This window comes from Sorghum bicolor, chromosome 10 (genome assembly GCF_000003195.3).
Source record: "Sorghum bicolor cultivar BTx623 chromosome 10, Sorghum_bicolor_NCBIv3, whole genome shotgun sequence".
NCBI lineage: Eukaryota > Viridiplantae > Streptophyta > Magnoliopsida > Poales > Poaceae > Sorghum > Sorghum bicolor.
Window position 1 is genome coordinate 10,324,895 of NC_012879.2, and position 72,089 is coordinate 10,396,983.

Genomic DNA, 72,089 nt, shown 5'->3' on the forward strand with positions numbered 1-72,089 from the left:
TAACCTATGGGTCTTCTTTTGGTGGTTTTCAAGCATAGCTTGGCCCTGCTTTTCATATGCTCCATCTCCCCTGGTACCTTGATACCTCCTCCTCCCCCCATTGCTAGCTTCCAATAGCTATGTCGGGTCGAACACGCATGGCGGGTGGCGACAAGCTTGGTGAAAAAGTGTTCACTCGTTTCAAAAGGAGTGAACATTCATTGAACTAGAATTGGGGTGTGCGAACAACACCAAGCCACCTCATACTCATGTGCTATCATGTATAGTCTATTGCTCGTTACCGAAGAGATGGAGGGATACAAGAGGCTTGCCATGGACAAACTCAGCTATAGCCCTACCTACACCTATTCAAGTTTCTGCCTGTGGCCTACACGCCTTGGCTAGGGAGGGGGATGATCATGTAGACAAAGAGTGAAAGGGAAGCACCACACCATGGAGCATTGTCAGCTATGGAGACAATTTTGAGGTTAATCTCGCCATGCACTAGATGAGGGAGATCGGAGACACGCGGGGGGTGGGATGATAGAGACTTGACCCGATCTTTCGGTACAGTAGGATAAATTCAATGTTGAAGAACTCAATGCTCATGATCTAGGTTTCTAATCAAGTATGATTTCGACCTATGCTACTTGTAATCACTTCTTTATTGGTTATCAACCATGCATAACTTGACTGGCCGCATCTAGAAGTCTTTTCCTGCAAGCAAATCAAGAACACAAGCAATAATGTAAATGACACGATCTAATATTGCAAATAAAGTTGAAGTTTATCAAACTGATAGGTTAAGTCTTCAATCAGAAGGACTAATCGACACAATCGAATAAGAACAAGAATAGGGCCACAGATTGTACTATCGAACTCACCGTTACAAGTGCTATGAAGAATGTTTGTTTCATGAGAACTAGAACTCAACAAAACACAAGCCCTAACAAAGTGGTGGCCATGAATTAATAGGTATTAGGGGGAACATAACCTTGGATGTGCCTCTTATGGGCTCTGATATGATACATGGGCCAACAACCCAAAAATGGTGATGCATCACCCTCATAGATTCTAGACTTGTTTCTATGATTTCTATCATCTCTGAAGGAATTTTGACATGAGACCATTGCCATTGGAAAGGTCATCTCCTTAGTTTTCTGTTCATAGCTAGGTAGGATGTCAAAACCAGAGTTGATATGTGTCCTAGGTGACATTTTTAACAAGAACTACTCCTGGAGTCCGAGGTAGACTCCAACTTGAGTTGGACTGGACCTCTATTGTGACTTTTATTTTGGATGCCCACACTAGTCCTCTTTGCCTCTAAACCTTGTATCCGAAAGAGTGATGACCTCATGAGAAGGTGTTGCAGTGGAGGGCCAGCATAGAAGGTAAATGGCAGGTGGAGGTCTTTGAGTGCATTCTTGCTTTAGTGTGGTGAGTCATGGTGCCATGGATGATGGAGTGGGAGGAAGGTGGCAATGGAGAGAGAGAGAGAGAGAGAAGGAGGGAGGGAGCTGGAGGCGACAATGGTGAGGAAAGGAGGGAGAAAGAGTGTCTTACATGTGGGCTTGTACCATGGAAAAACCACCAAAACTAGGTTGGGGTGGGCCTAAATTGAATGGTATTGGTAGTTAAGGTATCAAATTTACCTACTTGAGGTGGATTACAAAAGTCCATTGAGCATTTTTAACCAATTACAATAATTTGCATGCTGAACTGAACCTTGTACAAAGCTGACACATATATTTTTGACAGAACTTGCATCTTTTTATAGTAAGGAGAATTAAAATTTGAGTACAATGCATGCCAGCAGAAGCCGAAGCCATAGTATATTTTTGCAAAAGTTCTGGTATAGGAGTTTAGTGATTCTTGAGGGATCACAGTGAGATGCTATTTTGTAGGAGCTTCTGCTTGCAATATGCTCCCTCTGTTCTTTATGTTTGTTTTTTTACCCTCGAACACATGTTGAATATTTTGCAGTTGTCGTCTCTTATGTTAATCCTCCAAGAAAAGAACAAACAAGAAAAGAGCATGTAAATATGTCTCTTATGATAATCCTCCTAAAAGGAACAAACAAAACAAGAATAGGGACCTTTTCTTATAATTTCTACCAGGGCCAAACAATAGAGAACGGATCAAATACTCCAATTGTTGTAGCTAAGTCTCTAGCACATGGATTATACATTGAAGAGGTCGTTCAGGTTGCATCCAAGGCTTACCAAATTTTTTATGCACATCAAACGAGCTACAACTGCACTCACATCAAGTTTAGTTATGCCTAACAATTCCGTAGCGAACATGTTTATTATAAATAGCTTCATAGGAATTTTTCCTATAGTAGGACTTGCATCCTTCAAAATTCTTGTGTTTTCCTTCATTCCAAAGAGATCTTTAGTGTATAGTAAAAAAATATGCATCTAGAAAAACCAAAATAGTGTACCAGTGTGGCGATAGTGGAGGCCAAACTGGGTTGTGGCCTTCGCCCCATTGCTCCTTGCCTACATGCAGTTTTGTTAGATGATGATACTGCTGCTGCGATTTGGAGAAGATAAACAGGGCACTAAACGCCCGCCAGATGAAAGGGATATGTAATGAATGGGCTAAGTGGGCTTTGTTTCTTATTACTTTACGACAGTTGTATTCATGGTGGCCCAAAAACAAAGCGGTCCAGAGCTAGCAAGTCTGCCATTGCTCTCCGTAGCATCAAAAAAAAAAAAATTGCCCCTCTTTATTTGGTGCGGTGTTCCGCCACTGCGTGCGCAGGTTGCAGTAATAACATATCAAATTGTCATCAAGCTTTTGTGCACATGCCACATGCGCAGATAGCACGGGCATATCAAATGGATACGTGTAGTCACCAAACTTTTGTGTAAAAGATACGTAGGTCTTGTTTAGTTTCGAAAAGTGAAAAGTTTTCGGTACTGTAGTACTTTCGTTTGTTTGTGATAAATATTATCCAATCATAGAGTAACTAGGATCAAAAGATTCGTCTCGTGATTTACAGCTAAACTGTGTAATTAGTTTTTGTTTTTGTCTATATTTAATGTTTCATGCATGTGCTATAAAATTTGATGTGACGGAGAATCTTTAAAACTTTTTAGTTTTCAGGCCGAACTAAATAAGGCCGTATTGTGGAGCTGTGGACCAAGCTAGCACCACGCCACCACCTATTTCCTGATCCAACTCTTCCGCATATACTATATTTCCAATTTCTATACTCCGTGCGGCACCCGATCTTGAGCATATCAGAAGCGGACGGGTCAGATTTCTCGCAGTGGACGCCACGTGAGATCTCCATTCTTCACCATCACCGCCCTGACTGACCACCTCGCGGATCGCGGTAGAATAGAAAAAGGCTTCCGCGCGTGATCTGCTCCAGAATCCAAGCTGCATGCCGTCATCATCGTCTGGCAGACTGGCCCTCGGGAAAGGTCCCACCTGTCAGTGGCACGGATGGATAACCCGAGAAAAAAGTCTCCAACTGTGGTAGTAATCCTCGTGCCCGGCGGCCCACTTCGCTTGGGTTGCTCACTTCAAAATGTCAACGGGGAACCGATCCCCGATTCCCCGCGAGGAATTCCTCTATTTGGTGATGGGCTTGGGGCAAAATCTCTCCCCACGCGGAGCTAAATGGGGCAAAATCTGTCCCCGTCAGGTTTCGCGGGAGCGGGTCTGGTGTGCCTTCTCCCGTCCCCGTTCCCCGTGGAGACCCGATAATAATAAACCTGTTATGACCGGCATCCAATATGCCAGGAGGCGGGCCAGTAGTGGCTAGGATTAGGCGCAGGGATAGGGGCTGACAACCCGTATTTATTCTTAAAAGTTATTTCCTTAATTGGTAGATCAAATAGTTATATATAGGAGTTGTAATCATATTGGACAGATTAAGCAAGAGTATTATTATACTCGGCTTCCTTTAGGGAGCCGGGAGTTTCCCAGCAAACCCTAGCCGTCGCCCCCCCTTCCCTCTTCCTCTCTCCCACGCGACCACGGCACCTCGCCGCCGCGTGACGTTCAAGCCTCGCCCACCGATCTCCCACCACTACAACCTCCGTTCGACAAGGCACAGAGGGCTGCTGCCTATCAATTTGGTATCAGAGATCTCTGGTTCGATGTTGCTTCCTCCGTCTTCTTCGTCAGCAAGTGCCCCGCCCACCTCGGCTCCGCCGCCGTCCACATCAGCGCCGCTGCCGTCCTCCTCCTCTTCTGCCATGATTCCTTCGACGCAGCTGCTGCAGGGCTTCAGCGCAGGGGCCCTCGCTGCGGGCGCAGCGCCGTCGCGACCAGGGGTCATCCTCACGCCGGAGGAGGTCACGCAGGCGATCTTTGAACTGGGCCGTGGGATGGCCGAGCTGCGCGCCTTCCTGGGCGCATCCACCTATGTTCAGCCGGCGCCACCGCCCCAGCAGCACCACCTTCCGCCGCCGCCGCCGCCGTCCTCTACACTCGGGTCATCCACGGGGGCGCCCCAGTTCGGCATGACGCCGGATTCATCCGTACAACGGTCGTCGGGCGGGGTGCCGATCACCCAGATTCAATTCCCGCCCTCTCCGTCCGAGCTTCCACCGTGGCTGTCCCAGTCGCAGCCGATCTACACGTCCTCTCCGACGCAGCCTTGGCTGCCCCCCCCCCCCCCCCGCCCTCGGCGAGCTTGGGGCCCGGCCATGGGGGTGTCACCGCGCCGGGGGTGCTCTACGGTGGTGCCAGCGGGCCGCTGTTCCACGGCTCCCAGCTCCAGTCGCCCCTCCCCTACTCAACCGCTGCCGCCGGGGATGGGTGCAGAGGGGGTCCGTTCTACAGCGGCGCTCCCAACTATGGCGGCACGTACGGAGGCCACGGCGGTCCGCCACCGTTCGGCACGTCCGACGGCCAGGGCGGCCAACCGCCCTTTGGCTATGATCCCCAGGTCAAGTTCTACAAGTTGGAATTCCCAACGTACTGAACTGGCTCAATCAGTGCGACCAGTTCTTCCGCGGACAGCGCACGCCGGCGTCCAACCGTACCTGGCTGTCGTCCTACCATCTTCGAGGGGGCACGCAGACCTGGTACTATGCCTTGGAGCAAGACGAGGGCATGCCGCCGTGGGAGCGCTTCCGCGATTTATGTCGCCTTCGCTTTGGTCCGCCGCTGCATGGCAGTCGGCTGGCTGAGCTCGGGCGGCTGCCTTTCGCCACTTCTGTCCAGGAGTTCGCCGATCGGTTTCAGGCTCTTGCCTGCCACGCACCGGACGTCTCGACACGTCAGCGGGCTGAGCTCTTTGTCGGCGGCCTTCCGGAGTATATCCGGGTGGATGTTGAGATGCACCACCCGCAGGACCTGCAAGCAGCCATATACTACGCACGTGCCTTCGAGCGACGGGCGGCTGCGACCCCTTCGGCGCCCCCTGCCCGCCCAACCAGACCAGCGCAGCGGCCGGGCCTTCCAGCAGCACGTGCGCCAGGCGCAGGGCCGGCTGCCGTTCCCCCAGCAGCAGGTGCTGGCGCCCCAGGCGGGCGCGCGTTCCGACGCCTAACACCGGCAGAGCAGCAAGAGCGTCGCCGCCAGGGGCTCTGCTACAACTGTGATGAACTCTACACCCCGGGCCATATGTGCCAGCGCCTTCTCTACCTGGCAGCTGACGACTACATTGAGGAAGCTGTGCAGCCACAAGGAGATGCGGCCGCGCCAGCTCTGCAGGAGGCCACCGCCCCGGAAGAAGAGGTTGCTAACGTCCTGGCAGTCTCCCTCCATGCTTTTGCAGGTATTCGGACGACGAACACCATGTTGCTGCCAGTGCTGATCAAAGGGGAGCGCGTGCTGGCGCTGCTCGACACGGGCTCCACCCACAACTTCCTCAGTGGAGCGATTATGGAGGGCCTTGGCTTGGTTCCGGATGGCGGGGACCAACTGCGCGTCATGGTGGCCAATGGGGACAAACTATGCTGCGCCGGCATCGCCCGGAACGTCCCCATCTCCATCGAGGGCGAGAGTTTCGCCATCACGTGCGCCGGCATCGACTTGGGCTGTTTCGACTTCATCCTTGGCTACGACTTCCTGCGCACGCTCGGCCCCATCACGTGGGACTTGGAGGCCAAGACCATGGCGTTCTGGCGTGGCGGACGCGGGATCCAATGGCAGGGCGTGGGCGGGGCTGACACCCCTGCGCCCCCCAGTAGGCCACGGCGGCTGCTCTAGCCGCCCAGCAGCCCCTGCTGGACACCCTCCTCGAGCAGCATGCAGCCATCTTCGAGGAGCCGCGCGGTCTTCCCCCAGCGAGGTCGTACGACCACCGCATCCACCTACTGCCGGACACGCCGCCGGTCGCCGTTCGACCATATCGATACCCCCAGCTGCAGAAGGACGAGCTCGAGCGCCAGTGCGAGGCCATGCTCGCCCAGGGCATCATCCGGCCAAGCACTTCACCGTTCTCCACACCAGTGTTGTTGGTCCGGAAGGCGGACGCGTCGTGGCGGTTCTGCATCGACTATCGTGCCCTCAACGCCAAGACGTCCAAGGACAAATTCCCGATCCCGGTGGTGGATGAGCTCCTCGACGAGCTCCATGGGGCGCGTTTCTTCACTAAGCTCGACTTGCGGTCGGGCTACCACCAGGTGCGGATGCACCCCGATGACGTCGCCAAGACGGCCTTCCGCACCCACCATGGCCACTACGAGTTCCTAGTCATGCCGTTCGGGCTCTCCAACGCGCCGGCAACGTTTCAGGCGCTGATGAACGACGTGTTGCGCTCCTACTTGTGGAGGTTCGTGCTGGTTTTCTTTGACGACATTCTCATCTACAGCTCGTCATGGGCGGAGCACCTGCAACACATCGCCATCGTCCTCAACGAGCTTCGGGCGCACCACCTCCACCTTAAGCGCTCGAAGTGCTCGTTCGGGGCGACGTCGGTGGCCTACTTGGGCCACGTCATCTCCGCTGGTGGCGTCGCCATGGACGCCGACAAGGTGGCTGCCGTCGCGGCATGGCCATCCCCACGATCGGCCAGGGGGCTGCGTGGCTTCCTGGGCTTGGCAGGCTACTACCGGAAGTTTATCCGGGAGTTCGGGCTCATTGCGGCCCCCCTAACGCGTCTCTTGCGGCGAGACGCGTTCGACTGGGACACAGAAGCTGAGGAGGCCTTCCAGGAACTGAAGCGCGCCCTCACCACCGGGCCTGTGCTCCAGATGCCTGACTTCGACAAGCTGTTCATGGTGGACTGCGACGCGTCGGGTGTTGGGTTCGGTGCAGTCCTTCACCAAGGCGCCGGACCTCTCGCTTTCTTCAGCCGCCCGTTCGCAGCTCGCCATCTCAAGCTCGCAGCTTACGAGCGCGAGCTCATCGGTCTGGTGCAGGCTGTGCGCCATTGGCGGCCGTACCTTTGGGGACGGCACTTTCTTATTCGCACTGACCATTACAGTTTGAAGTTTCTCTTGGATCAGCGCTTGTCCACGGTGCCTCAGCATCAGTGGATTAGCAAGCTCTTCGGCTTCGACTTCACGGTGGAATACCGTCCGGGCCGCCTCAACACGGTGGCCGACGCCTTGTCTCGCCGCGACACCGAGCAGGAGGCTCCAAGTCAGGACGGTGCGGCCGGGTGTGCTCTCTCGGGCCCTTCGTTCGCCTTCCTCGACGACGTGCGCAGAGCCACCAGGGAGGCCGCGGACGCCCAGCGCCTGCTCCAGCAGCTGGCCGAAGGGGCGCTGGCTGCTCCCTGGCATCTTGACAGTGGCCTGCTGCTCTTCGTCCCGGACCACGCTGATTTGCGCCACCAGGCGTTGCTGCTGGCCCATTCGGCCGGCCATGAAGGCGTGCAAAAGACGCTCCACCGCCTGCGTACTGATTTCTACATCCCGGGCGACCGTGCGCTGGTCCAGGATTGGGTGCGCCGCTGTAGCACCTGTCAGCGCAACAAGACGGAGACGTTGCAGCCCGCTGGCCTCCTGCAGCCGCTGGAGGTGCCCTCGCAGGTATGGGCGGACATCTCGATGGAGTTCGTCGAGGGGCTGCCCAAGGTGGGCGGCAAGTCCGTCATTCTCACGGTCGTTGACCGCTTCTCCAAGTACGCGCACTTCATCGCGCTCGGACACCCCTACACCGCCGCATCCGTCGCCCGCGCCTTCTTCGACGACATTGTTCGGTTACACGGGTTCCCCTCCTCCATCGTCAGTGACAGGGACCCGGTGTTTACCGGGCATGTTTGGCGCGACCTCTTCCGATGCGCAGGCATCAAGCTGCGCATGAGCACGGCGTTTCACCCGCAGACGGACGGCCAGTCCGAGGTGGTTAACAAGGTGATTGCCATGTACCTTCGTTGTGTCACAGGTGACCGGCCGCGCGCATGGGTGGATTGGCTGCCGTGGGCTGAGTATTGCTACAACACTTCGTTCCAGACGGCGTTACGCGCTACACCATTCGAGGTGGTCTACGGCAGGCCCCCACCGCCTATCCTGCCGTACCAGCCCGGATCCGCTCGCTCCGAGGCTGCCGCGGCGCTTCTTCGGGACCGGGATCTGATCTTGGCTGAGGTGCGCCAGCGCCTTCTCCAAGCTCAGGCCCTGTCCAAACGGTACTACGACGCGGGGCATCGCGACGTGGAATTTGCAGTCGGGGATTGGGTCTATCTACGCCTGCTCCATCGCACGACTCAATCCCTTGACCCTCGGGCGCGGCGCAAGCTCGGTCCCAAGTTCGCCGGTCCGTTCCGTGTTCTGGAACGCATCGGTGCGGTGGTCTACCGTCTACAGCTTCCGGAGGGCGCACGACTTCATGACGTCTTCCATGTGGGGCTGCTCAAGCCCCACCGCGGAGACCCCCCTGCAGCAGCCGGCGTGCTGCCCCCTGTCCTGGATGGCAGGCATCTGTCCACTCCCGAGCGCATCCTGCAAGCTCAGCAGCGGCGCGGCGAGTGGCATCTGCTGGTCAAATGGCACGGCCTTACCGACGACGAAGCTACTTGGGAGTCCCTTCCGGAGTTCCGCGAGCAGTTTCCCGACTTCCAGCTCGAGGACGAGCTGTTTGCGCAGGCGGGGAGAGATGTTATGACCGGCATCCAATATGCCAGGAGGCGGGCCAGTAGTGGCTAGGATTAGGCGCAGGGATAGGGGCTGACAGCCCGTATTTATTCTTAAAAGTTATTTCCTTAATTGGTAGATCAAATAGTTATATATAGGAGTTGTAATCATATTGGACAGATTAAGCAAGAGTATTATTATACTCGGCTTCCTTTAGGCAGCCGGGAGTTTCCCAGCAAACCCTAGCCGTCGCCCCCCCTTCCCTCTTCCTCTCTCCCACGCGACCACGGCACCTCGCCGCCGCGTGACGTTCAAGCCTCGCCCACCGATCTCCCACCACTACAACCTCCGTTCGACAAGGCACAGAGGGCTGCTGCCTATCAAAACCTATGCTCGATGTTTGGATTCTTAGTTGCTATTTCTAGTTGATGAATTGTGGCGAATGTATGAACAATGTGATTGTTTCTGTGTTGTTATGAACTATGCAGTAGGCAATTATGGACATATGGTTATTATTTGCATGCGAATTATTGGATATTTGCTGCTGTTTATGTAAGTGATTTGCTGTTGTTTATATAATTGATGTGGGGACGGGGATCCCCGCGGGGATTTAATCCCCGAGCGGAAACGGGGATGGGGCAGAAGTTCTCCCCGTGACCCTTCACGGGGACGGGAATGGGGGAGAATTTGTCGCCGCGGGGACGGGTTTGGGGACAGTAACCTCCAACCGGGGAATCACTCGACTCGATCTGCTTTGCTCTGCTCTGCTTCGGGTCGTCGCCGGCGGCGGGAGCAGAGCACCCACCCACACGCACGGTAAGATGTCGTCGACCGCGGGCCCCGTGGCCTTCGTCGGCGCGGACGAGCTCAGCGTCGAGCTCGCCGCCTCCTTCCTCCGCTCCGGCGCCCGCGTCCGCTCCTTCGTCCCCGAGGTCAGTCGTCTCTGCTCGCCCCGATCGCCTACCTTCCGCTCTTCCTCCTCAGTCCTCCCCTAGTTTCGCGCTGGAACTTCTCCGGTACGATCGCGCGCGTGTCTAATTAGTGACTCCTGCGCAGGCGGAACGGTCGCCACCTGCGGCGCTCGCGGAGCTGAATGGCCTCCTCCGGTGCGGGAGCCCAGTGGAAGCCGCGCGAGGTGAGCCTGCGCTCTTGGGCTGCAGTACTGGCTCTGTTCGATCGGTTGTCCGTGATGCGTGCCTATTTGGGTTGGGAACTGTGGAGTACGCTGCTATGCTTCCTGCGTGGCTGCGACTGCGATGCATTTGTTGGAATGCCGAGGTGATCGGGTCATCGGGCTAAGCTGATCGCATCTATCGTTAACTGCAGATGCTGCGCTGGTCGTCGTGCTAAGCGATGCTGGTGCGGTTGACGAGTTGTTCTTCGGGGTTGAGGGTATCGCGAAAGGTACGTGTGCTTGAGTCAATGCGTTGACTGCTGCTGGCCAGCTTAACTATCTACTGTACAAGGTACTGTACATAACTTATATATATATATATATATATATACACGGTTTGTTTGAGCATTTTAGGATTACGCGCGGGTTCTATTATATTGATTCGTTCGACATTGCTGCCTAGCCAGCTGGAGAAGCTGGAGCAGAAGCTTACAGGTAAAATACTTTGCATGCTATGTCATTCGCTTCCCAGCCTGGAAGGCCTACTGTGCCAAGAGCTCTATGTGCATTTTTATGTTATAGACATAGCAAATCTGCACATTTAAACCATCAGTTTTTCATGTTTAGTTGTTTGAGTTTAAATGTGACTTCATTTTTCAAGTGAGTATATTTGATAATTTGAATGCTACCACTTATATACCCATTGAGATCCACATGGTCAGATGGAGGATCTTAGCTTGGTGCTACTTAGCTAACTTAATTTACCATACAGATGAGAAGAAGGATATCTTCCTTCTGGATGGATACATTTTCAGTGGTTTATCTGATGAACTAAAGCAACAGATTGTTGTAAGCAGTACATCATATTGAGAATCTGAATACCATGCATCTTTGTTTTCCCTTTCTCTTATCACTACTTACTTTGTAGATTGTTGCATCTGGGAGACAGTACATAGCAGAAGGAGCTAGAAAGTTTTTCCATAGTAAGTCAAAAGATTTGTAACTTTCTTTGCCAATATTTCCATCTTCTTTTATATCTTATGATGTGCTAAGGTTCAATAATGTTGAAATTCTAATTTACCTGGTGATATTTTCAGGTCTAAACAATACCATTTACTTTGCTGAAGGTGAATTTTGCACTAGCAGGTTGCTCACCCTTTCTGACAATAGTAAATAGTGTTCTATTTCAAGAATACGTAAGGATAATTACATATCATGTCATTATAGAAGGACAAACAGTCCAATACTACCCTATAGCCAGGCTATGGAAGTTGGAACATCAACAGTAAAAATAGTATCAATACCAATTACTGCAACTATTATACGACAGTTTAAAATATATATGTGTTTTATGTCTGCAGCAAACTTAGGGTGGTAAATGATTTGCTGGAGGGCATTCATTTTGTTGCGTCTATTGAAGCAATGTATCTTGGTGTTCGAGCTGGGATTCATCCATCAATTATCTATGACATAATATCGAATGCTGCTGGGAGCTCGAGGTTATGGGAGTTTATTTATTCTTGTGTTCTGTCTAAACAAATAATACCTGACATTCTGTTGAGCAAAATGTTACTATACTGTTTACAGGATATTTGTGGAGTTAGTTCCAAAACTTCTGAGTGGGGATCCTTTGCTTATTGATTTTCTAAACTCAGCAAGGAAAAATGCTGTGAGTTCCTATTCCATTTTCTGATGAGAGTTGTAAGGGTTCTTACTTTCCACATTCTTGGGTCCTCATAATTCTTTATATTTGCCATCCTGGTAGTGCTAACAGGAAAGAATTCTCTATTGCATGGGTAAATGCTTCTCTTTCTGAATCTCTAATAGTTTCACTTTTACAAATCATAGAGCCATGTGATGGATATGGCAAAATCAGTAACATTTCCACTGCCACTTCTGGGTGTTGCCTATCAACAATTGATACATGGTATGTGTAAAGTTTCTTTACATGTTGACCCATTTTCTAGCCAGAGTATAGTGGCAAATGCTGGCTTGATATCAATAATGTTTGGAATCAAAGGCTTGAGATAATCCATCTACGTTTATTATCTGTCTTGACATATCTAGAAAATTGTATCCTTTGCATGCTTGCTTATGTGTTTTTAGTTCATCCACGCTTCTTTGTACTTATTTGCAGGTTCTTCAGCAGTAACTGGAGATGGATCTGCCTCACCGCTGAAGGTGTGGAATAGTTGTTTGCATTTAAAACCTGCTAACAGGTTCTCTTTTTTCAAATCTGTCTTAGAATTTGGAACTTTGCATTTCAGGTTTGGGAAGCATCGTTTGGAGTTAATATTGTAGATGCTGCCAGTCAACAAATCTATGATGCAAGCAAATTAGCTGATCAGCTTGTTATGGAATCTAAAGCAGCAAAGCGGATTGGCTTCATTGGTCTTGGAGCTATGGGCTTTGGAATGGCATCCCATTTGCTGAAATCAGGGTTCTATGTTGTTGCTTATGATGTGAGAACTCTTCTGACTTTCTTATCCTTCCCAACTCCATAATTTTCCCTTTGTATTGTTGCAGTAAGGTAAAAAAGAACTGTACACAGCCTTTCCTTTCCAATTGCACATGCGTTTCTTTAACATTTTTCGCATCCCAGGACTCTGACCAGTCTTTTGATGTTTCCTGGATTCAATCACAGATTATATTCTGTTGGCTGTTACCTGTGCTATAAGTAACAATGAATGCATTGGATTTAATCCCAAAGCAATAGAAAGACCAATATCTTGAATTTGAATCAGTTTTTTGTAGTAACTTTCTATAAATTTATCTATGATCCTAGGGCTATGTCATAGAACATCTTGCTCTCCTTTTCCTTTTCTATTCTTCTTTGTTTTGTATATGTGTATACATGCCCTCAATGAATAGATTTTCTCCATTTCTGATTTAGGTCTACAAGCCATCAATGGCCAGGTTTGCTGATTTAGGTGGATCAACAAAAGGTTCTCCTGAGGAAGTAGCAAAAGGTGAATTACAAAATCTTTCCATACTGTCTACATTCTGTATCCAATAAAGTTTTCTGGATCATAACTTCATGAGTTATTGGCTGGACATAGTAGCTATGACCTTTTTTAGCTGTTCTCATGTAAAAGTGTAATACTGTATCATTTAATCTTGCAGAATAGATCATCTGTATCTAATTTTTTTTACTGATCCATTTAACCATGTAATTTCATTTGAGTATTCATGTACAAGGTAAGATCACTGAATGTAAATAAGTGTTAGTACTGCTTCTTTCCATTCAGCTAGAAGAATGTTATAGTTGTTACCTTGCACAGAGTTTGAGCTAATTAGTTAGTACTTATTAGTGGCACCATTGATGATTTACTAACCATGCAAGCTCATTGCAGATGTGGAAATACTTATTATCATGGTTGCAAATGAGTCTCAAGCTGATAGTGTTCTTTTTGGAAATGCTGGTGCTATACCAGGTAATCTTTACAAGCTTACCCCTTATTTTCTGCTTTGCAGAATAAATTCTTCTACGAAGTTGGTTTACTGCTGATGGGAATTAATTCTAGTGATGTCAATGTCCTTTTTCAGTGTTATCTGCTGGAACATCTATCATCCTTTCTTCTACAGTTTCTCCTGGATTTGTGATTCACCTCAACAGAAGATTAGAAGGTAACAGCTCTTAGCATATTTTATTTTCCAAAATAAGGTTCTAGATTGTCCAAATTGTTTGCAAGGTTCATTTGTTTATCTTGATGATTTTATCTTCTAGGCACACCAATGTTTATTTATTCTGCTTGATATTAAAGAAACAAATTAACATTTTTTTGTGGAGAAGACTTGTAGTAATTTGGTATTCTTTTTATCGAAAGACTGTTACAATCATGGACGCCACAACTTGTAGAAGCGTTGACAATGCGGCTAACTGTTTCTGTGATTTAAAAGTATAGCATGTTGTGTTCTCTCTGCGATGAAAAAGTTAGTATCATTGACTATGCTTCCATACAGCTGAACGCCGACAGATAAAGTTGGTTGATGCTCCAGTATCTGGTGGTGTCAAAAGGGCGGCAGATGGGACACTAACTGTATGATTACTAATACATCAATTTGATATGGACATGATGTTGCAACCCTAGTTGAAATAACTCTGTGCATTATCTTAACAGATAATGACTTCAGGGACAGATGAAGCTCTGCATTGCACTGGTTCTGTTCTATCAGGTAATAAAGATGACTACCTGAACACCGTATTTTAGTTTCAAGGCAAACATCCAGAGATTTCCAATGGCTTATTGTCTTACATAACAGCGCTGAGTGAAAAGTTGTATGTAATCAAAGGAGGATGTGGAGCTGCAAGGTGATATATACATCTTAACGTCTTATAGTTATTTGCTTTGGTCTTCTTACCTTACAGTTTTCTATCATCATTGGGTGGCTGTACATGATATATATTTAAAATGAATTGTTACATTTTAGCATAAATGTGTATCTATTTCTCATTCTTTCCAGTTCTGTTAAGATGGTCAACCAACTTCTTGCTGGGGTTCATATAGCCTCAGCAGCTGAAGCCATGTCATTTGCTGCTCGACTAAATTTGAGAACAAGAAGAGTCTTCGAAATTATGCAACATGCAAGAGGTTATTCATGGTATATTTCTTTGATTACCCTTTCTTACTTTAATCACGTCACTTCTCAATCATTCGGTATCTAAACTTAGATTGCTTTTCATGTTGGTTGACTAGCAAACTGATAAGGAAAGAAATGCACACATGCTATTCAACTAATTTTGCTAACTGCTAGCTCCTTTAGATTCCATACTGTAATGATCTTCTATAACTCTTTATGCGATGCTTGTATGCTTTACAATGTGTTATGGTGGCAATGTGATTGCTTAATTAGTATCCATCGTGCAGGATGTTTGGAAATCGTGTGCCACACATGCTTGATAATGATTACACACCTTATTCTGCAGTGGATATATTTGTCAAGGATCTGGTATGGATAATGACCTTTTATTTGCTGATATTAACAGCTACCATCAATATATTATAATGCTTGCATCTTGTCTTTTCCAGGGTATAGTATCTTCTGAAAGTTCCAATTCGAGGATACCAGTGCACGTTTCTACTATTGCCCACCAGCTGTTTATTTCAGGTTGTTTTTTCTGTAAGAAAACAAAAATCTCATTTCATTCAATTCCAAACGGTGATCAGTTCAATGTTGTATTCTTGCTTTTACATGAAAATTGTCCTGAGTAATGGTGTCGCACAGTATTCTAAAAAACTAACCATTAAGCAATATGTCTTCTTTGGAAATAAAGTTATAAATGTGGTGCTACTATTTAGTTTTGGTGATGCATTTGTAACAGGATCTGCTTCTGGGTGGGGTAGATATGACGATGCTGCCGTTGTGAAGGTGAATGTTTTCTTTTTATGATCATGCTGAAATATGAAACCCTCATTTGGTCTTTCATAATTTACCGTGTAAATTTAGACTGATCTGATGAGGATTGTGATTGCAGGTCTATGAGACATTAACTGGTGTAAAAGTTGAAGGGAAGGCTCCCATGCTCAGTAAAGAAGATGTCCTTCATTCTCTTCCTGCTGAATGGCCAGAAGATCCAATTGATAATCTTGTATCTATTGCATCTCATAGTAGCAAAAAGATTCTTGTAGTTTTAGATGATGATCCAACTGGGACTCAAACAGTTCATGATATAGAAGTTTTAACTGAATGGTAAAGACAGAATTTAATGTTTTCTTTAACCCATATACATGTTCCATTTGCAAAATTTAATATATGAGCTTCATTCATAAAGTTTTTAAGATTAGCATGCGATTTTAAACTGCAGGCCTGTTGAAGCCCTTGTCGAACAGTTTCTCAAGCTACCGACTTGCTTTTTTATTTTGACAAACTCTCGTTCCATGACTGCTGATAAGGTAAGGGAATGATGTTCTAAGCAGTTGAATAGTTATATTTGGAGCCCCTTTAAAAGTTTTCACTTAAATATATATTTAACTGTTTTCACTATAACAGGCCATGCTGCTAGTACAAACTATATGCAGAAATCTTGAAGCTGCGGCAAAGAAGGTCCCTGGTGTTAGTTATACAGTAGTCTTGAGAGGTGATTCAACTCTACGTGGTCATTTCCCAGAGGTTAATATCTAAAGTCATTGATGTTTTGAGTTTTCTTCTCTTTCATTTCCGTGGTCATCTTGTGTTCTTCTGCTTTCAGGAAGCTGACGCTGCTGTCTCAGTACTAGGTGAGATGGATGCCTGGATAATCTGTCCATTTTTTCTTCAAGGTGGGAGATACACTATTAATGACGTCCACTATGTCGCAGACTCTGATAGGTAATCTATGCAAGATATTTAAATAAATGATATCACAAAAGGTTGATGGTCCAGATATTATCTACAGATTAATTCCTGCTGGTGAAACCGAATTTGCCAAGGATGCAGCTTTTGGCTATAAATCTTCCAATCTCAGACAGGCAAGTTTCTAGAGGAATTATTTTGGCAAAATGAAGAGCAAGACCTAAGAAATTTGCTTTGTACTTGAATGTGTAGTGGGTTGAAGAGAAGACTAGAGGACGGGTTTCGGAGAACCAAGTTTCAACAATTTCCATAACTCTCTTGCGTAAACAAGGACCAACTGCTGTCTGTGAGCATCTCTGTAGCTTGGCGAAGGTATTTCATAAAATGATACTTCATGTGGAAGTTAATTTGCTATTGACTTAAAACGATCAGAATACAGTCGTCTAAATTTAGCGAGCCTTTGTATTATGCATTGTGAATGCACCTGTCATGTTTAGTATCACATCATGACAAATGGGCTGGCCTTGAGATGATTTCACCTAATGCTGATACGGAGTTTCTCTAGTTGGTGGAGTCGATCTCTCAAGGAAGTAGATAAGCTACTGGATTCTTCTTGTTGCCTTAGAACTTTGGAAACAACGTAACAATGTTGTTTTCAGTTCTGCTACCTCAGATGTCAACAAAGTGGAATCGTGAATCAAAGAAGGCACTTTTTGGTGCATGGCTGGTGTTCTCCTTGCAAGTGAGGAGGTTGATCTCTGGATTTTGGCCGGTGCCAAAGGCCTCAGAAGACTTAGAAGTCTGGTTGCTGTTCGCAATGGCGGTTAGAGGCATTTTGTAGTGTTTTTTGGTCGTCTTTCTTTGTCTAGGGCTTTTTCTGGAGTGGTTGTTTTTGTAGGGTGGTTTTTGTGTGTAGTGTTCCTGTGCGTGTGTTGGTGTGAGTATGGGGTGGTGTTGAACCTGTTTTGTACTTCGGCATTTATGCCTCCTTTTTTCTCTCCTATCTTAATGCAATGATACGTAGCTCTCCTGCGTATTCCAGAAAGCTAAGGAGCTCCAGGGCCTTCTCCTGGGAATAGGCTAGGTGCTTAGTTGTTACCTAGTTTGTTTCCTTGGTGTGGTAGTGTTCTGTGTCATGTCTGTTATAATCTCTCTGGGCTAGTGTAAGAGTCTGGTTTTGTACAGTCTTTCTTCTACTTTAATGAAATGATACACAGCTCTCCCCTGTATTCAAGAAAAATGGTTACCACCAAATAAAAAAGAACAAAGTGGCTAATGACTATTATGATTTTCCCTAAAAACTTGCACTAGACATACAATGAATCACAATAGTGCCATAACCCCAATTTTCTTGTTCTACCTTCTGTTCTTGGTTCACATTGAAATTTTCTGACAAGGAGTTTGTGTGTTTGTAGGGCTCTGTGTGCATCGTCAATGCTGCTAGTGACAGGGACATGGCCGTCTTTGCTTCTGGAATGATCCAGGTACAATTTTCTCATACTATTCTTGTAAAGTACTATATGGTAATATGTTTTATTCTGTCACCAGTGCTCTATTTTGATATACCATTATCCTTTTCCTATTGTTAATTTGGCAGGCTGAATTGAAAGGAAAGCGGTTTCTCTGCCGCACAGCTGCAAGTTTTGTGAGTGCAAGGATTGGGATCAAGCCAAAGCCACCTATCTGTCCAAATGACCTTGGCTTAAAAAGAGCTTTAACTGGAGGCCTCATAATTGTTGGTTCATATGTGCCAAAAACTACAAAGCAGGTCAGACTTCTAGCGATTTAAGCTTCTCTCTTCTTTTTTTCTCTTTTCAGATTGTATCTTCTCATGTATATTAGGTTGATGAGCTGCGATCACAGTGCGGGCAATCTCTTCGAGTAATAGAGGTAAATTATATTTGTTGTCATGCCTAAACATGAAACTATGGCATCTCCTTGGATAAGATCTAAGTAGTTTATTTACATTTTCTGTTTAGAATTTGGACTAGTTATGTTGAGATCTTTTCTATCCAATGTGGTCTTGCTTCTTTGTTAGGTGTCTGTCGAGATGGTTTCAATGAAATCAATGGAGGACAGAGATCAAGAAATCAGCCGAATTGTTGAACTAGGGAATGCTTATATACAATCCAGAAAAGACACTCTAGTTCTCACCAGCCGCCAACTCATTACTGGAAAAAGTTAGCATCTTTTCAATTATTCTACATCCAATTATATTTTCTGTTTATTAGTATAATAGTGATGAGCTGAGACAATCTTGATATAATTAACTATTGCACTATTATAGTATGATATCGTGCTTTGTTGGCACATCTGGGGAGATGCTTTTACCATGTTTAAGTATGAATAGAAACACTATAGGAAGGCGAACCAAATTTTGTCATGGATGAGCTGAAAGTGCTGATTATGTCCAAGTCAACACTCAACAACACTGCTTGAGACATGGAGTTCTGTACAATTTTATTCGTTTGGGAGTTGTGAATTTAGAGACAAGTCCAAAGCAAGTTAATCATCCAAATCATCTAAAAGAACATCTCTAACTATCCAAATCAACTCTCTCTATAATTCTGTTTTGGAGTCTTATCCCACCATGTCTAAACTCTAAAACCAGGGACATTACCATCCCATCCTCCCATGTCCTAAAACCAAGCACATGCTAAGTTTTTCAAAATATGACTTATAGCTACAGATGTTTTCTCATAGAGCTGGTAAGCATTAGCAGCACACTACTTGGAAACTGATATAACTCTATTTTCTTTTTAGGCCAAATCAAAGTAATATTTTTTCTTCCTTTGATGTTTGTCCTAAGTAGTTTGACCTCCTAAGATCTAAGAAGAGTGTACCTAATATGTTGCAGCTCCTGAAGAAAGCTTAGAAATTAATTATAAAGTGAGTTCAGCACTAGTGGAGATTGTGAGAAGGATTGATAGTAAACCTCATTACATCATTGCAAAGGTATCAGTTTCACAGTTTTTTTTCCCTTTTAAGTATATTGACTTGTTAGTTGCACTCAAGTTCATCATGTAGATAATTTATTACAGCTTTTCAAGAATTGGCCATTTCTGGAATGATTGCTGTTAAACAAAATTATTGGTTCTGTTTTATTTTTTACTTTTTGGTGCAATTTTGAGATAGAATTACACCTACATGTTCCCTTCAACAAAACAATGTACGCAAGTGCTGCTGTGCTAGTTGAGAAAAAAGAATGAGCCCACATGTTGTGAACGAATTTGACTTCTGAAATTAATTTTAATGTGACTCACACAGGGAGGAATCACTTCATCTGATATTGCCACAAAAGCTTTGGAAGCTAAACGTGCCAAAGTCATGGGACAAGCATTAGCTGGTGTACCATTGTGGCAGCTTGGTCCTGAGAGTAGATTTCCTGGGGTCCCTTACATTGTTTTTCCTGGTATTAAACATTTTAGTTTATATTCCATACTAACACAGAAATAATTTAACCTTTTGACTCAAGGTAATATTGTGCTCCTCAAACAGGTAATGTTGGTGATAACAGTGCTCTTGCTAAAGTGGTGAAAAGTTGGGCTTCCCCATCTAGAAGTTCTACAAAAGAACTTCTTCTTGTAAGATTCTCGTCATTATTTCGAGGTCTTGTCAAGGCTAATTTCTGGACCACTTATCAGATTTAAATTTTCCTTTAACTATTTTCTTGTTGTAAAGAATGCAGAGAAGGGTGGTTATGCTGTTGGTGCTTTCAATGTGTATAACCTTGAGGGAATTGAAGCTGTTGTTGCAGCAGCAGAGGCTGAAAAGAGTCCTGCTATCCTGCAGGTTAGGAACTTCACTATGCTTATTTTCCTGAAATCACATAATGCAGAAAACATAATTAAACTCGTTAGGTTCTCGTGCCTTTTCTTTTCTTTCCTGCAATATTCATGTGGGAGCTTGGGGGGTTCGTAATTGTTAGATGAATAAATGTAGCTTATTTGTGAGTAGCGAGTCTATGTTCATTGAAGCGTTCTGGTGATGTTCCTTGTAGTTCGGTGCTCTGCACTCTCTCTTCTTAATGAAATGAAGCTCCTGCTATCCTGCAGGTTCTTTGAAAGCAGTACCACGTAGCTCTTGATTATGAAAATATAGTATATAGCATTGTTAAAGAATATGAAATTTTAGTATATCACATATACTATCTCGAGTCTTTATTGCTGTGGTTGCTGTTTAGATTCATCCCAGTGCTCTGAAGCAAGGTGGAGTCCCATTGGTAGCATGTTGCATTGCTGCTGCAGAACAATCCAGTGTAAGAGAAACTTGAGAATCTACTGTTTTCAAACAGCGCAAATTCAACTATCTGTACTCCTAAATAAACCACATGTTTAATAATTATCTGCATAAATTGAATACTCTAGTGTTCACATTCTGTGATTCTCTTATCACAGGTGCCTATCAGTGTTCACTATGATCACGGCATTTCCAAGTCAGACTTGCTTCAAGCTCTTGAAGCGGTATGTAAAGATCCATGGTTTCCTCAAATATGCATTACCAAAGATGACATGCAAGTGCATTTCCTAACCATTAATCTTGAGTTTTTTTCCTGGTCAATATCGTGACCCTTGAATTTCCAGGGATTTGATTCAGTGATGGTGGATGGTTCCCATCTAACTTTAAGGGAGAACATCTTATACACAAAGAGCATGTCTTCCTTGGCTCATGCAAAAGGTTTACTTGTGGAAGCTGAGTTGGGTAGGCTCTCAGGCTCTGAAGATGGCCTGACCGTTGAAGAATATGAAGCAAGATTTACTGATGTTGCCCAGGTGCGATTCTTCTTCTACAACAATGTTAACTGAGTGGCCTTCTACCGTGATACTTGTGCTTATTTCTAAGGATATCTGTGCCTTCATGGTACATATTTACAGGCTGAGGGATTTATTGATGAGACAAGCATTGATGCACTAGCAGTTTGCATTGGAAATGTTCATGGAAAATATCCACCTAGTGGACCAAACCTCAGATTTGACTTGCTAAAGGTCAGACAAATTCAATTACACTTGCATGTGGGACGTATCATGAAAAATTCTTTGAGAGAAATTTGCATTGTTCTGTTGCCTGTTTTTTTTTTTAAGTTTATGTTGCCTGCTTTTAATTGAGTAATCCTTACAGAATCAGCATGTTTTTAATTGGCTAACGACAGGATCTTCGTGCATTGACCTTAAAGAAAGGAGTTAGCTTGGTTCTCCATGGAGCATCTGGTCTACCTCATGAGCTCGTAAAGGTTTGTTAGGTTCTTTTAGATATTTATTTATTAGATTAGTATAAAATCTGTAGTTTGTAGCTATGTTGCAGTGTTTCCTGCACCAACTTAGCCCAAATGGCTAAGTTAGAGTAAAGGAAGGCAATCCATCCTTGTACCATTTTCTAGACTTTCTGCTAAGCTAGTTCATTCAAGATGCTCAACATGGTACTGGAGCCTAGGGTTGTTTGTCGAAGACTTGTTTAAGGCATTTACGATGGAAACAACCGCAGTACCTAAACACTGAATTTATTCTCCTGCTGCAAACCTGCAAGTAGATCATGAATGATAGATTTTAAGCTCTAGTACTAGTACAATGTTGAGGTTAGTAATTTTCCATTGTGGATAAAATATACTGCAAACCAACTCGTGATTCAGTACAGAATCTTATGCAATAACAATGCATTAATTTCTGGAGCAGGAGTGCATAGACTTGGGCGTGAGAAAATTCAATGTGAACACCGAGGTTCGGAACAGCTACCTGGAGTCCCTTAGAAAGCCAGAAAAGGACCTGATTCAGGTCATGGCGTCTGCTAAAGAAGCAATGAAAGCTGTGGTAGCAGAGAAGCTGCGCCTCTTTGGATCTTCTGGGAAAGCCTGAGCGAAGTACTTGCGCCGGCAACATGCGGTACCGGGGGGTGGGGGGCATGGTTGCATCCTCGGATTCGTGATGATGATGCTACTCTGCAGTTGCTTACAGGTACAGCTCATTGCGGTATACATAATCCGGAGGGCTCATTACAAATTGTTGGCTGAACAGCTGAAGTGCTTATTGTATTTTGCAATGTGGCGCAACTAAGGCTAATTCGTAAATCGTAATAATGTATGCTACCCCGATGTAAAATGCTCCATCGTTAATAAATGTCACCGTGTTCGCTGTGCCTTTGTTTAGGTCTTGTTTAGTTCTCAAAAATTTTGTAAATTTTTTTAGATTTTCCATCACATCAAATTTTGCAGTACATGCATAGAGCATTAAATATAGATAAAAAAAATAACTAATTGTATAATTTATCTGTAATTTACGAGATGAATCTTTTGAATCTAGTCAATATTTGTCAAATACAAACGAAAGTGCTACAATGTTCATTTTGCAAAAAAAAAAAGAACTAAACAATGTCTTACTCTTTTATTGAGACTCTTTTATTGACATCTTTCTTATTCGACTCCGAGTATCCTAATAACATGCACTGTCAGTTGTCCTATTTCACGTTTTAGAATCCAGTTAGCGAAGCATTTACTGATTCCAGTAAGATTGAACTATAATATCGCTAAACAAGATGGATGTAGGTTAGGAACAGACCTACATCGTTCTAAATTCTGTCGCATAAAAAAGGTGCAATTCCGTTCATAACAATAAAACGAAGAACTTGCACAGTTGTTGGAAACGGAAATGCCCTCTCAATTTCAAACTATAAGATGTTTTGACTCTCTGTTATTGAAAACGGAAATACTATCCCCATTTTAAATTATAAAACATTTTAACTTTTCGAGATACATAACTTTTGCTATTCATTTGAATATACGCTATGTAGACACACAATAAAAGCAATGTATCTAAAAAAAGCTAGAAAAGTTAAAAGGTCTTATAATTTGGAACAGGAAGAGAGTAGTTGCATACTTCAGATCTCAGAAGCACCAATGGACACAACTTCCGGTCCACAAAATCTCAAAACATATCACTGGTAAGGAACTCGGTTCCCGTATTTTCATTTCCTTTGCATTTCATTTTATAGTGTAGGGTATGTACACGTATTGACGCCTAACCTCTGCCTGGATGGACAACAATCGCCACAATCCTCCACAGAGTTCATCCTGCCTGTTGTGAACAAAAACAGCATACAAGAGGCATAGATGGATCGATTGTTCTAAAAGATACAGGAGGGAAAAAAGAAAAAGGAAAACCAAAGTGTCTTCCCCGTCGCGCTTGAATGGCCTGGATGCATTGGAGGAGGCATTACGGTGACCATTGGTCAGGGAGAGCCAAGAAGTACTTCGACATGGCCTTCCTGAACCTCTTCTTGTACTGATCCGGAGATATGATGGTTGGCAGAACATCCTTGGAGCCACCTAGAAATCCTGTCGCCTTCACCCAAGTCTCTAGTTGTTTGTCCCAAGTGTATTGCCGAAGATAGTCGATAATCCCCATCACAAGCTCTTTTCTTTCCTCATCAATGCCGACTAGGAGAGAGTAGTCCATCACATCCACCGACTGAGGAAAAGGGGAATGGATGGCAGCAAAAGTTAGATAGTGATAGTGACAACAGCCGCATCTTCATGCACCTTGGTATTCTAAATGAATATGCTAAAAAGTCTGTTGATCTGACCAGTTTACTCAAATAGTCACCATCTATATAAAGCTGAACCATACTGACAAGATAGGTTAGATACAAGTTGTCAATTAGAATGGCAACAACAAAAAGAGCCGGGAATCGAATCACCATATCCAAGTAGCCGGCATGAATAAGACCTATCTGAACCATCGACAGTAGCCATGTGGACTAACCACCAAGTCTTGCTACACTGGCACCAAAATCACTCATCTGGCAACAGTGTATTTTTCAAATACCAGTGCATTCAAGCTACCTCAACCCAGCAACCCCACAGCTTGTTGTTTGCCTGGCCTGCCCCACACCCATCCTAGCTACCAATTACAGTTCATAAATTGCCACCGTAAAGATGATAAATAAACAGCATTTGCCACTATTTATATATTATGCACTTTTCGTGCGGACCTTGGCCATCTTTTGATTTCTTTGCATTTCCTTCTCCTGAAACTCCTCTCTGTTAGCTGCCACGCTATACCCTGGCTAGAGACTACTTTCTGCTATCTCTCCCTCCATACCACTCTCTGACCCCTACACTTGTGCAACCTTAGCTCTACACGTGTGCAACCTTACCTCAATTGGCGGCCAGGCTTGTGCCTCCAAAAAAAATGGATAGATCCTCCCCTCTTACTCACTTTTGTAGTGCTACTTCGACATCTCTCCGCGATGTCATGAAAGAACTGAACAAAGGTTTGCCTCTTGTGTGTATGGGTTTGTGTTTGTGTATGTGTGATTTTGATTTATGTGCTATTTGCTCTATGCGCCTCAAAAACTCCAAAATGAAAGATTGTGGCTTCTACATGTTTTCACAACTGAATATCAGATGTGTGGCAAAAGCTGTCTATTTCTATCTTTGTAGAAGGAAATATGAATCATAACATTCAATGGGCAAAGCCTCAATTGGCATGTCTAATATTGGGCATTCAATATTTCCCATATCAGCTGGCTGCTTAGGATTTCTTGGAATCTTGAAAATGGTGGGGGAAGGTAGGTGGCTCTTCTAATGTGTGCGATTGTCCGAAACTCAGATGTCTGGGCACATATTATAGGTTACACCAAAAGAAGGAAATTTTTTTGTTGGGATCATTGGGTCTGGTCTGTTACTGAGTGATGAGGAGGGAGAAAGGGAGGGGAGCTGAAACACATCACTCAGGATGGAGAAAAGTATGTGCAGATCAGGCTAATCAAACAGCGAACCCAGCAATGGTGTACATCACCAGGGTCAAGGTTAAGGTTCATACTGAAATCCGATGTACCACCAGATGTACTGGCATACTTTTCATGTCATATGACATAAAAAGATTACTACTTCATAGTACCAATCATGATGAAGTGGAAATGAGTGCATGAAACAGTTTTTTTTTGGTAGTGACACCTCATATACAGACGAGGTCAGATGGGGCGACAATGTAAAATTAGCTATGCAACCAAGGTCACAGTCCAGATTGAAATACTAGGTTGCTGCACCCAGGGAGTATATGGTATATAAACCTTCACCAATGAAATAAGATCTCACAGCAAGTGAGTCTACTTACTGCCAGAAAAGAAGTATCATTCCAGACAGCTCGTTCCAGCCTTCTTTTTGCTTTGCTTCCAAGAAAAATGGGCTTTGTGTGAAGTGTCTCTAACAGATTAAGATCCAAGAGAACCTTGTTGTTCCCTGAAGTATCAGGGTTGTAGCGCGAACGCAAAGAGCCCTTTAGGTCATATATTCTTGATACCTTCCTCTTGAAAAATAGGTTTTCCATGACCATTACATCCATCTTCAGCTCCTTTCCATCTCTCAAATTCTTGGCAGTGATCTAGTGCATAAATGCACAGCTATGTTCATTATGCAATCTCACAGGATTTGATAAACACAACACCAGTAACAAAGTAGTAGTAACACGAACCTGGTAAAGACCAAGGACTTTAGTGAGGCAAGTTGGGCTCCCAGACGATACAGAGTCTGTCAAATATTTGAAGTAATCAACAGCATAATCCTCAAATGAATCTAATTCTGTCCGGGTCACTTGCTTTATCACAAATCTGTCATCCAGTGTTTTGGCAAAGTAGACATTACTCTTGCCACCTTGAGCACTCCATCTCTTGCAGCGACTTAAGGAGCGGATATAGTCTAGCTCATCTGGACAGCACTTTCTCCTGATTGCATCAAACTGCTTTGCAAAATAACATGTCACAGAAAATTTTGCTTTATCAACAGAATATGAGTCTTCATCCTCAAAAGAAACAGTTAAATGGTTATCCTTAGAGTCATTTCCAGTTGTAGGTTGAGGCTGATCAGAACCATAATTCAATAAACTAGATTCATTATTCTGATCCAGAAGTGGCAACAAGAAGCTGCGGTATTCTGGGATAGTCATGGCATGGGCTATCATGCTAGATGGTTCATCATCATAAATTGGAACAATAACATTTGAATCATTTTGTGACAGTAGCAACCGACTCTCGCCATCAATCATACCAGAAAGTGACAGCTTGTTCAAGAATGTTGGTGACAGGCCCTTACCAGTTCTCTCAATAGCTTTTGGGGGCCTTTGAGAATAAGATCTTCTTATACTAGCATTTGAATCATCAACATTTCTGGAACTGACAGCAGAATCGAATGATTTGATTCTAATTGGTGCTATAACCTTCTGGTATGCAGGATCATCCTTCAGACTAGCAGGTACAAATGAAACTGCCTCCACGCTACTTGATGAATCCTTAACAAACTGACCAGAACCAGTCCATGCTAAGTCAATTCTGTCAGAAAGATTGGAGGCAGAAGATTGTGATTTCTGCAAAAATTTTCCAGCTTCTAGTTCAGCCAGCACTCCTTCACTCTGCATTTCACATGGGCCTGGGGCAAAGCTGATAACAGTTGAGCCAGAATGCATGGATAGATCACCCATAATGTTGGTTTCCAAACGTGAAACACAAGTGTTGGTTTGTTCCATCATAGGGGATGATGATTTCACTGAAACTGCAGCCACTTCCAACATACTTGGTTGATTCTGTTCTAGAGAATTCTCAACATTCAAATGTTTACCAGATGTCACATCCTTTGACTGTTCTAATAAGCTTTCAGTAAGCTTCTCAGAACATTCTGCATCATTTGGCACAGTACGACAGTTTTCTTTTGTGAGGGAGTGCATCATGTACAGTCTGCGATCCCATACGTGAATATCAAGTACAAGCTCTCTCCTCAGGCGATTGAGCTCTAGAACATCTATATATGGTTCAAATGTCTGCAAGTCATCTATGATAGAAAACCCTGATACGACCTGAAAAAGTAAAGAGCAATGTTCTGGTCTTTAACTATCTTTTCGATAGCAATCTACAAGACAAATAGAAAACTTTGTACAGTTCAACAGCAATCTATAAAACAAGTAGCATTTGAACTTACGTCATACTTCTTCCACTCAACTTTAACCAACTCTTTAAGATCGGCAACATGTTTATGCAAGCCTGACTTCATACCAATGTTCTGGTCTTTAACTATCTTTTCGATGCAGTCAAGTTTAACAACAATTTCCTTATACAGATGTTCCTTCCTAGCGCATACCTGCAAGTTAAGTCATAAAAGCTTAGCAAGGGCAATACATCTCCCAAAATGATGCCAATGGGTTGGCTTCTAGAACCAATTTAGACAAGCTTAGATAAAACTAACACAAACATACATCAACAGCTTCTTTGATAACCCAATCTTGAGCTTTTGGATAAGCAAAGTCCAGTACTGAGGATGGCAAGTTGACAGAAAGAATGTCTACTGGTGAATAACGGAAGACAGCAACCATGCTCCCAAGCCTGTTTGATTGAGAATGCGAACTGTTATGTTGGTTATTATTAGATAAGAAACTGAAGAGTATACAATAAGAAGCTACAAACCCATAAAAACGAAGGCAGTCCCTCTGGAGGGAGTGTCCACAGCAGGCAATTCGATTGGCTGTTGTGTGATTTGAAAAGCTAAGTTCCAGAAACTTCCCAAAAGATAATCCGCGTGCTGCATCCGACATGACTATCCTTTGTGTGGCTGGGGGAATTCCATCTTTTGGTTTGCACCTGAGACACCTGTGCCACATCCATACCTTCCCATCAAGCTCCCCAGGTAGCTTGACAGATGGAAGAGTTCTGACACTGATTGTGAGACTGCCTTGTTGATGAGTGTAACATCGCACATGAGATTCTGCAGGCTCCTTGCAAGATTCGCAGCATGAAGTCTGAAAATATAGGGTGGATGAAAATTAATAAGGTACTGTAAAGCCTATAATAGTATACTAGCAGATTATGGGTGACAACGCAACTACCTGAACAAATAAATCTTCACGAAAATACCTTCCAAGTGGCTTATCAAAAGTACCGTAGAACTTTATTCGAAATAGCTGAGATTGCTTGCATACAATTCCTCTCAGAGGGCATGCAACTGACAAGGAAACCAAAATGCTCTGTGGACTGTCAGATGTTGGAAAATATTCGTTGTGGTTCCCATTGTGATCACGTATTGCTACAGAATCTTCATCTGAGATATGATTCCAACCATTATCCAAGTCAAGGAAGTCACTATCAACCTTTGACATTCCACCACCTGCTTCATCTATGTGACCATTATGGGGAAAATATAAATTTCCTGGTGTCCTTTTTCTCACACTGGCAAGTGAATTTTTAGGTGTCTGAACAGGTGGTATACAGTTGCCATACATTGAAGCTTCTGTGGAATAAGGGTATACCTTAATGGTTCCACGAGTATATTCTTCTTGACTTAAGTCGGCTCTTGAATGACAGTGTGCATGTTCCTCGTGAATTATGTCATCTCTTGAATGAGATTGATTTGTAGAACCATTAAGGCAAGGCATGATGCACCCACTTCCAAAAGTTTCCCCTTCAATGGTTTGAAATTCATTCAAATTCTGCTGATAGTATCTTGAGGAAGAATTCTGCTTCTCAAATTGAAGATCTGAGGGGACTTTTGGAAGTGTTGCACCCTCATCAGCAAGATATGAGGTCTCAAGTGACAGGTGGTATGCTGCAAATAAAGCATACTGCACAGCAAGTTTGACTTTCTTTAACTCTTCATATGACTTTCCTCTTAGAAGAACCTAGGAAAAGCATGCCATTTTTATCAGATATGACATGATCATAGTATAAATAAAGGCATAACTTTTATCCTATGTGACATAATCACAATATAAAGAAAGGCCTTCAATTTTCGATCAACCAAATAAAATCATATCGTTGAAGGTGTAAATGCATGCCATTTTTCAGATATGGCTAATCACAATATAAAGAAAGAGACCCAAAATAGTAAGTTCCAAATATAGTAAATGATTAATCGACTATTGAAACAAAGCATTTGCTATTCACCAAAGAAAATCCATTGCAATGAACAATTGCACATAATACCTTCAGGTGTAAAATAATGGACAGAAAAGACAAATGGCAGAAGAATTTAAACTATTTGGGCCATAAAAGCTATCTTTGTCTTGGAAATGCAATTAGATAATTTGATTATTACCGTGCACCCCAAGCGTCTTGGACAACCATCAAAAAACATCAGTGTCTTGACCGTTTTTTTGTTTGAGACCTTTGGTGATGAACATTCTGTAACTTTCTCAATCCAGAATGTTTGGCATTGTCCGACTCCTGTAGAAGTGATATTTTCAACAGAAGATGCAATTTGAGCACCTGTGCAGCGAGATATTCTTTCCAGAAGTGATCTCTTGACGTTCAATACTAAAGAGATATCTTTTGCAAGAAGCTGTTGTGCATGCAATGGCACACTTTTCTCGACTAGCAAGACATGTGGGCGTTGAGCCTCTATCTTTGCAACAGCATTCTTAAGATACTCCTTCTCCTGTACGCATTGCATTTGAAATCAATATTAAGAACATATTGAGATAAATCAGCATGAACATGTAACTGGAAAATGATGATATGACCTGTTCAAGAATGCTGTTTATTGAAGCTAGTTTGTTCGTGACTTTCTGGTATTCCAGTGCTCCTCCCAAAAGAAGCAACCTAGGGTTCTCATGTTTTGACACCATGCGTTTATGTTTTACATTCTTAGAACAGACAACACCTTTAATGAAAGCACTGCAAACAGTTGAACAATCATTATTTCATGTAATTCTTCAGTACAAGTTGTAGCCAAAGGGCATACCTATCATTTGGATTTCCTGATGCTACGCATTTGACTTTGACATAGTCTGTGGGATCCATGCTACCACCCTTGCTCGTGTCTGGCCTGACAAAGGTAGCTGCTTGCCAAGCTAATGAGGCCACTATGTCTGGCCAGCCATCCACAGGATCAATGCCATGTCCTAGGAGCAATTGGGACACGAGAGCCCTGAAATGCCCATGTAAAGCACTCCTCAAGAACTCTTTGTGAGATATACTATGTTTCCCTTTGATCCCTAACGAATCATAATCATCATTATCATCAACATCATCATCGCCGTCGCAATAATCATGGTGAACATGTCCAAAGACCTTCCCAACACAAACATCATTGTCATCGTCCTCATCATATTGAAAAGTACCATTTTCATCCTGAGGTGGTGGAGGATACCAGATGTGTCTACTCTCCAAATCAATTGGTTGCACATCATCTTTCCTCTGTTCATCATGATGCTGAGGTGAACTCATAAAACTAGAATCAACATCATCTGATCCCCGGCAAGAATTCCAAGGATAGCTAGGAGAATGGCAACCCCTCCTTGAGGGAGGACTCATGTCTCCTACTCCCAATTGTTTGAGAGGACTATCTAATGGGCTCGAAGTCCCCAACCGGAAGGTATACATCCTACTAATACTTGTGCTCATTGAATCCGTATCAGAAGTGTCTTGAGAAAACTCACTCTGTGGGGAAAAGTACCGATCCATATCCTCACCATCTTCACACCCAATGCTCCTGCATCCACTTATTTCATTCAGTGAAAAGTCTATCAACAAGTTATCCCCTCTAAGCCAAACAAGAAAGTCAATTGCTCACCTTGGGGTTGAGCACCGGAGAGGACCAGGCGACGACATGCGCCGCCAAGCAGCCAGCCTCGGCGCAGGCGGCGTACAAACACGCTCTGGTGGGGACACTGGAGGCCCGTTGTCGCCGAGCCCGCGCTGCTCCACGGCACCCCCTCGGCCTCCGTTAATAGGCCGAACGCCAAGGCCGCCGTTGTCCGTCATCGCAAGCACAGTCACCCAAGAATCGGACTTCTGCGCGACGGGCACTCCCATAAAAGCCCCAGAACAGCTAAAAAAGGCTACAGGAAACCCCAAGTTGGAAGTTCTTGATATCTTTCTAAACTCTACACCAAAGCCACCCAAAAATCACGGGACACAGCCAAACCAAACCGCAAACCTACGATTCGTTAGAGGGGAACTAAAAGGGACCCCGGGAGGCGCCTAATCCTAGCGTTTCTTGGCTCCTGTGCAGACGAGGAATTCCGTCGAGCACGTCGCGCGCGAGAAGGAAACATGCTTCAAAGCTCTCCAATCCAGCAGAGATGGAACTAGGTTGGAGGTGGCGAAGGACGAGGAGGGCGAATGGAGCTTGGAAGTTGAGTTGGGGAAGGAGGGGGCAGTGCCCATGTGGGAAGGAGGAAGCTTGTGCGAGTCCGGGAATGGAGGTAGTTATAGAGTAGGGGAAAAGGTGATCGGGGAGAAGAAGGAAAAAAAATGTTCGGTGGGTGCTCCAGATTTTCTTATCGTTTTCTCCTTCCTCTTAATTCCTTCGTTTCTTATTTCCTCTTTTCTTTCCCCCTTTTTATTTTATTATTATTACGTTTTTATTTTTATTATTGGTCAAAGCAAAACCCATGGACAATCGATCCATTAATGTAGACATGAAATTACACTGATACTTTTAATTATTTATTATTATTATTTATTATTATTATTATTATTATTATTATTATTATTATTATTATTATTATTATTATTATTATTATTATTATTATTATTACTACTACTACTACTACTTACTACGCTCCCTCAAAAATATAAAAACAATAATTTTAACTAAAACTTCACTGTATATGCCGTTCTTAAGTAAATGTCTATACACCTAGCTTTACCACTGATAGAGCCGGTTATAAGAAAATGCCTATACAAATGAAATCTGACTCTGACTATAAACATTTTGTGTGTTTGTGTTTGAGGATTTTTTATATTTTTTAATATTTTTAATTTAAAATAATAACAATAGTAGTAGCACTAATAATAATAATAATAGTAATAGTAATAATAATAGTAATAGTAATAGTAATAGTAATAGTAGTAGTAGTAATAATAATAATAATAATAATAATAATAATAATAATAATAATAATAATAATAATAATAATAATAATAATAATAATAATAATAATAATAATAATTCTATTTTTTTAATCTCAATCTGTTAGTCGCGTTACGTCAGTCCAACTAGCATGATAAATTAATGTTGTTTGCGCCACGTGTGTTAGTGTAGCAAGATCTGAAACCATTGGTGATGTTTCCTAAGGAAAACCTCTTGTGAAAAATTTAAGTTTGATTTTGAATAATTGATGAAACCTAAAATATTAACTTCTATACTAAGTGTATGTGAATTAGATGAGGTTGGTATATGGAGGAGGATTCAACACACCATAGAGGATGTAATCATATTTAGGATAGATAGTCGTACTATAAAGAGGGAAATTCTTTGGCTAAGCGGTCTATCGAGTGTCACTAGGTGTTATTAATCTAGGATAGATAATTATACTATAAAGAGGAGAATTCTTTGACTAAACGGTCCATCGAGTGTCACTAGGTGTTATTAATCATGTGCATGCATTTAGAACCTAGTGTGCTAATTTAATCCTTGAAAATATTTGTGAAAATATGCTAACACACGTGCACAAGGTGGCACACTTGGTGGTTAGCATATTTGAGCAAGGGTTGAAGAGGTGGAGAGGAGTTGGGTCTCTCTCTCCCTCTCGTCGAGCTTGCAAGACAAGATTCAGTGCTTTTATAAAAATATAATGCATATTTTCTATTGCACCGAAGACAAGTTTGGAGAAGTTGTGGAAGTGTTTTTCTCTCACGCTGACCTCGGAGCATCGGACGCTGGACCAGCGTCCGGTGCAAACTGAGTGTTGCGATGCACATGACAAGTGTGTGTCGGCACGTTCGACGCTCTACAGAGGGCGAGCACCAAACGCTCCGGTACTCGCACTATAGTAGTGCTAAAAAGAGGGGTTCCAGCGTTGTGTGTCGGACATCCGATGCCACACTGTCGGACGCATCCAATGAGTTCTCGATGGTTTCCGAACCTTATGAGTAGCATTCGGTGGCAGGATGGCGCATTCGGTGCGTAGCACTAGATGCATCCGACGCTTTCTAACTGAGAACTTCAACGTTTAAGTGACCGTTGGAGATCAATAGATCACATTTGACAGAGAACATGTGGCAGCATCGCGAGCTTCTGTAGGAGCAACGTCGGACACTAGGCAGCTGTTGACACTTCTTAACACAATTACTAAAAATAGACTCTTAAACCTATCCCTAGCAACAGCGTTAAAATTACTTAACATCACTTAAGCTAGGTTATCATCGCTAACATGATGTAGAAGTGCTGGTATTAAATCTACATACTTTTCTAGAAATAAAATAAAATAAATAAATAAATAAATAAATAAAGATCTACAAGTGCATAGATAATACCAATATAGCATTTTAACCAGGAGTATTCCAAGTATCATTATTTATATTTTTACCACTAGGAAGGGACTTGCAATGGATAATGAGCACTGCATGTATTTAATGGAGACCTTAACCATGTCTTTATCTATCTCTCATGTAGAGTAAGTGTCACATAAGATAAATATATGAATATGAATAATAAGTGATAGAGGATAACTAGAAATTCATAGCCATAAGATAAACATAATAATCATCTCAATTAGAGTACTCTAAGCCTATAGCACTAGCATGGTATTAGGATTATCTACAAGAATAAATCCTAAGTATTCTAACTATACTGTCAAAGCATACATTGATTAGTGCAAGTATACATAGCATCATCACCAAAAAAGGTTATTTCTATGCATAGTGATATTAGCAAGAAAGATCATGAACAGAGCAAGAACTTCCCTGTAATAATGGTGCTCTACAATCCTTATAATCGGAAGAAGGAATACAAAGGACTCAACAGGAGTGTCACTCTCACGATCTACCTCAAGCTCCGGACTATAAAGGGTAATCGTAGATAAATACAGTCTAGGCACCTCGCCTACACAATATCTATCAACTACCCATCGGCCTAATGAGTAAGCGCTATACGATCCTATGCATAAACATAATTCTAATCTAACTACGCTAAGCATATAATCAAAGTAGACTAAAAACAATATGTCGACGAAAGCTAGTCGGTAGTCTACCTCGGGGTATACCCACGGTAGTAGTTTATCGGTAGACGGTGCGCAAGCTACGAACTTGATGGTGACGCAAGACACAGACAAGATTTTTATCCAGGTTCGGCCGCCGTGTGGGCGTAATACCTACGTTCTGCGTCTGATTGTATTGGATTGTGTTGAGATGATAATGTGTATGATCTGTCCTCTAGGGGACCCCTGCCCCTCCTTATATATCGTGAAGAGACAGAGTTACAAGTAAACTATCCTATTTGGTACAATATCTTGTAGCCTTGCGGTGTACGTCGACCAGCGTCATGCGCCGCACGTCTTCATCTTGTGGGCCGAGCCACCTCTGATGGTGCGGGCCATATCGGCCCATGAGGGTATAGGGGTTTGTACCCCCACAGCTAGTCCCCAAGCACCATGTATTGTGATATAACACGCCGTCTTGAGCTTCTTCGACCAGTGAGGCTTGACGTCTTCAATAAGCAGGAAAGTCGCCCAAACAGTTGCAACGGTATTTTAACCAACTCAAAAGACAGTTGATCAACATTGACATCGAAGAAGCAGGCTGTTCGAAAAAATGCTTGGTGCTCTTAATCAAAAAAGATTTTCTTCCTGGTGAAGTGTGCCCACTTTACTTTTCTGAAAAGTACAGACTTTCAAAAAGCAAGCATGTTCACCGCAAGGTGAAGTGTGCCCACTTAGTCCCCGAGCCTGGTAGTAGGTGACGTAGGCACGTGGTGCTAGGGTCAAAAAAGTCTTCATAGAAATTCCAAAACTCAGATGCATCGTACCGATGTAGTCCCCGAGCTTGCTGGAAGGCGAAGTATGAGCCTTGTAGCAAGGTCTAAAAAATAAAATTACTCCTCAGTTGTATATGAGTCCAATTCATATGTAACCGAGAAGAACAGTCCCCAAGCTATGGTTGGAGAGTGATCGAAGTAATCCCCGAGCACAGTGAAGGGAGTGATTGATGAGTCCTCGAGCACGGTTGAGAATGTAGACGTGCTCGGTGGTCGGTACAGTCCCCGAGCACGGCGTAGGGACTGGTGGACAAGTCCCCGAGTGTGGTTGGGAACGTAAACATGCTCGGTGGTCGGCACAGTCTTCAAGCACAACGTAGAGAGTAGTCGACAAGTCCCCGAGCGTGGTTGGGAACGTAAACGTGCTCGGTGGTCGGAGCAGTCCCCGGGCACAGCGTAGGGAATAGTCGACGAGTCTCCGAGCGTAGCTTGTCGACTGGACCAAACTTCTGAAAAATAAATATAGAGAATAGGTAGTACATGATGTATAAATAAACTCTAGATAAAAAATCAGTACTGAGATAAGTTTTAGATTTTTTGTTATAAAATTAGCACAAGTAGTTAATTCATCCTAGAGCTTATACCAGCTCTGGTCTAGCCAACAATCAGCATGAGGTGCGGAACCTAGACACGCGTGGGATTGCCAGCCTCGCCAGAGAGCTACTGCCGACCACCCGGAACGCAGAGGGCGGATCTCATGCACGTGTAGGGAGGAGTCGGAGACTCGTGTAGGAGAAAAAACTAGCCGGCTAACCAAAAAGTTGTTTTGAAGGATAATAAAAAATATTATGCCAAAAATAAATAAAATATTAGAAGTATACTTATCTTTGGACGAAAGTCTGGTCGGTGGCGACAAAATTGTCTGGCCCTCGAGCTTTTTGACTTGTTGTCATGACGGTGGTCGCGGTTGTCGTAGCGCCGTTCTTCACGGCGATTATTATTGCGACCGGTGGTTAGAGCAAGTAGTCCAAACAACTTGGTCGATACCTCGAGCAGGTCGGTGTTGTCGATCTGCCTCCCTTTGTAGCAGAGAAGCGGCGACGCGTTGTCGGTGTGGTCGGAGACGTTGCTGGTGTGGTCGAAGCCGTAGCCAGCGTGGTTGGAGCTGCAGCCGACGTCGGTGAAGAAGTGATCGACACAGATCGGATCTACGCCTCCTTCGCGGTCGTGGTGTTGAAGCTGTTGAAGCTGACGATGAACGTGAAGCCGGCCGCCATGGCCGCGAAGTCGGGGATGATGGCCATCTTGTTCGTGTGGGAAGCTGTACGCACAACCCCTACCTGGCGTGCCACTGTCGACGAAAGCTAGTCGGCAGTCTACCTCGGGGTATACCCACGGTAGTAGTTTATCGGTAGACGGTGCGCAAGCTACGAACTTGATGGTGACGCAAGACACAGACAATGTTTTTATCCAGGTTCGGCCGCCGTGTGGGCGTAATACCTACGTCCTGCGTCTGATTGTATTGGATTGTGTTGAGATGATAATGTGTATGATCTGTCCTCTAGGGGACCCCTGTCCCTCCTTATATATCGTGAAGGGACAGAGTTACAAGTAAACTATCCTATTTGGTACAATATCTTGTAGCCTTGCGGTATACGTCGACCAGCGTCATGCGCCGCACGTCTTCATCTTGTGGGCCGAGCCACCTCTGATGGTGCGGGCCATATCGGCCCATGAGGGTGGTTTATACCCCCACACAATATAATTGAGAACATAGAATAAAGTCAATTCCGATATAATCAAATAGATCAAAGTCATATTCATAGTAGCTGTTGGACATTCTTAATGTCATTACCAAAAGTAGACTTAGTTTTCTAATTCAAATAACGGCGCCAAAAATGTCAAACCTATCCCTCATGCCACTTAAGCCAAGTTGTCATCCCCAGCATGACATGAGAGACGCGGTATTGAAATATGCAATTGCTCTTCTGAATGAATAATAAATGAGATCTGCAAGCGCACAGATTAATACCGATGTAGCATTTTAACCGAGAAGTATTCCAGGTATCGTTATTTATATATTTACCACTGGAAAGGGATTGCTAATCATCAATGTTGATTATGAAATGAAATATAGAATTGAGTATCTATCATTGCATATGTAATAGAGAGCATTTATCTATCTCTTTCATACAGGGATTAATGTCACATAAAATATAGATAAAATATGAATGGTGACAAAGATAATTAATCTGATCAGCATAATTAGCCACATATAATAATGATAAGCACCTCAACAGATATTCTAGCAAGTCATTAGCATGGAATTAGGATGAACTACAAGAATATTTCCTAAGTTTTTCTTAACTATAAAGTCTAGCATCTCATAGTTAGTGCAATTATACTTGGCAATCATTGCGAGACAGAACTACGCCCATGCAGAGTGATATTATCAAGGAAGATGAGAAACATAGCAATCACTCCCCTGTAATAATGTTGCTCTGCCTGCCCTATACACGGGAGGGGGACTATATAAGAATCAATGGAGCTGTCACCACCACGAACTACCCCGTTGAAAGCCCTAGTTTGGTTTTGGATAATTGATGAAACCCTAGTACTAACCTCTATGCTAAGTGTGTGTAGACTTAATGAGGTTGGTACATGCCAAGTGATGGAGCAAGTGATGATCATGGTGTTGATGGTGATAACCACAACATGATCAAGTGCTCAACTTGGAAAAGAAGAAAGAGAAAAACAAAACCCTATGGAGATCAAGGCAAAGGTATTGCTTAAGGTTTTGGTTTTGGTGATCAAGACACCATAGAGGGTGTGATCACATTTAGGATAGATAGCCGTACTATAAAGAGGGGAATTCTTTGGCTAAGCGGTTATCAAGTGCCACTAGGTGTTATTGTTCATGTGCATGCATTTAGAACCTAGTGAGCTAACTTAACTCCTTCAAAGAAAATGATTGTGAAAATGCTAACACACGTGCACTTGTTGGTACATACGTTGTGGTGTTGGCACACTTTGAGAAGGAGGTGGAGTTTCAAGGGTAGAGAGAGGATGGGTTCCTCTCTCCCTCCCGCCGAGCTTGCTCGGCGGGATTCGGCGCTTTTTGAGAAAATGAAGTGCATATTTTCTATTGCGCCGGTGGGAAATTTGGAGAAGTCACGGGAGTGTTTCTCGCTGAGGAACACTCACCGCACGCTGGCTCAGAGGCACCGGACGCTGTGTCTGAGCGTCCGGTGAGCAGGCAGCCTGACTCGGTTAGGGTTAGGCACCGGACGATAGGCACCGGACGCAGCTTGGAGCGTCCGGTGGTGTGCGTCCGGTGTGAGGAGGTTTTGCATACCTCTCTACGCATGAGTCCGGTGAGCACCGGACGCTCAGGGTGCGTCCGGTGGCTTGCATCCGGTGACCCTGCAAGTTTGCGGAGTTCTCTGCGCATGAGTCCGGTGTGCACCGGACGCGTCCGGTGCTAACTTGCTCAGCGTCTGGTGCACTGCAGGTTACCGTTAGACTCTGACACGTGGCTGACGTTGGTGCACCGGACGCTGGTGTTGAGCGTCCGGTGACCCCGTATTTCGCCCAGTGAAAGAGCCAACGGCTCTATTTGTTTGAGGGGCTATAAATACGTGTTTGGCCGGCTTAGGGCTTACACTCTTGGCATTCTAACATACTTGACATCCTTGTGAGCCTAAGCAAACACCTCCCACTCATCTCCTTCATAGATTATACATCTTTGTGAGATTGGGAGTGATTCCAAGTGCATTTGCTTGAGTGATTGCATCTAGTGGCACTTGGGGATCGTTCTAGCTGCGGTTTTCTTATTACTCTTGGTGGTTGCCGCCACCTAGATGGCTTGGAGCAGCGGAGGAGGATTGGCATGAGTTGGTGATTGTTCGTGGCCATCTCCCGGTGATTGTGAGGGGTCTTGTACCTTCCCTGGCGGAGAGCCGAAAGGTAACTCTAGTGGATTGCTCGTGTCATTGAGTTACCTCACTTGTGGGTAGGTTCTTGTTGTGTCCTAGTGAGGACGAGGTTCGTGCTACACCTCTTAGCCACCGAACCACCAAGTGTAGGTCGACACAACGGGGACGTAGCGTGCCGGCAAGCACGTGAACCTCGGGAGAAAAATTGTGTGTCTCCATTGTGATTGTTCATTGGATTTCTCCCGGTGATTGGACTTCATATTATTGATTGGTTCATCCCCTCTACGCGGCGGTATAAAGTTCAAACCATCTCTTTTACATTCCCGCAAACTAGAGTAGCTTACTTACTTGTATAGAAACTTTAGGTAGCTTTCTAGTGTAAGTAGTGATATAGCTCTTGTGTGCCTAGTGATTATATCAACTAGAATTGTTGGATAGGTGGCTTGCAAACACCCCAGTAGAGCTAGAGCAAAAAGCTTCGCTTTGTTATTTACTAACCTCTTGCTCTAGTGAGTTTGTAGAATTTTTAAATAGGCTATTCACCCCCCTCTAGCCATATTAGGACCTTTCAAGTGGTATCGGAGCCGTGGTCACCGATTGTGAAGGCTTAACAACCTCGGTGCTCAAATTATGGCTCAAATAGTGTTCAACCATGTTGGGGGCAAACCACCGTTCTTTGATGGCACAAGCTCTTTTGACTATTGGAAGAGAAAAATGAAGATGTACCTTGGATCAATCAATGATAGAGTGTGGGAAGTCACGGAGAATGATTTTGTGATCCTTGACCCCGCAAATCCCACCGATAATGAGAGAGCAAACAAGCAATGCAATACTATGGCTCTCAACACAATATACAATGGCATTGATTCAAAGGTGTTTGAGCAAGTCAAAGATCTTGAGAAGGCTAGTGAAGTATGGACAAGGCTAGAAGAAACATATGAGGGCACTACAATGGTAAAAAGTGCCAAGTTGTATATGCTCAAGGACAAGCTATCCAACTTCAAGATGAAGGATGATGAGTCTATACCGGAGATGTTTTATAGGCTCCAAGTCATCATCAATGATCTCAAGGGCCTTGGTGAGAAAGTGAAGGATGAGGACTTCATTCACAAGTTCTTGATGTGCTTGCCTAAGAGGTTCAAGACATTGAGAACAATCATCTTTAGAGGTGGATTGACCGGTGTATCTCCCAATGAGGTACTTGGAGATGTCATGACCGAAGATCAATACAATGACAATGATGATGATGAGGTCATGAAGAAGGATGATGATGACAAGAAGAAGAAGAGTGTAGCATTCAAAGCTAGCTCTTCATCCAAGAGCAAGAACAAGGGCAAAGCCAAGAAGGAAGAATCAAGCGATGAGGAGTGCTCCAATGATGATAGTGATGATGAAGCACTAGCACTCTTCTTCCGCAAGTTTGGCAAGATGATGAAGAAGAAGGGCTATCACACAAGAAAGAGAAGGGACAACTCCAAGAACAAGGAATATGTGAGGCTATGCTACAAGTGCAAGAGCCCCGATCATATTGTGGCGGATTGTCCATACAATAGTGATCATGATGAGCATGAGAAGAAGAACAAGAAGGAGAAGAAAGAAAAGAAAGAAAAGAAGATGGTCTTCAAGAAGAAGAAGAAGGGTGGATCCTATGTTGTGACATGGGATAGTGATGCTTCTTCGGATGATGATTCTAGTGATGATGAAAAAGCATCCAAGAAGAAGGCGCTTGCAAGCATTGCTATCAACAAGCCATCACTCTTCGACACTCCTTCATGCTTCATGGCCAAGGGCCACAAGGTACAATATGATGAGAGTGAAAGTGAAAATGAACATGATAGTGATAGTGATGATGAAAATGAATTCACTAATGAACAACTCATGGACATGCTAGAACAAGCCGATTCTCTTATTCAATCTAAAAACAAGAAGTGCAAAGAATTGGCCAAGAAGTTAAAAGCTCTTGAGCAATCCTTTGATGAGCTCAATGCTAATCATGAGAGGCTAGTGGAAGCCCATGAGAAGCTTGGCAAGGCTCACACCAAGCTTGAGAAAGCTCACTCCTTGTTATTAGAAGAGAACAAGGAAAAGGTTGTTGTATCATGTGATGTGGGCACAACATGTGACTTAATTAAAGAATCACCCAACCTACCTATTGTTGTTGCCACTAACTCTTCTTGTAGGTCTTCATCCACCACCACCAACTTTATCTCTACTTCTAGTGTTAGTGTCACTTGTGATACCTCACTAAAGGTTGAGAATGAGACTCTCAAGAGAGAGGTGGATGAGCTCACTCACGCCTTAGGCAAAGCCTATGGTGGTGAGGCCCGCTTGCTAAAGTGCTTGGGTAGCCAAAGGTTTTCTCTCAATAAAGAGGGATTAGGCTATACCCCCAAGAAGGGCAAGAAAGCATTTGCAACTCACAAGCCTAGCTTTGTGAAGAGCAATGGTCGGTATTGCAACAAATGCAAGCAAGTTGGGCACCTAGAGCTTAATTGCAATAAAATGAACAAGAACAAGAAAATTGCTAATGCACCTTACATTCCTTTTGATTCTTGTTATGTGCTTACCAAGGGTGAGAAGGGTGTGCATGCTAAGTTTGTTGGTACACCAATTGTGGGTCCAAAGAAGAAGGCCATTTGGGTACCAAAGAGCTTAGTCACTAACCTCCAAGGACCCAAACAAGTATGGGTACCTAAGAAACATTGATTTGTTTTGTAGGTAAACTATAAAGCCGGAGGAAGGCATTGGGTGCTTGATAGTGGGTGCACACAACACATGACCGGTGATTCAAGAATGTTCAATTCAATCAATCCAAATGATGACAATGGTGTTGATAGTATCACATTTGGTGACAATGGCAAAGGCAAGGTCAAAGGGCTTGGTAAAATTGCTATATCCAATGACTTTAGCATTTCCAATGTGCTACTAGTAGAGAGCTTGAACTTCAACTTGCTATCCGTAGCTCAACTTTGTGATCTTGGTTTCAAATGCATATTTGGAGTTGATGATGTAGAGATCATAAGTGTAGATGGCTCTAACTTGATATTCAAAGGCTTTAGATATGAGAATCTATACTTGGTTGATTTCAATGCTAGTGAAGCTCAATTATCAACATGCTTGCTCACTAAATCTAGCATGGGTTGGTTATGGCATAGAAGGCTTGGTCATGTTGGAATGAAACAATTGAACAAGTTAGTCAAACATGATCTTGTTAGAGGCTTGAAAGATGTCACATTTGAGAAAGACAAGCTTTGTAGTGCATGTCAAGCCGGAAAGCAAGTTGGCAACACTCATCCAAAGAAGAGCATCATGAGTACATGCAAGGCATTTGAGTTGTTGCACATGGATCTATTTGGACCAACCACATACACAAGCATTGGTGGAAATAAATATGGATTTGTGATAGTGGATGATTTCACAAGATACACATGGGTATTCTTTCTTAGTGACAAGAGTGATGCTTTTGCAACCTTCAAATCATTTGTCAAGAGAATACACAATGAGTTTGAAACAACCATCAAGAAAGTGAGAAGTGACAATGGAAGTGAATTCAAGAATACTAGAGTTGATGAGCTTTGTGATGAATTTGGCATTAGGCATCAATTCTCGGCCAAGTACACTCCACAATCAAATGGTCTTGTTGAGAGGAAGAATAGAACCTTGATTGACATGGCAAGATCAATGTTGAGTGAATACAATGTGAGTCATTCTTTTTGGGCCGAAGCAATCAACACGGCTTGCTACTATAGCAACCGACTCTATTGTCACCCAATGATGGAAAAGACACCATATGAGCTCTTGAATGGAAGAAAGCCCAATATTGCATACTTTCGGGTTTTTGGTTGCAAATGCTATATATTGAAGAAAGGCACTAGATTGAGTAAATTTGAAAAGAAATGTGATGAAGGTTTCTTGCTTGGTTACTCCACTACTAGCAAAGCTTATAGAGTTTGGAATTTGGCTAGTGGTACTCTTGAGGAGGTGCATGATGTTGAGTTTGATGAAACCGATGGCTCTCAAGAGGAAGATGAGAATCTAGATGATGTGAGAGGCACTCAATTGGCCGATGCAATGAAAAATATGGATATTGGTGATTTGAGGCCTAGAGAGGTGATTGATGTTGAAGATGACAAAGATCAAGTGCTTCCTACCTCTAATGTGCAAGCTAGTTGTTCTCATGATCAAAATCAAGCTAGTACAAGTGGTACTCAAGTGCAAGATCAACAAGCTAGTACATCATCTCATGATCAACCAAGTGCAAGCAATCAAGTGCAAATACTCCAACCAACAAACATTGCAAGAGATCATCCATTGGATCATATCATTGGTGACATTCAAAGAGGAGTGCAAACTAGATCAAGATTAGCATCATTTTGTGAGCATTTCTCCTTTGTGTCTCACATTGAGCCAAAGAAGATAGATGAAGCATTGAGAGATGTTGATTGGGTTAATGCTATGCATGAAGAGCTCAACAATTTCAAGAGAAATCAAGTATGGGAATTAGTTGAGAGGCCTAGTGATCACAATGTTATTGGTACTAAATGGGTCTTTCGCAACAAGCAAGATCAAGATGGGATAGTTGTAAGGAACAAAGCAAGATTGGTAGCACAAGGCTATACTCAAGTTGAAGGTCTTGACTTTGGTGAAACATATGCCCCGGTTGCAAGATTGGAAGCAATTAGGATCTTGTTGGCCTATGCTTGTGCTCATAACATCAAGCTATACCAAATGGATGTGAAAAGTGCATTTCTCAATGGATATATCAATGAAGAAGTTTATGTTGAGCAACCTCCCGGTTTTGAAGATGACAAGAAACCCAACCATGTTTACAAGCTAAGAAAGGCATTGTATGGTTTGAAGCAAGCACCTAGAGCATGGTATGAGAGATTGAGAGATTTCTTACTCTCTAAAGGTTTCAAGATGGGCAAGGTTGACACCACTCTCTTCACCAAGAAGATTGGCAAAGACTTGTTTGTGTTGCAAATATATGTTGATGATATCATATTTGGATCAACCAATCAAGAATTTTGTGAGGAGTTTGGAAACATGATGGCTAATGAGTTTGAGATGTCAATGATTGGAGAGCTTAGTTACTTCCTTGGTCTTAAAATCAAGCAATTGAAGAATGGCACATTTGTGAGTCAAGGCAAGTACATAAAAGACATGCTCAAGAAGTTTGGTATGGATGATGCAAAATCAATTAGCACACCAATGGGAACAAATGGAAGCCTAGATAGTGATACAAGTGGAAACATGGCGGATCAAAAGCTATATCGGTCTATGATTGGAAGCCTACTCTATGTGACCGCATCAAGACCGGATGTCATGTTTAGTGTATGCATGTGTGCAAGATTCCAAGCCTCACCAAGAGAAAGTCATTTGAAAGCAACAAAGAGAATATTGAGGTACTTGAAGCATACACAAAATGTTGGTTTGTGGTATCCCAAAGGTGCAAAGTTTGAACTTGTTGGATATTCCAACTCGGACTATGCGGGATGCAAAGTTGAAAGAAGAAGCACATCAGGCACATGTCAACTATTGGGAAGATCACTTGTCTCATGGTCATCCAAGAAGCAAAATAGTGTTGCACTATCAACCGCCGAAGCGGAATACATTGCGGCCGGTAGTTGTTGTGCACAAATCCTATGGATGAAGGCAACTTTGAAGGACTTTGGAATCAACTTCAAGCAAGTGCCATTGCTATGTGACAATGAAAGTTCCGTGAAGCTCACCAACAATCCGGTTCAACACTCAAGAACAAAGCACATAGATGTCCGCCATCACTTCATAAGAGATCACCAACAAAAAGGGGACATTTGCATTGAGAGTATAGGCACCGATGATCAACTTGCTGATATATTCACCAAGCCACTTGATGAGAAGAGGTTTTGCAAGCTAAGGAATGAATTGAACATACTTGACTTCTCAAATATGTGTTGATGCACCCCCACTATATGACGTGCCTCTCCTTCGAGCAAATCAAGGTAAAATTGTTTGACATGTCATCCATCCTATGCTAAGGACTTGTGTAGTGCATCTAGTCATTCCTTACTTGTCTTAGGATCATTCATGAAAATCAAATGAATTTGATGCTTATATGGTACCACTATTGCCTCTATGCTTGATTTGATCTAGTGGTAGCATATGACATGTTTGTGGGCTTGCAATCCTAGTGTTTGATCTAGAATATGAGCTATAAGTGTTTAACTCAACATGGTACAAGATAACCCTTATTTGGAGGTGTGAAGAAGCTTGTCCTTAGATCAAACCGAGTTAAATATCTTAGGCAAGTAATCTAGATTGGACCAATTTGGGAAAATGATCTCACTTCACATGGTTTCACACTAACCTATCTAAAATTTGAGCTCACCTTTTGTGGTCATTGATGACAAAGGGGGAGAAAATTTCCCAAAGACTTAAGATAGGGGAGTAACATGATAAAAGAAGGGGATCAATTAAAATTTTGAAGCACACCAGTAGGGGGAGCAAGCTCATAAACTTGTATGTTGCATTTGTATGTGCATCACATATGGTTGCTTGCATTTGCATTAGTTTTAGGAGTTTTCTCTCCGATGCCTTGCTTGTGTGGTGTATGCTAGTTGTAGGCTTGATTGATGAAATGAAGAACTAGCATGCATAGGAAGTGTAACTAGACTTTTAGTTATTTCACAAGTGGTACTAGAACCTTGTTTATAATATTGATCTCACGGGGTGTTCTAGTTTTGTGAATGTCTAGTTACTCATGGTGCTAAGGATGGTGTATATTGGCAACTCCGATTGGTATCACGCTTCAAAGGTCCATTCTTTACACCTTAGCATCATTTGGTAGAAATTGACTCCTATATTTCCTATTCAAGCATATGTGCGAGCTTTCAAATCCAAACTCTTAGCACATATGTAGGGGGAGCAATTGCTACCAATTTGGGTTTATGAAACTTGTCCATAACCTTTGCACATGGTAAAATGCTTGGGCAAGCAACATGAATCCAAGAAAATTTTATCGAAAATCTTTGTAAAAAAGGGTTGTCATCAATTACCAAAAAGGGGGAGATTGAAAGCCCTAGTTTGGTTTTGGATAATTGATAAAATCCTAGTACTAACCTCTATGCTAAGTGTGTGTAGACTTAATGAGGTTGGTACATGCCAAGTGATGGAGCAAGTGATGATCATGGTGTTGATGGTGATAATCACAACATGATCAAGTGCTCAACTTGGAAAAGAAGAAAGAGAAAAACAAAACCCTATGGAGATCAAGGCAAAGGTATTGCTTAGGGTTTTGGTTTTGGTGATCAAGACACCATAGAGGGTGTGATCACATTTAGGATAGATAGCCGTACTATAAAGAGGGGAATTCTTTGGCTAAGCGGTTATCAAGTGCCACTAGGTGTTATTGTTCATGTGCATGCATTTAGAACCTAGTGAGCTAACTTAACTCCTTCAAAGAAAATGATTGTGAAAATGCTAACACACGTGCACTTGTTGGTACATACGTTGTGGTGTTGGCACACTTTGAGAAGGAGGTGGAGTTTCAAGGGTAGAGAGAGGATGGGTTCCTCTCTCCCTCCCGCCGAGCTTGCTCGGCGGGATTCGGCGCTTTTCGAGAAAATGAAGTGCATATTTTCTATTGCGCCGGTGGGAAATTTGGAGAAGTCACGGGAGTGTTTCTCGCTGAGGAACACTCACCGGACGCTGGCTCAGAGGCACCGGACGCTGTGTCTGAGCGTCCGGTGAGCAGGCAGCCTGACTCGGTTCGGGTTAGGCACCGGACAATAGGCACCGGACGCAGCTTGGAGCGTCCGGTGGTGTGCGTCCGGTGTGAGGAGGTTTTGCAAATCTCTCTGCGCATGAGTCCGGTGAGCACCGGATGCTCAGGGTGCGTCCGGTGGCTTGCGTCCGGTGACCCTGCAAGTTTGCAAAGTTCTCTGCGCATGAGTCCGGTGTGCACCGGACGCGTCCGGTGCTAACTTGCTCAGCGTCCGGTGCACTGCAGGTTACCGTTAGACTCTGACACGTGGCTGACGTTGGTGCACCGGACGCTGGTGTTGAGCGTCCGGTGACCCCGTATTTCGCCCAGTGAAAGAGCCAACGGCTCTATTTGTTTGAGGGGCTATAAATACGTGTTTGGCCGGCTTAGGGCTTACACTCTTGGCATTCTAACATACTTGACATCCTTGTGAGCCTAAGCAAACACCTCCCACTCATCTCCTTCATAGATTATACATCTTTGTGAGATTGGGAGTGATTCCAAGTGCATTTGCTTGAGTGATTGCATCTAGTGGCACTTGGGGATCGTTCTAGCTGCGGTTTTCTTGTTACTCTTGGTGGTTGCCGCCACCTAGACGGCTTGGAACAGCGGAGGAGGATTGGCACGAGTTGGTGATTGTTCGTGGCCATCTCCCGGTGATTGTGAGGGGTCTTGTACCTTCCCCGGCGGAGAGCCGAAAGGTAACTCTAGTGGATTGCTCGTGTCATTGAGTTACCTCACTTGTGGGTAGGTTCTTGTGGTGTCCTAGTGAGGACGAGGTTCGTGCTACACCTCTTAGCCACCGAACCACCAAGTGTAGGTCGACACAACGGGGACGTAGCGTGCCGGCAAGCACGTGAACCTCGAGAGAAAAATTGTGTGTCTCCATTGTGATTGTTCATTGGATTTCTCCCGGTGATTGGACTTCATATTATTGATTGGTTCATCCCCTCTACGCGGCGGTATAAAGTTTAAACCATCTCTTTTACATTCCCGCAAACTAGAGTAGCTTACTTACTTGTATAGAAACTTTAGGTAGCTTTCTAGTGTAAGTAGTGACATAGCTCTTGTGTGCCTAGTGATTATATCAACTAGAATTGTTGGATAGGTGGCTTGCAAACACCCCAGTAGAGCTAGAGCAAAAAGCTTCGCTTTGTGATTTACTAACCTCTTGCTCTAGTGAGTTTGTAGAATTTTTAAATAGGCTATTCACCCCCCCTCTAGCCATATTAGGACCTTTCACCCGTGATCCGGCATATAGGGTACAATCGCAGATAAATACGGTATAGGCACCACGCCTACACAATACTTATCATTTACCCATTGTACACATGGATAAACACTATATGATCCTAAATATGTATATAATTCCAATCTAACTAAGCCAAGCATATAACTATGATAAACTAAACGATATAATTGCAAATATAAACAAGTAGAGCAAAGTCATAATCAATATACTGAAGTAGAACAAAGTCATATTCATAATATTGAAGAACAATGATGAACAAATGAAGAACAGTAGAGGAATTACCAAGAATCCTCTTGACAGATCCGGAAACCAATCAAATATTGACTCCCTTCTAGTTCTAATACTATGTAGCTATACTAAACTAGAGATCTAGTTGATGTGGTGGCTCTAGGGCTTGATCAGAGACTTCTTCTCCCGAGATGAATGAATGAATTAGGGTTTCAGAGATGCCTCCTCCAGGGGCCAGGGGGCCTGCTTATATAGTCCCTCCAAATGAATATGGGCCTTCGGATCAAACCGACCTTAATCGCATGGTTTTCCTTAATCCTCTAGGTCGGTGGAGCATTATCCGCGAGACGGAGTCTGATTGGCCTAGGCAGCAGGGCGAGCGCCCAAGGGGGGACGGCGGGCGCCCTGTCCCTGGGCCCGCTCGGCCTCCCGCTCGTTCCTGTGGCTTCTGGACTCTTCTAGGTTAGGGAAAATTGCGCAGCATGTTAATATCTCTATGTAAACCCGCCGTGTGGGCCTTTCCTCCATATTTCCTGATAACCCCCTGCAGAAATAGACAAACACCAAAACTCGTGGAATTCTGTCAGATAAAACCCTAAGTCTGGGTGTTGGTTGCATTTGGGTCATTTTCTCTATTTATTTGTTGATTATATTTGATATTTAAGGACCGTCAACAGTAGCAAGAACTAATATAAATATAACCAAGAGAATAAGAGTTTACCACGAACTAAAGATTGATCCGGACTCCAAGATTAACTTGACTCCTAGATCTAATCCTAGGTAGCTATGCTAAAGAACTATAGAGATCTAATTGAGATGGTGGCTAAGAATCCTACAGAGACAGATCCATTCGAGAGACCCCTCTCTGTCTAGTTCTCTTGATCTTCTCAAAGAATAATGAAGTCCTCCTCCAGGGGGTCAGGGCCTTTATTTATAGCCCCTAGGAATCACCACAATCCTTGGATCAAACTGACTTAAACGTGCGCTTAAGATTAATTCTCAAAGGTGGTGGAGGCAGGATCCGCAAGGTTGCACCTGATTGGTGGAAGGGGCCAGGCGGTCGCCCCACTTGTCAGGGGTGCCCACCCCTGGCTGGCTGCCAGGGTGGCCCCACTTTGTAGGGTCACCTTCCCGTGGCTTCTAGAGTATTCCTGAATTGACTTTTCACGTGTTCTCTCTATGTAAATCTGACATGTGGACCTCCTTTGGTTCTTATTCCGATAACCCCCTACTGAAATAGATAAACACCAAAACTTATAGAATTCTGTTAGTGATAACCCCTATAGCTAGATAGTATTCTCATTTTAATCATTTCTCATGCTATTTGATGGTTAAAAAGAGTACTTATCTACTGTCAACAGTAGCGTCCGACGCCCCTGACAAAGGTTGTTTCCAGAGGGTAACAACTATTTTGTTGGGGTTGCTTATAAATACGTGGTGGCCATATCTTAGGTGTCTCCCTTGGCACTTTGATATACTTGATATCCTTGTGAGTTTAAACAAACACCTCTCACTCATCTCCTTTATAAATTCACCATCTTTGTGAGATTAGAAGTGATTCCAAGTACATTTGCATGAGGGATTACATGTAGTGACATTTCGGGATTGTTATGGCTATGGAATTCTTGTTACTCTTGGTGGTTGCCGCAACCTAGATGGCTTGGAGCAGCGGAGGAGGATTGACATGAGTTGGTAATTGTTTGTGGCCATCTCTTAATGATTGTGAGGGGCTCTTGTGCCTTCCTCGGCCGAGCACCAAAGGCAACTCTAGTGAATTGCGCATGTCGTTGAACTACCTCACTTGTGGGTAGGTTCTTGCAGTGTCCTACATGAGGACGAGGTTCATGCAACACATCTTAGCCTCCAAACCACCAAGTGTTGGTCGACACAATGGAAACTAGCATGCCAACAAGAACGTGAAACTTGGGAAAAAAAATCAGTGTCCATCTCTTGTATTTGATTGGATTTCTCCTGGTGATTGGTCTTCATTATATTGATTGGTTCACTTGCCTCTACACAGTGGTATAAAGATCACATTCTCTCTATTTATATTCTCGCAAAGTAGTGTAATTAGTTTTAGTTGCTAGCTTTACCTTGTGTAGTTTAGTTTACTGGTGTAGCTTGTAGAGACTTAGCTCTTGTTAGCCTAGTGATCTCAGTAACTATAATTGTTGAGATAAGTGGCTTGCAAACCCTCTTTTTAGAGCTAGAACAAAAAGCTTCGCTTTGTTATTTACTAACTCCTTGCTCTTGTGAGTTTGTAGAATTTTTAAATAAGGTATTCACCTCCTCTAGCCATATTAGGACCTTTCATCACCCACTTCCATTGGCGTAATAGTATTATTGTCATGCCACTCGACCGGGAGTGGCTTGACAAGACTCAACCTTATAAAAATCATAACTCTTCGATAAGAATTAGATAAGATGATTTTTATATGTAAATTGTAGATTTCAATGAGGTATCGAGATTTACAACTTTCTAGTTTTGAGTTTTTCATGTAATATGTTCAAGAAAATAATATAAAAATTTTAGCAACATAATAGGCGTGTACCAACTCTTGTTGCATTACAAAAATAATATCTTTTTTATATGGTGTCAAATGCAGATAGTTTTTATATCAAAGTTGCATATCACAGTTTTGAGTTTTTACATTTGAGGTTGTTGAGATGCTCAAGAAGATAATGTAAAGTTTTAGCAACATATTAATCGTGCACCAAGGCTTATCATCTCACAAAAATTATATTTTCCCTTAAAAGGTGTGAAATACTTTTTATGCCAAAGCTGTAGCTATCATGAAATTTATGTGTTTCTAGTTTTGAATTTTTTTTATTTGAGATTGTTAAAGTACTGAAGAAAAAAATAAAAAAATTTAAGCTACATATTAATCCCATACCAAAGTTTTTTAGGAAAAAATCATGTATTTATTATTTGATGTTGAATAAAATTATTTTTTAAATGAAATATGTATATTTTCTCGAGGGCTATACATTTCATATGATAGATATATTTATTAAACTTTATGTAGAAAGATATCATTTTTTCTAAAAAGAAAAGCTTCGGTAAGCGATTAATGTGCCTCTGTAAATTTTGTATCATTTTCTTTAAATTTTGTATTATTTTCTTGAGCATGTTAACGACCTTGGATGAAAACTTCAAAACAAAAAACTTATAGGTATCATCCACAGCTACAACTTTATTTAGTATAAAAAATATGATTAGTACGCTGGCGAAGCATGATAAGAAAAATATGACACCTTTCAAGAAAAATACAATTTTCGTGAGGCAACAAGCTCTGAAGCATGATTAGTACGCTGCCAAAGCTTTATATATATATATATTTGAGCATCTTAAGAACCTTAAATATAAATACTCAAAATTATAAACTTGTAGATTTCATTAAGGAATACAACTTTGATATAAAAAGTATCTTTATTTAATATCATACAAAAATAATATTATTTTTCTAATACGACAAGCGCTAGGATGCGATAGTTAGAGCAACTCCAACCATTATGCAAATGGACTTGGCATTTACCAAAATGCATAAAACTCCAAAAAAAATCCCCTCCAATCGTTATGCATTTGGACTTTGCATTTTACATAGCTATGCATTTGGAGGGGGAAACTTGGCATATATGTCAAAGGAGTCCGGCTATGCAAATAGAGATCACGGGATTCTCGGTTCCACCTCGCAGGCTTTTTTCTTCCCTTCGCACGGTTTCCCTTCGTGCCGCCACCACTTCGCGCGATAGGAGAAGCATCGCGCGTCCTCCTTCGCCAGCTTGACTGATGGCGGCGACTTGATGGAGATCGGTACTGGAGCCAAGGGGCGAACCTGTACGACGACGAACTGATGGTCAACAGGCGACGAACTGATACGGTAAACGGGAACTAACGGAACGGGAGATCGGTACTGCGATCGGTACTGCGAACGGGAACGATGAACTGCGCAGCTCACGATCGGTATTACGCGGCTGTTTGGCGCGGGAATTGGTGAAAGGGAGACGACGGCGGGCTGTTTGGTGCGGGATCAATTGGCCGCGCGGGAAGGAGTGCCGCGAAACAAAATTTTCAGGAAAAAAAAGATGATGGACTTGGCATTTTGCATAACGGTTGGAGATCACCCGATTTTAGCCTTGCCATTTTCATTTGGGGGTTTGCAATTTGCCTAAAATGCATAACTTCAAATGCATAATGGTTGGAGATGCTCTTATGTGCTGAACTTTTATTTTATTATTTTTAGTATCTTATCATCCTTAAATGAAAAAAAGTCAAAACTATAAGATTTTAGATCTCATCGAGATCTACAATTTTTATATAGAAATCACCTTCATCCAACATCGTACTAAATAGTTATAATTTTATAAGGTCGAGTCTTGTGATAAAACGGGAGTGACATGATATGGTTTTTCACGTAGAAAATGTAGTCCAGCGTGATAACGCGTGTGACGTGATAGTGTTATTCTGTCACACCAATTAAAGTGACACGACCAAAAGGTTAGATTAAAAAAATTAGACACAGTTAATTTTTAAAATATTGAATAAAAAGAATTAAAAAAATTATTCAGCAAGAGACCAAACATGTATGTAGGCTACATCAGCAATGACGCTCCCTGGCATCCAGTTCTAGACATAGCAACATCAGCAAAAGGGTGTTTGATAATATGAAAACTCTTAAACGTCACTTTGAGCCACATGACACACGATCGAGATTTATATTCCTTCGAAAGCGACACATTTGATTGGCATCATATCACACTTAGAGTGTATATTATTAAAGATGTGCTACATCTTAGCACCGCAGCAGATGTCTTATTGGTTGCGGGATACTTGCTGAGGTCTTTTTAATCCATTGGGGCCTTTTCAGGAGGTTGCAAAGCAAAACTATAATGAAAAGACAAACTAGAAGCTAGAAAATAATTCAGATGCTAAGTTGAAAAAAAGGATACGAAGAACATAATTATACTCTAGAGCTTTGCAGCGAGCAATCTTCATATTTTTTTTCCTTTTTTGTAGCAACAATTTGTTAGCACTAAGCTTATATTGCATATCCATGATCTATTCACATTGCGCGAGCCACGAGTAGAAGAAAATAATTAAGATTAATTTCTCAAACCATTGTCCCTCTCCTATGTTCAATCACCTTGGTCCTAGACTGTGAAACTATACCTCAAGCTTGATCAAATTTTTTATTATAAAAATTTACAAATATTTGTTATACTAAATAAGTATTATTAAATTTACCATAAAATATATGTTCAAAGATGGTAATATTGTTCCTGTAAATCCTGTCAAATTTAAAATAGTTTAAGTAGGGACAAAACTAGAGTTGCATTTTCTTTATGGGATGGAGGCCTCATCCACGTTGGACGCTCTCATCCACACCGGCCGCCCCACCTCTATGACAATCATCGCGCCCTAACTCTACAGCGACCACTCTTCTCCACGTTGGACTCTCTTTCCTCGACCACCTAGGGGTTCACCAAAACCGCACTGCGCCCTAGCTAGAGGCCACGCCATGCTGAGCCCTAGGGTTTTGTCATTGCTGCCATGCCACCTCGTTCGAAGTTGCCTCATCCTGATCCGCTACCTCCACTGCTGCCACCTACACTAACGTGCTATACAACTTCGAGTAAGTTTAGTTTTATCGTGTACCCTACTATGGTTTCTAGTCGTCTCTAAAAAATAGATTTCTAGACATGGTTGAACAATCACCTCTAATTGATTTCTAGAGACACATGAGTAGAGATGGATGGAGCAGTCACCTCTACAAATTCTTCCTAGAAACCTCTAAAGATTGTTTTTGTGGTAATGTCCACCCATCGAAAATGATCTACTAAATTTGAAAAAGGCATGCCGAGTGATGGAGACTGTAGCAATAGAGATCTTTGCCAGGAGTGCATGATTACTTTCTAATAGGCTTAGAGCTTAATTTGCTTATAAAGTCTCCCACATTATTTACACTTTTTGAAATCCTTTCTTCACTAGTTGGTGGCTGAATTATGTAATAATGAGTAGTTGAGTATAAAACTCTTGCATAAGTTAGAATAAAATTCTTTTATCTAAAAAAATCGAACATGGTCTAATATACGAAAGGGGTATTGGGTCTCATCTCCATTATTCAGTGGCTGGGATCGACCCATATGTTCGCGGGCACATACATGACAATTGACAGTGTTTTTAGGTCAGATGTTTGGGTCATCGGGTGAGGTGACCTTAGACAGCAACGGGGCGGCAGCAAAGGTGGCTGGCGGATGAGGACTGCACATATATTAGATCGTGGGGATTTGTTCATTCCGTATCATATCATTCTCTTGACATAAAAAGACCTCGTGAAGGCAGTGGCAGCTGGCAGGCACGGAGCAACCTGCGTTAATTTTTTGTTTAAGTAAATCCGCAGAACACAGTGAAGACCGCTTGAACCAAAGCTCCAAAGCCTACTCCCTCTCTCCCAAAATAAGCGTAATTTTAAGATTCAAAGTTTTTGTCCTCAAATTAGCTAGAGTCCATATAGCAATTTAAGTAACCTATTTTAACTCTCTCTTCCTAAGGTGCAATTATTACATGTTCAAGTAGGAATTATTTGGATATATATATATATATAAAGGAATTTCCATATATATATATATATATATATATATATAAAGGAATTTCCATATATATATATATATATATATAGGTGAATATTATTCTACACCGCAAGTCATCAAAACTGACTAGAAAAAATACTAAGCAATACTGAACAACGTTCAGTATCATCCAGTCATACACCTAGGACTATGAAATACGAGTACTGAACAATACTGAAATCTGTTCAGTATAGCAGTTTGGTGTAGAATAGTATTCTACACCTAGGGTGTAGAAAAGCACTTATATAATTTTACTAATACCAGTGTTATCTCCAACCAAATCCAGACATACCTTTATTTTGGAATGAAGGGAGTGATGATCTTCGCCCCCAACCTTCTCTCTCTCGATACATAGTGCATGCATATGTACATTTAGCTCTATAAATACATGCTAGCACGTCCGACACTTATAGGCCGAGAGGACCTATATAACTCAAATCTTTCAAAAAAATACTGCGATATGACACAAGCTGTACATATTAACAATGATGTAGATAAATCTCATAGAAATCCCTAGATGATGATGTTTAAGCAATTGCGACAAGAGATTATGATTTTGGTGAAGCCAACCTCAAATTCTATAAGCACAACTCTAAAAGAGTACAATTAACTGTCGCTCTCTCACAACCTTATTACTTGATTCACTAGGATTCATTAATTATTCTTGCCCTATACAAGAATCTAGTGCAATAGATTTGTCTATCCTAATAATGCACTTGATCGCTCCTAATTTCTCCTTATGAGCCTTGGAGAGACCCTTGTGTTGGCTTGGTTGATGCCTATGGCCTTTACCCTTTGATTATATAGTCCCCTTCAAAGCCCTCGTACGTGCAAGTAGGAGTCCTACTACTAGTAGAATCATTCTACACTTAAGTCATAATAGCACACCTCCGAGTCCTAGTATAAATATGATTTAAGTCACCATACAACAATCTCCGTCTTGACTCTCATTTGATGAAGTGTTCCTCCAAGAATTTGCTCTAAGTTAGTTCTTTTTTATTTATACTCTCACCTTGAGAGAGTGCCCCCACCATAGGAGCTCATGCACATCACCACAATGTGTGTGTGTGTGTCAAAGCCTAGGATAGAGTGCCCAAACCTTCCACCTTAAGAGCTCCTTCGTTGTGTATTTTGGTTAACCACACCACCTTCTCCCATGAAACCCCTCCATGCCTTAAGTTTGTAACACCTCCAAAGCTCTACCTACTCGCTAGTACTGTGTGGATCTATCCCACCACATATGTCATCTTTCAATAGCTCACAGCTTTGCCTCTACAACTATTAGATTTTGCAACCATCTTTGCAACATTGCACTTGACTGTGATTGAGATTTGAGTACCTTCCATTGATGAGATGACTTGCTAATATGATGATATAATCATTATGACTAATGTGTATTTTGTAGATGCAATTTAAGTTAAGTCACAATGATAGTTGATGATTGGGCAACCAATGGTTTTCATGCCCCTATCAATGGACATGCAACAAGGCTAAGAACGGACTAGTTCTAAGTGTCATATGGAGCTGGGAGACACTTAGATTAATTTAAAACTTTATTTTTCCTTTGGTCATACCAGAAAGTGGGGCACGAATTAGTAGCTTGACCTAAGTGAGTCTAGTAAGTTAGTGTGGTGCACACTTACAAAAAATAGAACTAGGTAGCTTAGAGGGAAGCCCAAGAATCAGTTGGAAGCAAGCCATTCACATAGATGGTTGAATTGGAAGTGAATGGAGGCATTTCTATACACCAGATTAATTTGGTGCTATGGAGAGCACCAAATTATGTGTTAGATGCACCCTACTAGGCACTAGTATTGTCCAAAGAGCTACTAGAGAGGAAAATTGGCCACCAAATTATTAGCATCAGACTATGTGCTACTAGTGGACTTTGCCATACACAGTAATGACTAGTGGGAAAGTAGCCATTGGATAGGCTTTGGTTTAGTCTAATGCTCTGTCTAAATGGGCAGCGGATCATCCAGTGACCCCAATTTCTGTGTAAAGGGTTTCCTATGGCCAGCTCTTGGTTTTGGGGCTACTTATAATCCTCCATCTTGGCCATGGCAGCTCTCTTGCCACTATAAACTGCTAGTTACACATATTTGAGAGCAAGGGGGAGTTCAATCTTAGTGGAGTGATTGGGAATTGCTAATTACAAGATTAAGGACTCCATTAGTGCTTAGGGAGTAGCAAGTGTGCATCCACTCTTTCTCAAGGCTTGGTTAGGTCAAGTGAGAGTTTGTGCTTGTTGCTCTTAGTGATTGGCATCACCTAGACGGCTTGGTGTGATTGAAAGCTTGGTGATCTATCGGTGGTACTTGTGAGAGGGCCAAGTGATGGTGTGAGTGGTTGTTGGTGATTCACCGTGTCAGATTGGTAAAGAATCAGCCCATAGAGAGCACTTGATCCTTGCATGGATCAAGAGGGAGCTATACCCTTTCGTGGGTGATCCAATGGGGACTAGTGAGTGTAAGAATATGAGGATGCTACGCTAGCTGGAAAACAAAATTTTTTCCCTCATAAAACTAGATCTACAACTAGTTATAGATCATGAGATTACCACAAGACATGCAGGTGCAGCAGAAGTGACTCGATGTAGTCGTGCGAAGTCGCAACAGTGTCATGCAGTTGCAAGGTTATTCGTCCGTCCATCCCTCTCGTGCGGTTCGTCCTTGTGCTCTAGATGTAGCATCTCTGAGGTATCCACACATACAGGGAGGAAGCGTTGTGCTCCAAACTGCTAGGTCCATGAGGAGCAATAGGTGCGGACATGGGTGAGAGGCAGCGGCTACCAAAAGGCATGGGTTAACCCTGGCTGCCCCGCCTTCTCTTTATATAGGTGTCCCTAATGTGCTCCCAAGTTGGAGGCCCATTAGTAACCCTAAGCCCTATATAATTCCGGTCCAATCCAAATTAGGCTTCTAGCCCCTTAAGCGTGTGACCCTATGGGTTCACACATATATAGACATGGCCTGAGTATTCCTACTCGGCCATTAGTTGACAACGACCTCTAGCAAGACATGTCAACTCCTATACATATGCAAAGATCATATCAGACGAACCACCACAAACCATATACTTATTGTTCCCTTGCCACACAATATTTGGTCCAACTCATAGGTTAACACATAACCCAAGCACGACCATGCATTTCTTGATCTAATCATTAGAGTGATTCAGTGATGTATCTCTCATATAGAGAGGGGCAAGTCCCATCTTGATTGTCTATGTCTCACAGCATGTTTCTTGACAAATCCAAAAACCACCTTTATAACTGCCTAATTATAGAGTAACATTTGATAGTCCCTTTGTAGGTCATTTCACATCTTGAATATATACAACAATCTCAGGTCTAATAACATAACGTAAATGATGTGAATAGAGATACTAATAACATCTCATGTCGGGTTAGTCTAGCCTCATGTCATACATGTACCCACATTATTAGTTTGACATCTCTATATCTATGACTCATGAAACATAATCATCAACTTATACATGTGTTGTTTTAATATTCATATGTGTCCTCACATGAACTTCGATTAGGGACAACTTAACAATAACCATATAAGTAAAAGAGTTTCACAAACAATTCATATAATTATCAATCAATATAAGTTTGTCTTTAATGGATATTTATTGAACAAATAATATATGTCATGGATACAATCGCAATATTATCATCTCTATGATTACCTCTAGGGCATATTCTCAACAGTCTCTTACTTGCACTAGAGTCCATCTCTAAGATATCTAATACCTGTTGACGGTCCTTAAGTATCAAATTTAATTATCAAATAAATAAAGAAAAGGATCCAAATGAAAACAAGATCCAGACTTAGGGTTTTATCTGACAGAATTCCACGAGTTTTGGTGTTTGTCTATTTCTGCAGGGGGTTATCAGGAAATATGGAAGAAAGGCCCACATGTCGGGGTTACGTAAAGATATTAACGTGCTGCGCAATTATCTTACATCTAGAAGACTCCAGAAGCCACGAGACCGAAGCGGAGGCGAAACGGGGCCAGAGGCAGGGCGCCCGCCCTGTCCTACTGGGCGCCCGCCCCCTCCCTGAGGCCAATCAGGACTCTGCTTTGCGGGAGATCTCCACCGACCTAAAGGATGAATCTAAACTATACAATCTATGTCGGTTTGATCCAAGGGCCCATATTCACTTGGAGGGACTATAAAACCAGACCCCCTGGCCCCTGGAGGAGAGAGCCTCTCAACCCTAATTCATTGTTCCTCAAGGGAGAAGAAGCCTCTGATCAAGATTAGAGCCACCACATCAATTAGATATCTAGATTAGCATAGCTACATAGGATTAGAACTAGAAGGAGTCAATCTTCGATTGGTTTCCGGATCTGTCAAGAGGATTCTTGGTAATTCTCTAATTGTGCTTCTAATTACTTTCTAATTATCTTTGTTCTTCAATATTATGAATATGACTTTGTTCTACTTCAATATATTGCTTATGACTTTGCTCTATTTGCTTATATTCAAGATTATATTGTTCTTAGTTTATCATAGTTATGTACTTGGCTTAGTTAGATTCGATCTATATACATGCTTAGGATCGTATAGCGTTTATCCATCGGATCCATGGGTAAATGATAGATATTGTGTAGGCGTGGTGCTTATACCGTATTTATCTGCGATTGTACCCAATATGCCAGATCGTGGGGTGGTTCGTGATAGTGACAGCTTCATTGATTCTTATATAGTCCCCCTCTCGTGTATTGGGCTGGCAGAGCAACATTATTACAAGGGTGTGATTGCTATGTTTCTCATATTCCTTGCTAATATCACTATGCATGGGCGTAGTCTTGTCTCACAATGATTGCTAAGTATGCTTGCACTAACTATGGTATGCTAGACTATATAGTTAAGAATAACTTAGGGAATATTCTTGTAGTTCATTCTAATACCATGCTAATGACTTTCTAGAGTATCTAATTGAGGTGCTTATCATATTTATTATGTGGCTAGATCTATTATTTCAAATATCTTTTATGTGACACTTATCCCTGTATGAAGAGTTAGATATAATGTTCTCAATTATACATGCAATGATAGATGCTCAATCTCATATTCTATTCTGTAATAAATAGTGATGATCGCTAATCCCTTCCCAGTGGTAAAAATATAAATAACGATACCTGGAATACTTCCCGGTTAAAATGCTGCATCGGTATTAATCTGTGCGCTTGCAGATCCCATTCATTATTTATTTAGAAGAGCAATTGCATATTTCAATACCGCGTCTCTCATGTCATGCTGGGGATGACAACTTGGCTTAAGTGGTGTGAGGGATAGGTTTGGCATTTTTGGCACCGTTACTAGATTTAGAGAACTTAGTCTACTTTTGGTAATGATGTTAAGAATACCCAACAAGCATTTTTGGCGCCGTTGCTAGATTTAGAGAACTTAGTCTACTTTTGATAATGATGTTAAGAATACCCAACAAGCATTTTTGGCGCCGTTGCCGGGGAAGGTTGATTACCAATCAAGAATGGAATAAAAGATTTAGAGTTATCATTCGCATCACTAATATGATTGAGCTTATCTATTCTCTCATACAGTTTTACCCCGATATTTTTCTATTTTATCTTATGCAGGGGAATGTATGAATAGAAGACATCTTCTAGGAAATTTTGTTGACAATCCCGAAGCATTATTCAAGAAGACGAGAGCCAAGCTAAAGAAATCATCAACACTTCAGCAAGAAGCTTCATCCAATCAAGAAGATCACCGGAACTTGTCTTCAGAGTTTGAAGCCATGGCAAACAAATCAATCCGCGAGTTCTCAGCTCCCACTACGGACAACATCCGCACTGGACCTGCTGCAGAGATCGATGGCAACTTTGAGCTCAAGCCTGGACTTATCAACATGGTGCAATCCAACCAGTTCTGTGGGAAGGCACACGAAGATGCTAGTGCTCATTTACAACACTTCCTGGAAATTTGCAACACATTCACCATAGCAGGAGCTTCCAAAGATGCTATACTACTTCGCCTCTTCCCATTCTCACTGTTAGGAAGAGCGAAGCAGTGATTCTACGCTGCAAAGGAGAAGAATACTACGTGGGCACTCTGCTCAACAAACTTCCTGGCAAAGTTCTTTCCCATGGGCAAGACCAATGCTCTCCGTGGGAAGATTACAAGTTTTCAGCAACAAAATGATGAATCTGTTCCAGAAGCATGGGAGCGCTTTCAAGACTACATCCTAGAATGTCCCCATCATGGAATGGAGAGTTGGCTATTGATGCAGACATTCTATCATGGGCTCAGCAACAGTGCCCGAGAGACCATGGATGCTGCAGCTGGAGGAGCATTCTTATCACTTACTATACCACAAGCCACAACTCTTGTGGAGAAGATGGCGTCCAACCAAAGCTGGAATGAAGAGAGGACCCAGACACACAAGAGAGGTGGAGGTATGCATCAGCTGAAAGAGGTAGACATGTTGTCTGCAAAGCTAGACCTGCTCATGAAGAAGCTCGATGATAGAGCTGGAGACAAGAAAGAAGTTATGCACATCTACGACTCTCACATGACTTGTGAGGAGTGTGGAGAGACTGGACACTCAGGCAACCACTGCCCTGAGATGCTTGAGGATGTGAACTACATCAACAACAACAACAACAACCACTACTACAACCGTCCTCAACAAAATCAAGGTTGGAATCAACAGAGGCCTAACTACTCAGGTAATTATCAAGGTAACAATTCTTACAACAATAATGCTAATAATTTTCCACCTTTGAGAGAGTTAGTGTCTAATCAAGGAAAGCTAATGGATAATCTATCTAAGAAATTGGCATCTAATGATAAAATGCTAGAAAATATAAATAATAGAATGGATAATTTCTCTACTGCCATCAAGAATCAAATTAGCTTTAATAAAATGATTGAATCCCAGTTAAATCAAATAGCTGCTGCTGTTCCTACTACTAACCCCGGTATACCATCACAACCGGAAGGATTAGAATCTGCAAATCTTGTAGACATGTTTGATGCAGGTAATTGGAGTAACCCTGTCACTGAATTTTCTACTGACCGTCTGCCGGTCAAGAGAGGCGATCCAGGACGCCCCGTCATCCCGATCTCCATCGGCATGGTGGACTTCCCAGAAGCACTCTGTGACTTTGGCTCCAGTGTCAACATTATACCCAGGGTACTCTATGAAAAATTCTTTACATATCCTTTATTAGAGACAACTATGTGTTTGCAGTTTGCAGATCAGACGATAACTTTTCCAAAAGGAATAGTGAGGAACCTTTGTGTCCGAGTTGGTACCTTGTATGCCCCAGCAGACTTCGTAGTGGTAGAGACCGAAAATGATGAGAGAGCACCCATCATCCTAGGGAGGCCATTCTTGAACACCACGGGAGCTATCATCTACGCTAGTGCTGCCAAGATCAGTTTCTACGTCAAAGGGAAGAAGGAGACATTTTTCTTCAAGAACAAGACTACACAAATTCAAGATCAATCCAGACGTAAATCAAGGAAGAGGACCAACAGGAGGAACAGGAACAAGCAAGTGTGGACCGAGTCTGCTAAGATGGTCACTGTAGTTCATGGAGGCCAAGATCACCAACTTAAGTCACCGTTTTTGACCAAGAAGGACGACCCAGGAATGCCAAGCATTTACTGCTCCATACATGGATATAGCTTCTACAAGACGATTTGCGACACCGGATCGGGCGTCAACATAATGGCCGCAGTCACCTATCGGCTCTTGTTCGGAACCATGCCACTAAGACCAACATACATTCAGCTCCAGATGACAGATCAGACATTTCGAGAAGTTCAAGGAATAGTATCTGATGTCCCAGTCAAAATAGACGATCACTTTGTCTACACAGACTTTCAAGTTGTTGACATAGGAGAAGACGAGTATAATCCACCCATCATCCTTGGAAGACCGTTCCTCAGCACTGTTAAAGCAATTATCTACATTGGAACCGAAGAAGTCCATATGCACTTCCCCTCAGAGAAGGTACGCCGTTATTTTACTGACCCTAACTATATTGTTGAAGAATCTAAGCAGGTAAGGAAAAGACGCAACCGCAACCAGAGGAGGTAGATCATCAAGGACGGATGGGCAGACTATGAAGGAGAAGTTGTAAGATCAGAAGACGTTGAGTTTAAACAGAATTATCCAGAGGAGATTGAAGCACCGAGTCAGGTATGGAAAATGAAGATAACTATACAAGAAGAGGAGGCGCTGCCGAAAGTACCGACTACGCCACCCAACGAACCTCAGGACGATTAAAGAAAATGGAGAGTCCCGTTCGGAGGACTTAAAAACACCGAACGCCTTGCCAAGAGGTAAACTTGGTAGTTATCCTTTCCCTTTCAATTATTTCAATTATTTAAAATAGTTTACTAAGTTAATCAGGTTCGTGCTATTCTAAAAAGAAAATAAAAATGTGAAAAACAGTAAGCCCCATGTAAGTAGACGAGTGGCATAAAACCCAAAAGTACATTCACTGTGGTGGCATAAAAATAAAATAAATATTTTTCTGCTTTATAAAATAAAAATATAAAAAACAGGGAGTAACATTTATTAAGGAGTCTCAACATGATAAAGGCTAGATATTTATGCTAACACTTAATCAGTTCCACAAGCTATGTTGTCTATTTGAGCTCCATAGAATTTAAGAATCAAGAAGACTAGCAGACGGAGGACATTCTAATCGCTGTCAGAATGCTGCTGACTTTCAAATACACCTCTGCCAACTGCTAGCTACATCAAGAGAAATTACGTCAAAATTCAGCTTGGAGGAGAGCACCCCCATTTATCCCGATAAGTATTTCTATCTATCTATCTTTATACTTATATTATTTTAGAATATTAAAATACATATAAACTATGGAAAACCAAATAAAGATTTTATGCTTATATATATATATATATATCTTTTGCTTAGTGTGTTTAATAAATAAATAAAGTGGCTATGCTAATCTGTATCTAAATAAAACTTAAGCATGGATATGATGAATAGTTGCTCTGCCTAATTTGCAAATTTTAAGTTCTCTCTCAAGTTTAGATATAACTGTTATAACTTAAAGCTTGCTCTAGACCTAAACTTGTGGGATAAAAACTTGATCTGAAGTCTAAGTTGTTAACGGATACGATATGGGAAGGTTGAGCTGCTGTTTATCTGTTCCTAGAGATGCTAGAATTCTGGAGAGTTTTATCTTTAAAAAAATCTTTAAAATGTTGCATGATGAGTTCCTGTATGATGAGAGTTTAAATTCCTACCACAGCCATATATACATGCTTGTTAGACTTTGAGCCACACATTTACTATTTACTGCTTATGAGCATTGAGTGTGGTCAAGCTGTGTTGACCCTTAGGAGCTTGTCATGTGGTTAAATCAAGATTTCACTTGCACGTTCACTCATATATGCTACTTCTACTCCGGAAGTACCATCCACATATATTCACCCATTCCATCTCCAGAATCACCCAAAAATATTCTACTCCTAATTCGGGAGAGAATAACCAAAAATATTTCTGTTTTCCCCTTGTGAAATAAATGCTCAAGTTATCTTGTTACTACCACTTGCTATATTATCTCAAGAGATGAGTGCTCTAAAAAAAAAGAAGAAAAAAAGAAAAAAAGATACGAGGAACTAAAAAGGAGCAAGTGCTCGGAACCTCGAAAGAAAAGGAAAAGTGAGATGAGAGGTAAAAATGGACAAGTGTCCGACAGTAGAATTAGGGGTACAAGATACCCATCTGAGAGAAAAGAAAAAGAAGAGCATCTCATTCTCCTCATAAAGTTTCAAAAGCAAGGAAGGTATGTATCCCCTCAAAGAGCAAAGTAGAATTAGACTTCCACCACCATTGCTATCACCATCATCACCATACACCATTCATTCGCCACACATGCACATCTTGATTTGGCTTATTGATATGTTTCTTTGGATCCATGGTTTGACTATACAATAAATGTCTTATAAGTATGTATACTTTATCTCCCACCTATGAGCTCCAGATATTAAAGCTTTATTGAAGTAGGGTGAGAGAGAAGGCAATGTCACTATGCCTCATACCACAAATACTACATATTTTGAGAGAAGGCATATACCATCACTGCCTTGGTAAGGATCCAAAAATACAACAAAAGAGAGACCTGAGAGAATCATACAAGGAATTTCTGAGTTTTATTTGAAAATCTGCAAAAAACCCCAGAGCTATAGCTGATCAAGAATAAGAGACATGGCACTTGACTAGACTGTTCTATCTTTTAACCATTCAAGACAGAAGTGATAGTTACAAGTCCCATGGTAAAGGTAAAGTAAGTAAGTTTTAAGTCTTGACAGTTTACTCTAACTCAGAGATGAGATCTTATTTAAAAGCATGTGTACCGTCAATTTTTAAAGATATTGCAACTACTTATGATCCATAGCTGAGTCTATCCTTGCTCAGGGACGAGCAAGAGGTAAGCTTGGGGAGTTTGTTGACGGTCCTTAAGTATCAAATTTAATTATCAAATAAATAAAGAAAAGAATCCAAATGAAAACAAGATCCAGACTTAGGGTTTTATCTGACAGAATTCCACGAGTTTTGGTGTTTGTCTATTTCTGCAGGGGGTTATCAGGAAATATGGAAGAAAGGCCCACATGTCGGGGTTACGTAAAGATATTAACGTGCTGCGCAATTATCTTACATCTAGAAGACTCCAGAAGCCACGAGACCGAAGCGGAGGCGAAACGGGGCCAGAGGCAGGGCGCCCGCCCTCTCCTACTGGGCGCCCGCCCCCTCCCTGAGGCCAATCAGGACTCTGCTTTGCGGGAGATCTCCACCGACCTAAAGGATGAATCTAAACCATACAATCTATGTCGGTTTGATCCAAGGGCCCATATTCACTTGGAGGGACTATAAAACCAGACCCCCTGGCCCCTGGAGGAGAGAGCCTCTCAACCCTAATTCATTGTTCCTCAAGGGAGAAGAAGCCTCTGATCAAGATTAGAGCCACCACATCAATTAGATATCTAGATTAGCATAGCTACATAGGATTAGAACTAGAAGGAGTCAATCTTCGATTGGTTTCCGGATCTGTCAAGAGGATTCTTGGTAATTCTCTAATTGTGCTTCTAATTACTTTCTAATTATCTTTGTTCTTCAATATTATGAATATGACTTTGTTCTACTTCAATATATTGCTTATGACTTTGCTCTATTTGCTTATATTCAAGATTATATTGTTCTTAGTTTATCATAGTTATGTACTTGGCTTAGTTAGATTCGATCTATATACATGCTTAGGATCGTATAGCGTTTATCCATCGGATCCATGGGTAAATGATAGATATTGTGTAGGCGTGGTGCTTATACCGTATTTATCTGCGATTGTACCCAATATGCCAAATCGTGGGGTGGTTCGTGATAGTGACAGCTTCATTGATTCTTATATAGTCCCCCTCTCGTGTATTGGGCTGGCAGAGCAACATTATTATAGGGGTGTGATTGCTATGTTTCTCATATTCCTTGCTAATATCACTATGCATGGGCGTAGTCTTGTCTCACAATGATTGCTAAGTATGCTTGCACTAACTATGATATGCTAGACTATATAGTTAAGAATAACTTAGGGAATATTCTTGTAGTTCATTCTAATACCATGCTAATGACTTTCTAGAGTATCTAATTGAGGTGCTTATCATATTTATTATGTGGCTAGATCAGATTAGTTATCCTTGTCACTATTATTATTTCATATATCTTTTATGTGACACTTATCCCTGTATGAAGAGTTAGATATAATGTTCTCAATTATACATGCAATGATAGATGCTCAATCTCATATTCTATTCTGTAATCAATAGTGATGATCGCTAATCCCTTCCTAGTGGTAAAAATATAAATAACGATACCTGGAATACTTCCCGGTTAAAATGCTACATCGGTATTAATCTGTGCGCTTGCAAATCCCATTCATTATTTATTTAGAAGAGCAATTGCATATTTCAATACCGCGTCTCTCATGTCATGCTGGGGATGACAACTTGGCTTAAGTGGTGTGAGGGATAGGTTTGGCATTTTTGGCATCGTTACTAGATTTAGAGAACTTAGTCTACTTTTGGTAATGATGTTAAGAATACCCAACAATACCCATAGACCTCAAGTGTGCCTCATGCTTAAGCTGTGGAAGAGTCTTTGTCAAAGGATCTGTAACATTCAAATTTGTATGTATCTTGCACATTTTGATTTCACTTCGTCTAACTAACTCTCAAATGAGATAAAACTTCCACAGTACATGTTTGTTCTTCTGGTGATTGCTAGGCTCCTTATCCCATGTAATCGCCCCATTGTTGTCACAATATAGATTCAATGGGCTCGATGCATTCAGAAATACACCAAGTTCAATGTACAACCTCCTCATCCAAACACCTTCCTTCGTAGATTCAGAAGCTGTGATGTACTTGGCCTCTGTTGTAGAATCAGTCATTGTCGCCTGCTTGGAACTTTTCCAACTTACAGCACCACCATTTATTGTGAACACAAAACCTGATTGAGACTATGAGTCATCTGTGTTAGTTTGGAGGCTTGCATTGGTTTAACCATTTACAATGAGCTCCTCCTCACATCCATATATTAGAAACATATCTTTAGTCCTTCTCAAGTACTTAAGGATGTTTTAACAAGTGTCCAGTGACTCTCACTTGGATTAGCTTGGTACCTACTCGCAACACTTAGAGCATATGAGACATCTGAGCGGGTACATATCATGGAGTAGATAATGGAACCAATTGCCGAGGCGTATGAAAACCTTACTCATGCGCTTTCGCTCATCAACTGTTGAAGGACATTGTTTATCGCTAAAGCGCATACCATGTGACATAGGTAAGAACCCTTTCTTGGACTGTTCCATGTTGAACCATTTCAACACCTTGTCAATGTACGTATCTTGGCTTAATCCTATAAGCCTCTTTGATCTATCTGTATAGATCCTTATGCCCAGAATGTATGTTGCCTCTCCTAAATCCTTCATAAAAAACTATTATTTAGTGAAGTCTTTACATACTGTAATGTTGGAATATCATTCCCAATCAATAATATGTCATCCACATACAAGATTAGAAATATGATAGCACTCCCACTTTTCTTCTTGTAAACACAAGGTTCTTCTTCACTCTAACGGAAGCTAAACCCTTTGATTACTTCATCAAAATGAATGTTCCAACTCTGAGATGCTTTCTTTAACCCATAAATGGATTTCTTAAGCCTTCATATTTTTCTAGCATTATTTGGATCAACAACACCTTTGGGTTGTATCATATACACGTCCTCTTCCAAATTTCCATTTAGAAAGGTTGTTTTAGCATTTATCTGCCATATCTCATAATCAAAATAAGCAGCTATTGCTAGAATGATCTAGATAGATTTAAGCATTGCTACTGGTGACAATGTCTCATCGTAGTCAATTCCTTGAACTTACTGAAAACCTTTTGCAACAAGTCAAGATTTATAGACATGAACATTTCTATCCATATCCTTTTTCTTTTTATAGATCCATTTGCACTCTAGGGGTCTAACCCTATCAGGCGGGTCACCAAGTTCCAAACTTGATTGTCTCCCATGGAATCTATCTCAAATCTCATGGCACTTTACCATTTCTCATAATCTAGGTCCATCATTGCTTCCGCATAAGTTGTAGGTTTGTCATCATCTAACAATAACAAATCCCCACGTAGTTCGTGGATTCTCGCTAACCTTCGTGGTTGTGGCAGTGTTTCTATTGCCACGGGTATATTAACTTGTTCTACTACATTAGCATCACTTGTAGAGTCCTTCCCAACTGGCTCATCTTGAACTTCTTCAAGATACACCTTCTGTCCACTTTTCTCTCTTTTGAGAAACTCTTTCTCTAAGAAAATATCATTTCAAGCAATAAACGTTTTGCCCTCTGATCGGTTGTAGAAGTAATACCCTAAAGTTTCCTTTGGGTATCAAATGAAAAAGCACTTGTCCGGCTTGGGCCGTTAGTTTATCCGACATAAGTCGTTTGACATAAACTTCACAACCCCAAATTTTTAGAAAAGACAAACTAAGACTCTTACCAGTCCACATCTGTAACACCCTAAATTTTTCTTCTTTGAAAATAAAGCTAAAATAATTTATTTTGTATTTCTGTGCTTATGAAAATATAGTAAAATGAAAATTTTCTTTAAATTAAAATTCATCATAGGGTTTAGCAACGTTGTTGTGCATACATGCTGGTACATATGTTTTATGTGATGTTTGTTTGTTGCTCCTTTGTGTGTTGAGACTAAGCAAAGTTTTTAAAATTTCGTTTAGTAGAACGATCTTCGTACATCTTTATCTTTATCTACAACCAAATTCCATGTTTCTAAGCTCAAGTTTTTATTAGGAGCTTCCTAAAATTTTTTCTTTGTCACTCAAAGCACTTCTTTTAGTTCCTCGTCCATCAAGCAGTCTCTACAAACTTTTTAGGAATTTTCCAGCTTCCGTTCTCACTTTTCTGTAAGCATAATCTAATTTTTAGATGCTCCAAATTATCTTATCATGAGATCCAAATACTTTAATTGGTTTTCTCATGTTCCATAATGTCTCCGAGATTTTTCCTTGAATTTCTGAAGTATTTGAAGTATTTTTCATGGCTTAAATCATAATTCTGGACTTTTCTAGGATTATTTTATTCACCAAATTAATTAATTTCGAAAATAATAAAATCTTTCATTTTATCCCACGCTCAAGCCCATGATCTCAATGATCAATGTCTTCATTTACTAATGGGTTTTAATAATTAATTAGGCCTATTAGTAAAGATGAAGGTTGCAAAGTTGACGTGGAGGTGGAGAGTTTTTTTCCCTATATATATGTAGCAACCCCTTAGGCAAAGCACATCAAAAACTATCATATAGGAAGCCTCTAATTTGTGAATTCCTAAGGTAGTAAAATAAAATTTATACTTTCTTCTCTGCAACGTGATCGCCATCGTCTCGCATATACACGACATCTACGAACGGTCGGCTGCTCCGGCGTTGTTGTAGCTCCAAGAAAGCGTCACTGTCGGTGAACCTACTCCCTGTCCACCAACGTAAGCCCCAATCACTTTATCTTTCAGTTTGGAAAATACATATTTACAGAATTGCCAGCCATAAAATATTCATTTTAACTCCGATTTGACCGATTCAAATTGCGTTAGGTTCGTTTTAATGAGCTCTGCATGTTAGTAACATTGTTTTCTCAGTTTAAAACTTTTTATTTTCATGACCCTAATTAATTAATTACTTTTCTATATAAAATCTTAGAAAATTCATAACTTCTCCGTTTTAGCTCCGATTTTCGTGATCTTTACGTCTATGATATCGTAGCACTGTGTAGAATCTTTTTATGAACTCTCTATACTGTTTTTATATGATTGGTGTACTGTTCTAATTGTAGTCTTGTTTGCTTCGTGCATGTGTTGGTGATCGATGATCGAGTTTAGACGGTGAGCAATCTGTGGTGAACAAGAGTGCTTCAGTGATCAAGATCAGAGCCTTGAACAACTAGTAAGACCAGCAGGATCAAGTATAACATTTGGACTAAGGCAAGTATAGCATTTGGATTTTATTTCTATGACTATGATCGTGTGACTAGATTAATGTTAAGTAATAAATGATAAAAAATAACTTTTTAGCCACTTGATGAATTATCTGTAAGTGATAACCGGGACAACAGTGCAACCATGAGGGCTATAATGGCTCTGGCTTTAGCTCAGTATGGAGACATTTTCTAGCTTGTTAGCGGTTACCCGAAAGGGCGCTAGAGGGGCTCAACCGACACGGGTATAGTGCGAGCCCCTGTCCCTATGTGTATAGGCTGCGCGTCATTGTGCCATTCGGAAGGGGGGTATCTATATCTGCTCGCGAAGGAAACCTTGCGCCCCTAACATGTTAGACAAACTTTTGAAAGGCTTCATAGTTATCCCTGCCGACCTTCCTTGGTAGTGGGTTAAGAGGTCGACGGGCCTCGGGCGAAAGGGTAAATCATGACTCATGGGTAAAGATGTGCAACCTCTGCAGAGTGTTAAAACTGGTATAGTAGCCGTGCTCACGGTCAAGAGCAGCCTTGGGGATTCTTGCATCAACGGTGATGATTCTTGTGTGTTAAATATGCTCATTATTTATTATTTAATGCTTTACATTATTTATGTCACATTGATCATGAGATGTGGGAGATATACAATCTAGTTGCTATACTTGTAGAGTTCGACATGGACTCACTCTTGCTATTTCCCCCCATATTCAGGAAGAGTGTTAGGCTTGAGATCAACCAGTCAGTTGGATCCTGTAGGAAGAAGTTAATACCCGAAGTTTGGAGTTGTCTATCCGCTGTTTCATTTCAAAGGTTATATCTTTTATACTATGAACGTTATATAATTTGTGCATTGTCTTTTGATATTACCCCTTATTTGTAGCTATATTTGAGATTTGACTTATAAAACTCATATATGGTGCATATATGGTTTTATCCTTAAAATCGGGTATTACAAAGTGATATCAGAGCAATGCTGGCTGTAGGACACAAGCCTAGTTAGAAATTGGCCATCTTAAGGTTTTGAAATTGTCATAACAACCTTGCTCTATAAACCTTGGTATTTTCCTCTATACTATATCTCTATCCTTGCTATTCCTTCCTACCTTGTTGCTTATTTTAAAAAAAATTGTCGTTCTTATCTTCACTCCTTGATTTGGTAAGCTTTTAGAACCTTCTCTTACCTCTTCTGGCATCATCAAAACAGAATTTTTAGGATCTCTACCCTTACTATGAAGAGAACGATAATATCGCAAGTTGAGTGAAGTGTGCTTAGTTGGTTTGTTATTATGCTTATGTTTGATTTGGATCTTTGTAATGATTGCAATGATCTTGTGGAACTACTTCACAATTTCATTAGTTTGTAGACCTAAGGTATAAGGATTAATGAAATAAGTAGTTAGGTTTGGCTATCTCTTGTTTCTATCCCTTGCTGATTTCTGGAGCAGTTTGAATAATATTGGTGTATCTAAAGGTCTGATCGTGCAAAGTTTATCAAATTTTTCTAGGAACAACTTGTCGGCGTCTAGACTCGTGGTCTGGACACAAACGAGTATAAGTTTGCGTGACAACCCAAGCCTGGATGGTGATGCAAGTGAGACACAGAGGGTTTATACTGGTTCGGGCCTGGAATGCCCTACGTCCAGTGAGATCGGGGGTCTGTATAGCCTTGCACCCAAAGGTGCTTGTAGTAGGGGGATACAAGCAGGTTGC

At 42.1% G+C, this 72,089-nt stretch overlaps 2 protein-coding genes across 5 annotated transcripts; one reads left to right on the forward strand and one right to left on the reverse strand.

Annotated features, from left to right (window-relative positions):
* LOC8061523 lies at positions 9,607-22,495 on the forward strand. Of its 4 annotated transcripts, none has more exons than XR_002448380.1 (42): positions 9,607-9,901; positions 10,026-10,104; positions 10,296-10,373; positions 10,498-10,578; positions 10,856-10,932; positions 11,012-11,066; positions 11,181-11,229; positions 11,445-11,582; positions 11,671-11,752; positions 11,932-12,010; positions 12,221-12,264; positions 12,351-12,545; positions 12,977-13,052; positions 13,437-13,517; positions 13,630-13,710; positions 14,047-14,123; positions 14,205-14,259; positions 14,347-14,395; positions 14,548-14,685; positions 14,952-15,033; positions 15,114-15,192; positions 15,407-15,453; positions 15,560-15,774; positions 15,890-15,977; positions 16,075-16,194; positions 16,274-16,392; positions 16,460-16,532; positions 16,609-16,728; positions 17,772-17,840; positions 17,954-18,124; positions 18,199-18,246; positions 18,395-18,536; positions 19,214-19,311; positions 19,624-19,768; positions 19,855-19,940; positions 20,045-20,148; positions 20,540-20,614; positions 20,754-20,819; positions 20,940-21,128; positions 21,231-21,341; positions 21,506-21,586; positions 22,026-22,495. XR_002448380.1 is itself a non-coding variant. In XM_021449233.1 (42 exons), the coding sequence occupies exons 1-42, from the start codon at positions 9,791-9,793 to the stop codon at positions 22,203-22,205; spliced, it is 4,158 nt and encodes a 1,385-aa protein (XP_021304908.1). In that variant the 5' UTR covers positions 9,608-9,790; the 3' UTR covers positions 22,206-22,495. The 4 variants fall into 4 exon arrangements, 3 of the variants coding, with proteins under 3 accessions (XP_021304908.1, XP_002436817.1, XP_021304909.1); XM_021449233.1 differs by having other exon boundaries at positions 9,608-9,901; positions 19,855-19,965; XM_002436772.2 differs by having other exon boundaries at positions 9,609-9,901; positions 20,038-20,148.
* LOC8061524 (putative 1-phosphatidylinositol-3-phosphate 5-kinase FAB1C) lies at positions 23,279-31,595 on the reverse strand. Its single transcript, XM_002438144.2, has 11 exons — positions 30,899-31,595; positions 30,068-30,817; positions 29,847-30,000; positions 29,423-29,761; positions 28,218-29,006; positions 27,799-28,130; positions 27,591-27,717; positions 27,317-27,475; positions 25,821-27,194; positions 25,464-25,730; positions 23,279-23,813 (listed from the first exon to the last, which is right to left on the reverse strand). Exons 1-11 carry the CDS (start codon positions 31,138-31,140, stop codon positions 23,559-23,561), a joined length of 4,788 nt encoding a protein of 1,595 aa, XP_002438189.2. The 5' UTR covers positions 31,141-31,595; the 3' UTR covers positions 23,279-23,558.

What these genes read in the sequence shown, in the direction of transcription:
- LOC8061524 (XM_002438144.2), bottom strand. Translation starts at nt 31,140, where the DNA reads ATGGGAGTGCCCGTCGCGCAGAAGTCCGATTCTTGGGTGACTGTGCTT. An exon ending in TAAACAGCATTCTTGAACAG is followed by an intron (nt 29,762 to 29,846) that starts GTCATATCATCA and finishes CAATGCGTACAG; the next exon opens with GAGAAGGAGTATCTTAAGAA. An exon ending in AAGTCCTTGGTCTTTACCAG is followed by an intron (nt 25,731 to 25,820) that starts GTTCGTGTTACT and finishes TTTATGCACTAG; the next exon opens with ATCACTGCCAAGAATTTGAG.
- LOC8061523 (XM_021449233.1), top strand. Translation starts at nt 9,791, where the DNA reads ATGTCGTCGACCGCGGGCCCCGTGGCCTTCGTCGGCGCGGACGAGCTC. An exon ending in GGTGAATTTTGCACTAGCAG is followed by an intron (nt 11,230 to 11,444) that starts GTTGCTCACCCT and finishes TTATGTCTGCAG; the next exon opens with CAAACTTAGGGTGGTAAATG. An exon ending in TTGCTTCTGGAATGATCCAG is followed by an intron (nt 17,841 to 17,953) that starts GTACAATTTTCT and finishes TTAATTTGGCAG; the next exon opens with GCTGAATTGAAAGGAAAGCG.